General features: G+C 38.2%; 1 protein-coding gene across 3 annotated transcripts; it reads right to left on the reverse strand.

Annotated features, from left to right (window-relative positions):
• Positions 1-17,290: 17,290 nt before the first annotated feature.
• LOC105046720 (uncharacterized) lies at positions 17,291-49,452 on the reverse strand. Of its 3 annotated transcripts, none has more exons than XM_010925397.4 (12): positions 49,316-49,452; positions 48,448-48,561; positions 48,270-48,352; positions 40,132-40,207; positions 39,938-40,005; positions 37,930-38,014; positions 25,611-25,729; positions 25,419-25,502; positions 23,575-23,721; positions 22,957-23,065; positions 22,752-22,871; positions 17,291-18,070 (listed from the first exon to the last, which is right to left on the reverse strand). In XM_010925397.4, the coding sequence occupies exons 2-12, from the start codon at positions 48,536-48,538 to the stop codon at positions 17,997-17,999; spliced, it is 1,056 nt and encodes a 351-aa protein (XP_010923699.1). In that variant the 5' UTR covers positions 48,539-48,561; positions 49,316-49,452; the 3' UTR covers positions 17,291-17,996. The 3 variants fall into 3 exon arrangements, with proteins under 3 accessions (XP_010923699.1, XP_010923701.1, XP_010923700.1); XM_010925399.4 differs by having other exon boundaries at positions 17,817-18,070; positions 25,611-25,726; XM_010925398.4 differs by having other exon boundaries at positions 17,817-18,070; positions 48,448-48,570; positions 49,316-49,440.
• Positions 49,453-72,089: the final 22,637 nt, after the last annotated feature.

The raw sequence follows: 72,089 nt of genomic DNA on the forward strand, positions 1-72,089 counted from the left end.
CACCTTGCATGTTTATTTTTAATATATTATTATTATAAAATTTATCTAGCCAAAAAGTACATTGCTTACTAGGCTGTTTAGCTTATTACTCTATATTTTACTATTTTTATGGATTTAGAGACTTAGCTTGACTCGAAAATTCGATATAGGAGAGCGAACTAAAAGCAGGTGTTGGGGTAAACCGACCGACCCCGACTTTGATCTCCATGACTCCGACTATGCATCAGTCGAACAGACAACTCCGATTCTTCATTGATCGATCGAACTAATTGCATCAATTTACTGTCGACTGATCAATTAAGATCGATCGACTGACTGATATTTGACTACCGACTACTGATCAATGACAGATGACTTAACCGTTGGCATAACAGAACTAAAAGCCGACGGTCGCTCACAGATTCTACTGACATATGATCGGCCAGTCAACTCAGATATACTATAACCGTCACGAACGGTTACCGACTGCATATCACGATGTGATTAGTGAGAATTAATGATTCACTACGCGATTATGGCCCGATGATTTAGCGCCATAAAATATGGGACCACGTTCGATGATTATGAAAACCTCATCTATAAAAGGGGTAAGAGAAATAGGGCTAGTAAGCCAACTCTGGGCTAAAACTCTGTTATTGCTTACATTCAACTCTTGTTCGCCAATTTTTCTCTCTGACTTAGGCATCGAAAGGTCTCCGTCGGATACAAATCCGATCTGCGTGGACGCTATTTTGCAGGTGTTCATTTTCGACGACAGACGACGAAGAGTTGGCCACAACAGATTGGCATGCTAGAAAATGGAGCAGCAATCGTATTCACTATGATGAAAACTAGGGTCCAGCATTCTACCGCAACCAGATCGGCGAGACACTCTTCCCATCGGAAAAAGGTTCCTCCCCCTCCTCCAGTAGCAGAGCCTAGTTCTTCACGTCCTGTGATCACCACGGACATCCAGATCGCTGTACTTGTGCAGCAGATGAATATCCTCATAGAGGCAGTCAAAAGCCTCCAACAGCAACAAACCCAACAGCAATAGCCACTGGCGGAGCAACCGACGGCACAATCGGTGCCGTCCAGGCACAGCCGCCGTCATCCACGGTGATCACCGTCTCCTTCTCTAGAGCGACCATCTCGGCTTCTCCGTCGAGACGAACAACGATATTCTTAGTGCTCTCGGCATGCCACTCATCGTTCCCGATGTTCCCCCTCTCCTTTCTATCTCAATAGTATTAGGAAGGGGAAATGACCGCGAACGCCCTCTGTGTCTCCTTCAAACTCATCAGGTGGTTCTACCTTCAGAGTTTCCTAACGACGATTCGATCATTATGAACGTAAATTCTAGGAGATCAATCGCCAACTCGCTCAGCTTCAAATGGAAGGTCAGAAATCTTTCAATGACTACGACTTCCACACCGCCTAACCACTTTCTCGACATGTCTTGGACCAATCGATCCCATCTCGATTCAAGATGTCTCAGACGGAGCCATATGATGGATCCACCGATCCAATCAACCATCTTGAGAGCTACAAGGCTCTCATGATGATTCAGGGGGCAATCGATGCCCTCTTATGCATTGCCTTTCCGACAACTCTTTGGAAAGCTGCTCGAGCCTGATACTCCAGACTTCAGTCGGGAAGCATATATTCTTTTAGATAGCTAGAATATTCTTTCATGGCTCGCTTCAGCACCAGTCGAAGGCCGCCACGAACTTCTAATAGTCTTTTCTCGATTAAGCAAAAAGAGATCGAAACACTTCGGAATTTTATGGCTCGTTTTAATGTAGCCATGCTTGAGGTTAAAGACCTCAATGAAAATATGGCTATCTCAACCATGAAAAAAGATCTGAGGAGATCTCGATTCACATATTCTTTGGATAAAACTCTCCCTCAAACTTATGCTGAACTTCTAGAGCATGCATACAAATATATGCACACAGACGAATTGAAGGAGCTTCTGACCGATGCCAGACAGAAGGCAAAAGTCAGAAGAAGAAGAAATAAAAGAAAGGAGGAACTCCGACCAAATCAAGTCGGCCACCGTCCAATAAGCGAGCTTCACCCTGACAACGGAGTCCAAGATCGGGTTACGGTAGGTATGACTCCTATACTCCTCTTTTCGCTCTTCGTGTGCAGATTCTTATGGAGATCGAAGGAGCAGAATATCTACGACACCCCCCACTGATGAAAGTGTTACCGAGGAATCATGATCAGAGGAAGTATTGTCGGTTCCATCGTGATCACGATCATGATACCGAACAATGCATCTAGCTCAGGGATGAGATAGAAGTCCTGATTCGATGAGGCTACCTCAAAAAATACCAAAGAGATCCACCGACTCAACCTCCTGCTGATCGATGACCTCAACTGTAAATTGAGGAAGCTGTAAATAATCAACCGACTGCAGAGGTGATCAACATGATCTCCAGACGACTGGATGGAGGGCAACTTTCAAAGATGAGTCGGCAAAGCGACAACAACTCGACAATGTAATAACTTTTTCGGAAGAAAATGTTCGAAGAATTCAGACTCCCCACGACGATGCTGTTGTTGTTTCGGCAACATAGCAAACTATGATGTAAAAAGAATCCTTGTAGATAATAAAAGTTCAACTGATGTTTTATTTTATTCGACTTTCTTCCGAATGCGATTGCCGACTGATCGATTCAGAAGAGTCTCGACGCCACTGATCGACTTCACAGGAGATGCTGTTACAGTGGAGGGAGAAATTTTTCTCCCCTTGACCACTGAGACCGAACCACAACAAAGCACTATTTTCATAACGTTCATGGTGGTTTGAATACCTTCGACTTATAATGCTATACTCGGATGACCTGGGCTTAACGCTCTGAGAGCAGTGGTTTTGACATACCATTTATTAGTCCGATTTTCGACAAGATATAGAGTCAGAGAGATACGTGGAGATCAACAACTCATCCAATGTTGCTTCCTTATCTCCATCCAAAATAATAAACCTGAAGACTCTTTGCCTGTTGACAAATTGGACTAAAGAGAAAATCAAGAGAGGGGTGAACCAACTGAATAACTGGTTTCCATCTCATTAAAAGAAGAAGATCCTGAGAAAACGGTCCGAATTGGATCACAATTATGCAACTTAGAACAGCAACAACTAATAAAATTGCTCAGAGCCAATGTCGATATTTTTGCTTGATCGGCCACCGACATGTCTGGGATTCCTTCAGAAATAATAACTCATTGATTTAACATCAACCCAAATGTTAAGTCGGTGAGACAGAAGAAGCGATCTTTTGCTCCTGAAAGACAAAAGGTCATTGATGAAGAAGTCGATAAACTCTTTGTAGCAAGCTTCATCAGAGAAGCTACATATCCCGACTGACTTGCCAATGTAGTAATGGTAAGAAAAGTCAATAGAAAGTAGAGGATCTGTATCAACTATATCGATCTGAATGTAGCTTGTCCGAAGGACAGCTTCTCATTGTCGAAGATTGACCAATTGATTGATGCGACTTCTGACCATCGACTTCTAAGTTTCATGAATGCCTTCACTGGATATAATCAAATCCGCATGGCAGTAGAAGAAGAAGAGCACATAACTTTTGTGACCAATAAAGGCATATACTGCTATGAAGTAATGCCTTTCGATCTCAAAAATTTCGGTGCTACCTATCAACGGCTCATCAACAAGATCTTTAAGATACAGATCGGATGGAATATGAAAGTATATGTGGATGACATGCTGGTGAAGAGTCTCCAAATTTTAGATCATGTTCGGGACCTGGAGGAAGCTTTCGATACACTCCGACGGCATCAGATAAAATTAAATCTGACTAAGTATGCATTTGGGATAACCTCCAAAAAAATTTTTCGGATTTCTTATTTTACAATGAAGAATCGAGGCTAATTTCAAAAAAATCAAAGCCATTATCAATATGAAGTACCTGAGTTCAAAGAAAGAGATACAGTAACTCAACGGAAGGATTATCGCACTCAGCCGATTTATTTCTATGTCGGTCGAGAGATGCTTACCATTCTTCCAAACTTTGTGACAGACGAAGGATTTCTCATGATCAGATGAATGCCGACAATCCTTCGAAGACTTGAAACAATACTTGGCTTCTCCACCTTTGCTCACAAAACCAAGGGTCGGAGAGACATTGTATCTCTACTTGGTAACTTCAGTAGAAACAGTTAGTTCGGTGTTTGTCCAAGAGGATGAGAACTGAATCCATCGATCAATCTACTATACCAGTAAAGTACTTCACAACGTAGAAGTCCAATACTCAAGGGTGGAGAAAATGATCTACGCCCTAATCATATCGGCACAACGACTTCGTCCGTACTTTCAAGCCCATCTGATTGTAGTTCTGACAGATCAGTTGCTGAAGGTAATCTTACATCGACCTGACACGTCAGGTCGGATGGCAAAATAGACAGTGAAGCTTGACAAGTTTGACATTCAATATCGCTCACGACTGTCCATGAAGGCATAAGTCCTAGATGATTTTATCGCCAAATGTATTATATTTACAATAAGCCAGAAGATACAGATGACAACACAATAAAAGAGGCTACGGCTTCCAAATCTGACTTAAAGTCGATCTAGGTGCTGTACATTGATGGAGCATCTAATGCACAAGGTAGTGGAGCTGGCCTCATACTCATGAATTTTGAAGGGGTAGTCACTGAGTATGCCCTTTGGTTCAATTTTAAAGTCTCAAATAATCAAGCCGAATATGAAGCATTTTTGATTGGCTTGAAGATAGCCAAGGAGCTTGAGATTTACAATTTGAAGATCTTCACCGACTCACAACTGATCACTGGACAGGTCAAGGGTGAATTTGAGGCCCACGACCCCATTATGATGAAATACCTTCAGAAGGTGAAAGATTTTACGGCAAGCTTGAAATATTTTGAGATCTTTCATATTTTCAGAATCAAAAATGCTCGAGCTGACGTACTTTCACGATTGGCTACTACCATTTTCAATTCACTAGGTCAGACATTTGTTGAATACCTCAAACAGTCGAGTATTGATAAAGTCGAGGAGGTATTGCAACTCACTATCGAACCAAGCTGGATGGATCCGATCGATCAATACCTGACTGATGGGACCCTTCCTGCAGACTTCTCAGAGGCTAAACAACTCCGATGGATGGCCTCTCAATATGTAATAATGAATGGTTATCTTTACAAAAAGTCATTCTCTTTTTTCTTGCTGAAGTATTTAGGACCTACAGATGCCGACTATGCACTTAGAGAAGTGCACGAAGAAATTTGCAGAAATCACTTAGGGGGCAAGTCTCTAGCTTATAAAGTTCTGCGACAAGAATATTATTAGCCCACCATAAAAAAAGATGCAGCTGAACTCGTCCGAAGGTGTGAACCATGTCAAAAGTATGCAAATATACTACATCAACCGGCTAGTCAGCTGATGTCGATTGTAGCACCATGGCCCTTCGTACAATGAAGAATTGATATACTTGATCCTTTTCCCCAAGCATCTGGTCAGAAAAAATTTATAGTGATCATCATCGACTACTTTACCAAATGGATAGAAACTGAACTTCTTACGCAAATCACATAAAGCAAGATGAAAGACTTCATTTAGAAATTCATCATTTACAGATTCAGTTTGCCATACACCATCATCATCGATAATGGTCGATAATTTGACAACCAAAATTTCAGAGAGTTTTGTGCGAAGTTTCATATTACGCATAAACTCACATCGGTCGGTCATCCACAGTCAAATGATGAGGTGGAAGTAACCAACCGAACAATCCTACATGGGCTGAAAATTCGACTGAATGAAGCCAAAAGCCTTTGGATAAAAGAATTATATCCGGTCTTATGGACGTATTGAACGACTCCCTGCATACCAATTGGAGAATCTCCCTTCAACTTAGCTTATGGGATAGAAGCAATGATACCACTTGAGATCGGATTGCCGTCAACAAGAGTAGAGCAATATAGTGAGCCGAGCAACTCCGAATGTCGGAGAGCCGATTTAGATCTCTTTCCAAAACTCTGACAGTAAGCTCAAGTTCGGATGGCTGTATATCAGCAAAAGATAGCCCGATATTACAATGCAAGAGTCAAGCTGAAGATTTTTTGACCAGGAGATTTGGTCTTAAGAAAAGCAGAAGTTTCAAAACCCTTGGATCAAGAAAAATTATTTTCGAACTAGGAAGGACCTTACAAAATATCCGAAACCCTTAGACCGGGTGCATATCGGCTAGAAATTCTCGAAGGGTTGGTGATTCTTCGAACATGGAATGCCAACAATCTGAAGATGTATTATCAATAAAGTCGTCGATATGTACATTATTTAAAATACAATCAGAATTTCAAAATCGCAAGCCTTTGACAAGTTTTATCAACTACTAGCTATATGTCGGCTTTCATTGCCAATGCCGAACTATCTACTATACTTTGACACAAAGTTTATCTCAGCCTCTACTATAAAAATTGAAGAATCAACTGCTTCGATGACGACTGTATTTTGGTTCTCATGCAACAACCGACATACCGACTGCAATCTTAACCGACATCGACTACACAAGCTTTCACCACAAAAGTTGAATTGCTGATTATACTTCAGTTCTCAATGTTGGCACTCCATTGTAAAAGCTGACTATCGTTAAAAGACTAATATGCTGACTTAGTCCCAACTAAGCAGAATGAAAAATATCAAAATGACAAAGATCGGATTGGAATTATACCAACTAGGCTACGATCAGTCGAGAGATATTCGGCTTGCCATCGATTATCAGATAATTCGACGTACAAGCCCGACCAAATATCAGGCACAGAATATTCGACCTACAATCGTTATCCTAATTTCTATTAAGTACGTCAAAATGACTATGCAATTGATGGACATTTTACAAGTCCTACCGAATGATCGGGTCACCGATTAATGTTCGGTGGTTATTCAACATTACAAGCATTGTGAACAAGTAAAACAAGAGCGTAAACTTAGAAGGAGACTACTTTCATTCACCATCAAAAAAGGAGTTACAAAATTAAACCGAAGTCCAACTACAAATATCAGATTACAGAAACAAAAAAAAAAGGAATACACCGTCTAAGCTTCGTCATCATTCTTGTTCCTTTGCTCGAGTGTAGCATCATCGACTTGAACGATTTCGGGCCCAATCGGTACTTCTTCTTGAGTTGGAGCAGCTTCTTCTTCAGCAACTCCATCTTCCGATCTTGGAAGGACGATGCTGCTCAAGTCAAGGCTCAGGTATAATTTTTTGACTGCATCTCGACCGTCTTCATACCCGACGCAGTATGAAGCGAAGCTACTTTCGAGGATCTCTTCCTTGAATTCTTTCAAACCTCAAAAATCTTCGACTGTCCAACCCAGTGCTTCTCTTGCCGACTCTGCTTCCGTCTTGGCCAAATCAGTATCGGCTCGAGCAGAGGACAATTCTTCTTCGACCAGTGCCAACCTTTCCAGGCTGACCCGATGACGTCCACGTTCGGCTTCAAGTTCTTCGATACATCCGTCTCGTTCTCATTGAAGCCGGTGGATAGAATGCTTCTTGCTCTTGACCTGTGACTCAAGAGCCGAAATAGCCCCGTGAGCCGACTTAAGTTCGGCTCCCGAGCATGCCAAGTCGTCGTTAGTCGGGAAACCTCCTCTTGAAGTTGGGCTTCCCGCTCTGCCGCCGACTTAAGTTGTTCAAGCGCAGCCTCTTTCTCAGCATCGGTAGCTGCCACCTTATTCTTCCACGCACTATGGATGTCGGTGAACTTCGTGTAGTTGGCATCCAGGTCAGACATGTCGTGGATCAACTACAAACAGAGGATAAGTTGGGTTAAAAAAAAAAAGAAAGTTTACCAAAGCGACTTACTCCGATGATTGTCGGATAAAAAGATAAAAATATCTCGACCACCGATCGTTTCCTCCGGCACTCCCGATCAGCTGGAAGAAGAGTCTTCTGGCACAGTCGCTTGGCCAGAACAGAATTAACCAGGGCCGATTCATCGACGGGCACTTGGAGGTCGAAGTGCACCGCATGGCCCTCCGATGCTGCATCATCCGCCAATGCCACCGGAGCTTTCCCCCGATCTATTGTTGGCGACCCCATGTTTGAAAGCGAGGGGAAGCTTGAGCTTGACTGTGCCCCAACTGAAGAAGCAACTGGCGTAGCCGCAAATTGTTCGGGCTCTCTTGCCTCAGCCCAAACCTCCTCAGGTGGTGGGACTACCGATGTTGTTTCGATAGTTTCCCTCGCTGCCTTTTCCTCGGACGACGCAGCAGGGAGCACTGTCGGAGCTGATAGTGCCAAGATTGGTTCGGGAACTGATGCCGATGGGGCATCGGGTTCCACGACCGACGTTGAAACACCGACTAGAGCTGGTGCTTGATGCTTCTTCAACGGTCGCGAAGGCCCAGCCTCAAATGCTGTCCTCTTCTTGGCAGCATGCTAATGAATGTCGGCATCCGACACACGCACCCTCTACTGCATGGCTGCAATTATAATGGAAGTCAGTACAATTCAGCAAATAAAAGAAAAGTCAGAAATAACTGACCAACTATACTATACCTAGACAAGGAACCGAACTAAGGTCGACGTCATAAAGGGCCTGTTTGGTTACAAGCTCTTTTTGTTTCGGGACTAACATGTCTTTCAGCTGGTGAAAGTCCTCCTGGTCGTTGACCTCTACTCGACTATTGTCGTTGGGACTGGTTCGTAGATCGCCTCAACAGGAAGAAAAATCCCAAAGAAGAAAAAAAGAAGCAAAGAAAAAGTGGTTCTTCCATCCATGAATGGACGATAGAAGATCGGTAATAAAGAAAAGACCTTTTCGAGAGTTGAAGAACCACCACCCTCGAATCTTCGGATGAGGTCAGAGGATGAAGAAAGCCTGAAAAAGAGAACGGCGGGGCATGGTCGGCAACATCCGACATAATAAAGCAAAGCTAATTATCAACCAGACCGAGTTCGGTGCCAGCTGAGCCGGGCAAAGTCCGTAATAATCCAAAATATTCTGGATAAATTTTGGGATCGAAAATCAAAAACCCACTCGAAGATCTTCGACGTAGAAGGTCACCGGATCGGAAGGTGGGTTATTCACCCGACCATCGGCCCTAAGGGCGAAAAGTTGAAACTGCTCCAGGATACAAAACTACTCTCGGAGCCATTCAACGTTCGGTTCTGAAAGTGAAGAGGCCTCCACATCCGGACTCGATTGGGATTCATCAGTCGGATTCTCTGACCGATCTTTCTGAGAAGGAGAAGCCCTAGCCATGAGAACAACTCTAAAGAAGACAAAGACTTTAGAGGAAAGGACTCAAAAGAAAAATAAAGTTGATCTGAAAGTTAGGAGCGATAACCTTGGGCGTTGGGGCAACAATCCGGTAGAGTTCCAGCACCAAAAATAGTGAAAAATAAAAATTTGACTGAGAGCGACCCTTTATATAGGATCCCTCAACGGCCGAGATGAAGGCAGACAAATCGAAGATCGATCAGATGACGATAAGTGGCAACATTTGGACCAACCATTGATCGGACAATTCGATGCACCTACCCCAGATTGAGCCACGTTACCCATATCCGCATGAACAATTCCGATCCAATAACATTCGGACACGTGGAATAAATCTACTTGTCATAATCATATCATCTGACGTCGAATCGACTTTTCGAAATGACGTCTGATACTGACAACTGATACCGAATCGTCTGATCAGTGTGACTAACAACTGTGCCTGCCAACACGACAAAATAGCCGATCATTCGTATCTCAAAGAAAACGGCATCAAAATTGAAACTCGATGTGATAGAACTCTCTTCGTCCAATGTGATAAGCCACGCGATAGTTCACACATCGAATCACTTTAGATTTGAGAGTGGAGGGTAACTGTTGGGGTAAACCGACCAACTCCGACTTTGGTCTCCATGACTCCGACTATGCATCGGTCAAACAGATAGCTCCGATTCTTCATTGACCAACCGAACTAATTGCACCGATCTACTGTCGGCTGACCAATTAAGATCGGTCGACCGATTGATATTCGACTACCGACTACCGATCAACGACAGATGCTTTGACCGTCGGCATAACAGAACTAATAGCCGATGGTCACTCACAGATTCTACCGATATATAGTCGGCCGATCAACTCAGATATACCATAACCGTCATGAATGGTTACCGACCGCATATCACGGTGTGATCAGTGAGAATTAACGATTCACTACGTGATTATGGTCCGATGATTTAGCACCATAAAATACGGAACCACATCCAAAGGTTATGAAAACCTCATCTGTAAAAGAGGTAAGAGAAACAAGACCAAAATTCTGCTATTGCTTACATTCAACTCCTATTCACCAACTTTCCTCTCTGATTTAGGCATCGGAGGGTCCCCGCCAGACATAAATCCAATCTGCGTGAATGCTGTTTTGCAGGTGTTTGTTCCCGACGACAGGCGACGGGAAGTTAGCCGCAACAACAGGTTTTGATATTTTATTTTAGATTAAAATTTATTAAAAATTCAATACAGGATTATAAAATTTTATTTTATAAGATATTTAATTTAATTTTTTAAATTTAAATTAAATATTAATTATTTAAATTTTGTTTTACTGTTATTTTACGATATAATGATGAGATATCTTATGTTCAGAGGGAGAATTCTTAATGGGTTTTCGATGGGTATCATGATCCTGTTTCACGATCTCTGGTCGAAGCCCCGAAGGTGTGAAAATTAATACCGAAGGCTCGTATCTTCCTTTTTTTCCTTTCGATTTCCACTCCAGTAACTCCATTGTAAGAACACGCATGAGCGTCAAGCCGTACTTTTGATGTCTTGTATAATTTATACTTTTCAAGTTGGGAAATGACAAGCTACATTTAAAAAATCAGGAGAAGGTCTACCATAACGATATGTTTTAGACTAATACCATGTTAAAGAATCCACTGCTCAGGGTTTTTGTCCATCTTGTACTATTTTAACCTTAGGAGTACTATTTGTTGGATGTATTCATACGAGATAATCTCGTATGATAATTCCATTTTACCCAAAAACAAAAAAAAAGCTATCAATACCAAAGTTTTAAATAATGCATTATTTTGTTATAACCGTTAAAACAACTATCTTTAGGTGGAAAAATCATTTTAGATTTTTTAATATGACAATAATCACTGAAATGGTGGCTGTTATAATGGAATTATAATGAAAAATAACGGGCAATGAAAAAAACATTAATTTTCCCCTCAGTTTTTTGTTAAGTAACCTTATACATTTTAGAACCGTACAATCACTTTAGATTGAGTTTATATTAAAATATTGGAATTCAAAAATTATTTAAAATAAAAATATAAATATAAATAATTTTTTTTGCATCAATTACCATCATTATTCTTTAATTATAGCATAAATTAAATAATCATGAATTATCTTTATTTTAGAAATCTTGTAAGAAAAATCATATATAAAAGTATAAATACATAGAAGTTATTGATGTTTTAAATATTTTAAACCATAAGGCTTTGAATAAATTGATATTTGATATAGAATTAAAATTTCTTCTAATATAAATTTTTAAAATTAAATTAATATATTATTAGTGGTGCTATTTTATTATAATTATTATATTATATTATATTATATAATAACTGATATACTTATTCGATATTATTTTACTATGATTTATTTTTTTATATATTTACTTTTTTATTATATTACCATATATATATATATATATATATATATATATATATATATATATATATATATATATATATATATAGAATTGAATTGATTTAACTAAATAATAATATTTGCATATTGATTAAATACTTTGAATTATTTCATACTAAATAAATAATTTTTAACTAATGTTGAAATATTAACCTATTTGTTGAGTAATTTGAATTCACATATGCAAGTTCCATGATAATGGTTGTTGAAAGAGATCAAAAGTTTTTGGACTTCTCTCTTGAATAGGTTATATCATAAATAATAAGACAAAGTATATTTAATTTTTATTTTTAGATAAAAGGATTTATTTTAAAAAATAATGATCAAAATATAAAATGTCGCAATATAAATCAAATTATTATTTAATTACATGAATTAATATGATAAGCAAAATAAACTACCAATAAAAATTAAAAAAATGTGCTGTAGCTTAATGGTTGAACACTTGTCACATGAGTCAAAGAGCCATGGATTCTGTAAATCTAGTAGATAAAGCCCAAGCAATAGTGCCCTTGCGAAGAGACGGGAGCAAACCTGCATTAGATACAGGCGACATACTCCCCAGTCTAATAGTAATGAAGTATGAAGTTGTGCTGGATGAAACTGAGAAATCATATATATATATATATATATATATATATATATATATATATATATATATATATATATATATATATATATATATATATATATATATTATAAAATGGAGCAACTGCATTGGGTTGCTTCTATTTGCCACGTGGATAAAAATTATTTTGCCACGTGGAGTGAAACCGCATGGAGTGGGACCATGAAAGGATTGGAAGAGTTATATATATATATATATATTATAAAATGGAGCAACTGCATTGGGTTGCTTCTGTTTGCCACGTGGATAAAAATTATTTTGCCACGTGGAGTGAAACCGCATAGAGTGGGACCGATCGAGACTCCTGAGGATAGAAAAATAGCAAAAAAATGTAGCGGAAAAACACAAATGTGCACGCGGTGGAGTCGACGTCAATGAGATGGGTACTGAGGCTGATGAAGTCGGTATAGTCATGGTTGGTGAGGTCGGCGAGCTTGGCCTTGAGGGCGGCAAAGTGAGCATGGAACTCGACAATGAGGCTCTCCAGGGGGACGAAGGAGCGGAGGTCGGTGATGTAGGACTCCGACAAGAAGTCCGAGCGAAGGAAGGAGGTGGCCTTGAACCATAGCGGCTGAGACTCGATGGGATCGTCGAAGGAATCCATGGCCGATCAGGGAGAAAGGAGCTCCGCCATGGCTTAGGATTTTTGGAGCTCTAGGTTATATGCGATGGCAGGACCTCCATCTGCCATGTGGCCTCAATGCAGAGGCCTCCGCATGTCACATTGCAGCTGAAGCTCGCGGGGAGAGGTTAAGGGAGGAGAGAGAGACGACAGCGAGCTTCTGGAGGCTCCGACGGTGAGATTCTTCGACAAAGATAAAGCGGTGGAGGTGGAGGTGGAGGCCACAGCAGGGAGAGGTGGCAATGCGAGGATGGAGGTGGAAGAGGAGGCAGTGGATGATGGAAATGAGGCGGCGGTGGCGGCAGCGGCGGCGGGGGGCGAGCGGCGGTGCGGGTGGCCGAACATGATGGGGTTGCTTAATTCACGTTTGTGAAACCTTTGGAGTCCAGGCTCATTGTTTGATATGCAATAAAAATTTAATTATTAAATTTATTTATTTATTGTAATTTATTATATACTATTTTATATTAAAAAAATAATTCAACAAAAGGGAAAGAAATCATATTTTGTAAGTTATACGCTAGCGTATGCTATTTATGAACTCAACTTAAGAGTGGGGAAGTAACATAGAGATTGAAAAATGCAAAATCTTGGAAGAGTAATCATTCAAAAAAATTGAAAGAAAAAATAAAAAAGATATGACGGTAGGTTTTATTTCCCACTAGAATATTATATATTTTTATATTTTAGTGGATTCAAGTGGTGGGGTTGTCGTCATTAAGCAACAGACTCAGAGAAATCACCTGGATGCTGAAATTATGATAGGATCCGGTTGGAAATCAATGGATACCATGGGTCTCATAGTGTAAAATTGGAGGCATACGTTGAGATATAGCTAGAATTTAGCGGAAGAGAATCAAAAGACAAGAAGGGATAAAAAAATAAAAAATAATAAAAGATAAAAATAATAAAAAAGTGATGAGCTCAGGGAAGAATTTTATGAAATTTGGCTCTTCGGATCTTCATAAAATTTATCTAATAGCTTATAATGCATGTTATACACAAATATAATTTTTTTTATAAAAAAAATTTCATTCTTGAAGTTATCAATTATCTTTGTTTATGCTATCTCATGTATTTGTTCAGAATTGCTCTTCTTATGTCTGCAATAATATGGTTTAGAACTTGATATAGAGTTTTAAATAAAATAAAATAATTTATAAATAGCTTATAATTCACTTATAAATAGCTCAATAAAATAAAATATATTTTTAAAATAAAATAATTTATAAAATTATCCAGACCGCTATAAATTAGAATAACGGAGAATTACGCATTTACATGTGTGATCGCATCCCATACATTGCATTGGTTCTAAGCTACTTGATAAAATAATGGAGCCAAGTGGAATAACTCCTCCACTGTAACGATCAACTATCAAAGGATCTTTAATTTCTAATATTCCTCTTACTAACCAACCTTTCTTAATATGGAGGCTCAATGTGATGACATGTAGGTTTCGGACCTATTTGCTTCATCTTGTAGTTGTGATGATAACCAATTGGGTACCATGTTTTCATCTAAAATGATGAACCAGATTCGATGTATGCCTATAACACAAAGATTTTGGTATGATCAGCTTGTTAGGAGTAATAGTAAAGTAGCCTATATATCATTATCAAATACGTAACTTCGTGCACAATAGGAGTTCAAATCAACTTCAAATGGGTTTGGAAGCCAAAAGTACCTCCTAGGGTTAAAATGTTTCATTGGAGGTCGCTATGGAATAGACTGCCTTATATGAAGATGCTTTCTAGAAGAGTAATCATCCCAAATAATGCTTTATGCTAAGATATTTGTCAGTTGATTGAGGTAGAGTGTAGTTATGTCGTTAAGTGTTCATTTGCAACATGGATTTTTACCTCTATTTTTTATCCACTTTGGTAGGTCATCTATATCTAGTGCCATGGTAAAGGATGGTTATAGGTCTTGCATATGTAGCTTGGCTGATTTGGACAACCGGCAATGAGCGCTTGTTTCAACAAGTCAGGCAGTCCCCTCATCAGTTGATTCAGAGGGCTTTTGTGTTCTTAATGGACTATGGTTGCAATTACCAGTAGCCTTCTTTTAGAACTCCATTAAGGTATTGGTGTAGTGGCATTCAGCATTTGCTGTTTTATTATGTTTCTAAGGTAGTGTCTTGGCTGCCCCCTCCTTGTGGGGTGTTAACAGTTAATTTTGGCACCTCCATGATACAAAATCAACCAGCATCTGGATTTGTGATTAGAAATGATTTGGAGCGATCGATACAATGTGGTAGTGGCAAATATTTGTTGCCCTCATCAGTGCCTTTGGCTAAGCTTGTTGCTGCTTGGTGTGGCTTAAAGACTGCTGTTTAATTTGGAGCAGGTTGGCTCGAAAGTGATTCTATGGTGTAGGACATTGTCTCTTGGAAGGTTTCATAGGTGTGTGTTATATCTCTCGCATCTATCATAAGGCTAAACAAGCAGCAGATTCTATCATGGGTGCTGTCAGGACCCATGGGGTTTTTTGATACTTCTCTAAATCAGATGGGAGCTGCCATTTCACAAAATGTCTTCAATCTCTCGTAGAGGCATCTAATTGTGATCATCAAGCTCAGTTTTTCGAATGGTTCCATTACATGCACCTGCAGTTTGTAATCTCTGGTGGGGTATCTCATAGATGAAGTCTGCTTGGATCATCTGGGCTTTTCTGCAGAGAATTTCTGTAATGTTTCGTTCTATTTGTATTCTTCTACACTACATGATGGTTTCAATTTTGCTGTTCGACAGGAATATGTGATCGTATGGCTAGTTATTCCTTATTGTTATGCTCCTTGGTACTCTGTGACTGTCATCTGTTTCAGGCTTTTCAGACTTCAATCGGGCATGTTGGTTACATTGGGTCTGGAATCGGATCAGATAGCTCTATTGGTATACTGATGTAATAATCCTATCAGTCATATGTGGCCAGATTATGTTTCAATGTATCTTGGGTTGGGACATTTAATCACTCTCTACATTTACTGAATACGCTGGATCTTGGTCCTTCAGATAATCAGTTTAGGCTGCCAGGCTTTAATTCTATAAATTTCTTTTGTTCTATTTCTCAAGGAAGACTGCCTTGTTTTTTTTATCCCCTGGAATCTTTCTAAACATTCTCAAGGGTTTTGCTTAGAACCATACTGAATATGCCGCGGGGTCTTCAACCCACATTGTTGGTTGATGCACAATTTACTATGCTTCTTTGGGTCTTCTTGTCTTCGGGCTATTTCTTATGATCCTCTGCTATCTGGAGCCCGTGGTCTTGGAATTATATCGGTTAGGTTTATTCCCTATACCTTTTAGCAAGGTGGTTCTCTCACTGTAATGTATGTTACTACTTAGATGTCCTTTGGTCTTGCCTCTTATGTACCTTATGTATTTACATGCATGGGTTTTTTGTTCATGTGTAACTTTCGGACTGTAATTCCTTGGGATCAAGCTCGATGCTCCTCTTTCTACCAAAAAATGGGGTCTTTGCAATGCTACCAAAAAAAAAAAAAAAAGAAGGCTCATACTTTAAGAGCTCACAAAATGGATATCAAAGGATTTTGTGATCTCGCAACATAATAATTGATATACTCTGCAGGGCGAGGAGCGTGAGATCTGCCAATATAAGGGAATGGTTGTGATACATGGCACTCTAATTAATGGATTCTTCGAATAGGGCACCCTAATCTAGTTGAGGAATTTTTGATCAGATGATTGAGGCTGGAGTGGTTCTCAAAAGTCGGTGTATATGATATCATGATGCAAGGAAATATGCGAGAATTTGTTTAGTCCCACGTCGACTACATCCTAGAGAGAACTTGGGTATTCATAGGGAAAGAAAGCAAAGGTCATAGCAGCCTGTGATGGAGTGTTGGTTTGCTCCCTGCTTTGCTCTCCGACAAATCAGTTTCTGAAAGACCGATAGATGCGACCAAGTCTAAAACCACGAAAGATATGAATTATAGGGTCATTTGGTAGGAATTTCTTCGAACAATTGAGGGGAGAAACTTGTTGCGCCAAGGCAATGACTGATAGAGCAATTTGAGAGGGCTAGGATTAGGAGATGGTACTCGAGGCCGATTCAGATAGATCCAGCTTCAGGTCGGTGGACAGGTAAACGAAGGTTGACTGCAGGAAAATTTAATAGCTCAATGAACTTGAGGGATCTAATTGAAAATCTTTTAACAAGATGGCAGGTAAATAAAACTAGGAGAAACTTGAGGGGTCAAAAGATTTTTGTTAATGTACAACAGGTGGGTGAAATCATTATAAAGACCATTATAATGGTTGCAATGCCATTATCTGAAACTATAATCAATATGCCAGCATGTCAGCTGCAAAAGGAAGGAGCACAAAACCAGATTAGCTGATGTATTTTCACAAATATTATTTAGAATACAGAAGAAATATACATATGTATGTATGTGTGTATATAAATCAGAACCACCTCATTGCTAGAAAAATTCCAAGTTGGCGAAGAATATTAGCAGCGCACACTATCACCGTTGAAAGTAAGTGATTTAGCTGATACGGACCAAACAAGTTAGTAATTTTCCAGCATTTTGCATGACAGCAAGACTTCAGAGTCAGCCCCGTTGGGAAAAGGCACCGATGCCAGTCTCTGATCTCTGAAATTTCAGCACTTGACCTTGAGTAAACCTGAAGGTGATGATTAAGAGCAAATGTGTTGATTGCTTACTTTGTTTGACCCTCTACTGCAAAATATTAAAAAGTTTCACACCAAATACCGTAGCAGGGAAATGTCATTATCAACTACAAGTTTGGGTTACTCCAAAAATCAAATTTCTGCAACAAGGCACTGGGACATTGTACAAAAAGGATGACTCTAATCTTAACAGAAAATAACACTTGAAACTTGACCAACTCTAATTAAAATAAATATATCACCAATACCCCAAGCCCCACATATATTAGCACTGGTAATGGATCAAAATGTCCTTGCATCGCAGATGAGAAGGTAAGAAACTGCAGGTGGACCTTCAAACATGCATTATACTTGGCCCTTCCCTCTAGCAGGTCACCAGCTTTAAAATCACCTCAGCATGCTTCTAGACTTTGATTGCGTAGCTGCCTCAATGATTCTGTACATCCACCGGTCAAGCATTCCTGTTTGACATCAACAGAAAATATTTTACTAGTGAAAGCATATAACCTTGTTTGATGACAATAAATAATCAAGTAGAAAGAAAAAGTATGGTGTATGCAGACCATTACAGAAGCAGTTCTGACCACACTGTATCTATAATATGGGTGATGACATATGGACCGAAAAGGCAGTCCACTTAATACTATGGATGCAAATGCAGTTTCCTTGGCATTATGCAGCTAAACATGCAACAAAATTTACCTTGTGTGGCTGCATACTTAGATCTTTTAAGGGATGCTTGGATGTTGGAATCAATTATTTGCAGATTATGGATCCCTAAGGAATTTTGTTGTTAGGAGAGGTGAGAGTGAAGTCCATAGGAATCAAGGAAGATCTCCATCATCCCAAATTTTCTGTGTAAAACAAATCACCTCTCGAACTGTTTATCCCTAAAAACTAGGATTCCATCGGAAGGCCCGATCCATCCCACTTCTCCTCCGATTCTTCTTTATCTAGCTACCAAATCTCCTTGGCCTTACTGCATGGCCTCGGACTGATTTGATCTTCTGGCATCCAAAAAGACCCTTAGCATTTTCTGAATCACATATGTGGTCCACTCTTACATGGCCCAATACAAACAAGATGAATTCAGGCTCATGGTTGGATTGCATGTGGCTTTCAAGCAGAGTCGATATTTTATTTCTTAATTATATTAATAGATTAATAATTGTTATTATTTCTAAAAATGGATCACCTGAGAAAGAGAAAACCCTTCCCAATTACCATTCGTAAAAATCTAACATTGCCTATGTCTATGAGGAAGTATAAGAGGTTGATGCTATAACATAAAACAATAGCCATGGTAGTACTTCTTAAAAACTTACTACATACTTCTAGTGATTTTTCTTTAACCTTTCAAAACCAAACTTATATCAATATCCTCCTACTTGTTAAAAATTCTGTAATCACGCCGGCATTTGCAATCAATTTCTTTCAATTCTAGTCCCAACTTTATTTAATCAAATTATGAGTTTTGCTCCAACAAAATAATTTCAAATACTAAACCTTGGTTATGATCCTAATGTCATTAACTTCAAACTTCATATATTTACAAATAAAAGCAAGCTTTAAAAATATATCTGATGACACAAATGATAAAAGAAATTATCATATTGAATATGATGGTATCGCAGTCCAGGTCCATAGGCCTAATGAGCAATAAGTCCTTAAAAGGAGTGGATCAAAGTAAATAAAAAAAAAATGATAACTATGATGGTGCATGGCATTAGATCGTGATAAGTAGGTAGTTAAAATACCGATGATACCTCGGTAAGCCTTCTAGTTGTATCTAACTGAAATGCCCTAGTTTGGGACAGCTTCCGAGTAGAAGCGCTTAAGTAAATCCCTGGCTGTCCTTGAGAGGAAATAATAAAAATGAGAAACTCAGATAATTTCACCTTGTTGGCATCAGATATCAAAAGGGAAAGACCGCAGGAACTTCCAATAGAAGTATGTTTTCCCTTACATGCATAAGGGGACCATTCTTGAACATGTGGTAGAGGGCTTTGAAGTTCCAAATTCTTTAGAAATCCAAGTATATGCCTGGTTGAAGTTATGGAACAATTCGACCTGCCATTAAACCTGACAGACAAGGGGTAAAAGAGGTGGTTGGAGTTTGTAATTTTGAGGTTGAGAGCGCAGGACCATCTACATGAGTATGTATTAAAACCAGCTGTGGCTAGATATGTGTATGCATGAGGTTGTGAAGCCCCACCATAAATCGAAAGCACCTAATTTCTTCCTACAAACTACAATTAGAGAATCAAACTTATTCCACGTGCACATTTCCAGAATTTGAATTTATAATGCACCAAGTTTGTCAATTCTAATTGCCGACAACTAACTTCATAAAGGAATCCTCTTTCACTAGAAAAAGATTCCTTGCTTACAATTTCTAGAAACTTCAATTTTAAACATAGACATCTAATTCCAATATCCAACCCTTCAATTAACAAAATGTATTTTGCCTGAAGCACTAATGAATTTGGATTAACAACTAAAGCTCTCATAAATTAAAGTATTTAGAAAAATTTATGCAAGTAGATTAAGTCACATAGGTCAGATACAGCCTACCTGCACCATAGTTTCTAACTGGTAAACTGGCCTACCCTCTTATATTTTGGGGTTGCTCGTTTGGACATACATTTTCGTTATTTTTTAAAATACTATAATTTTTCCTTGGGATTCAGCATGCAATTTCTCACTCCCTTCTTAGCACATACTTGACATTCATTAGAAAAATATTATCAGATAGTACTTCAATGTATGTCTATGAGTGTGAGCATATACACATGTATGATATATATGCATACACATACATGCATAATTTGCCGTACTGCCCGATACAGGACGTACCATACTATACCAATACCATATGCATATATCGTACGACTCCATACCAACACTACAATACCATACCGAACCAAATACAGACATTATAATAGGCTTTTACCAGTACGGGGTCTGGCACCAAGACGGTGAACCTTGCATGTATGTATACATACCTACATATATGTCCATACATATATAGAAGGAAATGGTGTATACATATATACACATACAGGGAGTGATTATGGTACACCAAATGTAAAGAGAGGATTTTATATGCATCATAAAAATTCAATTTTAGTGGTTGCAAAATGACAACCTCCACCATCAGATATGATCTAGAATATTTAAGATGACTATAAATAATTCATATATTTTGAAAACTCATAACCTATGTATCAAGTCATCTAGAAAACAACACACCATATTCTGCAATTAGAACTATTAACCACACATAATGCAAGACTTTAATGCATGGGCAAGAGGTTTCCAGAATACCTGATTTTTCCCTTCTTTTTTTTTTTTTAACTTAGGAGACCTTGTAGACCACATCCATGGCTTAAATTTTCATTTTGCAACTCAGATGACTAAATTTTGTAGTGGGTGTAAAGTCCTCTCTTTACAGCCTGTATATTATAACTGCACGTATTTATGGTTGTGTGCATGGGCACACATATGCATGTGCATGTAAGCCTATATAGAAACATGCTTACCAAGAGGCTTGCCTAGGTGTTGCAAAGGATAATCTTCTCCTAAAGGTCGTAAGTAGTCCATGCCACCACCTGTTACAATATGAAGATTTTCTTGTTTCTTTTGGTTATCCCGCAGTTTACAGCTCAGCCATGTAAGCACTTCCCTAGGAATTTCGTACCAACATCCTAGACTTTTGGTAAATGAATCGAAATTATATCCCAACAGATATCTAGAAAATAATATGATTTATGTATAAGACAAAAAAGACATCTTCCCAAGGGCCAACCTAAATCATTCCAAATTTTATGAGTCTGTCATCACAATCTCTTCAATGGGGTTAAAGCTTGTAACTTCCTCTAAATTTTAGTCTACATTTGAAGCCTTCATACACCAATTCTATTAAGCAAACACAGTGCACGTCAAGCACATGTGAAATAGCCATATACTTCTTCATATTTTCTTTCCAAAATGAAAGGGTCCCATTGCAAAATTTCTGCATAGCCTTACCATAACAGCCCATCCAAGTTATTTCTATATTGTGGAGTGTATTTGATCAAGTGCAGCTTGCTTGCTTGTGCGATTCTGTTGAAAGAAAAAGAGGGACTATAGAAGAGGTCCAAAAGGAAGAATGGGTGCTGTATAACAGTTGATTGGAAGAAAATTTTGGTTTTTGAAAGGATGGTGACAGGAATAGTAGTTATGCTCCATTATTCTACTTATTTTAGTTTTGATTCTACATATTTTTCTATCACATAACATAAAGCCATGCACAGTTTAAAAAACTAAATTGATTAAAGACTTAAAAATCATTGAACTTGCATATGGCGGTTACATTGTAATCTCCTACAATCTATGAAGCACCGGAAATCCTATTTCAGGCGTGTACCAGCATCGGATACGTTTCCAGTGCAGGTATGTTTCCAATGCGACACCGGTACTCTTATCTCTGCATTCTTGAGATTGCAAGTTTGTCCCTTGATAAACCAGATGTGGAGAAGAAGCTTTTTGCTAATGATACAAAGAATGAAACAGCTGAAACTATTATCACTTTATTATCAAGACTTACTATTTTGATTTCTACTTATTTAGACTGCTAGTTTTTTTCTTTTCATTAATTGCAAGTGTTTGTTTGTTTTTTATGATGATACTTATAAATTTAGTTGAGATTTGAGAACTTAATTTTATTAATATTCGAAAATTATATATATGATTCAATTTTTTCATATATTTTTATTAATATTAAAATATTATATATATTCAAATATTAATAAAAATATAAAATATCTAGCTGTATCCGTATCGTGGTTTTTTCAATTTTTGCTGTATCGACGTATCCGTACTGTAAAGTACCCATACCACGTACCGGTATCTATACCTCCTAACCTACAATTCTATGGCTTCTTATTCAATCACTTTATGAGTTGTATGAAATTCTCCGGTCAGTTGCAATTTTTGATGATTAAGAAAACAGCATTATGACCAAGCATCATAGTAGTCACCTATATAATGAAAGAACAACAGTAAACAATCCAAAAAATTTAAGTTGAATAACAGTCGGATGTTAAGTATCAAATGAACTGAAGGCTCTAGAGATGTTGTTTATTAGATAGAGACAAGGACCTGTCAGAGCAAATGTACCACCAAGCACTGCACAGAGACGAGTAATAAAATGAAGAAAACTGCGGCGCTCCTCTTTTATTGTCACCGTGATAGGGGAAAGATCATACAAGAAGTAGACAGCTGTATCATGGGAACGGGATAAGTGTATGTTACAGAGAATCAGAATATGAATATATGGTTTCTACATGTGAATTAGAATACCAACCTGGCCAGGACCTTTCAATCTCACGCAATGGAATGAAGTATTCTGTGACAGAAAACTGATTTGTAGGCAATACTGTTTTTGAAAGATATCTGTACTCCGTTGGAACGATCTGTTTCAAAAATAACATAAATTTTCAAGCAAATAATACTATTGTGCAATTGCTGATTCAACTCCCAAACAACATTGCAGGAAATCCAATATGGCTAGAAGACACAAGGCTCTTTTTAGAAACAACAACAATCATGTCATGGCCTGACATTGCCACCAAGTAAGAGACATCAGAACACTTCCTACAGCTTTATATGACTTTGTTAACTGAACAAAATCAATTACATATTATCCCAGTAGAGCAACCATTTGTTAGAGAACAAAGGAAACATGTAGTATAGGTAATTCAGCTATAATAGAATGCACAAAAAATTAATGAAATTAAAAAAATATATGCAATCAGCAAATTTGTACATATCTTTAATCAACTTGTTGAAATGATAGGGTATTAAAACTGATCCAGTTAATTATTAATATATAAATGCTAGAGATCAAAAGTCTAATAATCAATAATAATAATAATAACAACAAAGCTGTGAGTGAAAACCTATAAAAAAGATTAAAGTTCACCTTGATATAATATTTGAAAGTACCACTTGTATCATGCAGGATCCTCGTAGTTCCATCAAGAGGATTATGAATCCCTGGGTACGATGGACCAAATGACAAATCATGAATCACATGACTGACATTTACATCCTTTAATCCGTTAAAAATCTGTACATGGAAAATGACATTACATAAGATAGTCGTACAATTGAGAGAGCAAAGATGCATGTTCTGCACTTAATCAAAACAAGAGAGAAATATAGCACACTACAATGCATGAGAGAGCAAAAACTATAACAATAAAGTACCAATCAACTGCATTCATTGAAAGATGATGGAAAGGCTCATAAAAGTACAAAGATGCAGTGCATGCGCACAAATTTTCATGTGAATGCACATATACAGATGGAGCAATGTATCTAAAACTAAAACCATCACCACAAAATAGAGTGGTTAAGTAGCATCAAGTCAGATAAGAACCTGAACACTTCAGCTTCCTCATGAGCTATACAATCCCATCTGTTCCCCACAATTCGATGGAGCTAGACATCACTTAAAGTTCACTTAAAAAGCTCAGGAACAAAGAATTTCAGAGAGGTTGTGGTGTTTAAATGCAACAAAGTGAAAAATTTAAAGATAAGAAAACCCACTAAAATTGTGAACCGGCTTTGGGCCCAGTGGTTACATCCCTCTGTTTAGGGATCAAAAGTTCAGATTTCGATTCTTGGGTGCATCATGTCAAAAATTTGGACTTGAATAATTGTATTACAGGCAGGCCTCCCTTTCTCTCAAAAAGGAAACCCCATAAAAATCTATTCTAAGAAGGGGAGTAGAACTCATGGATTGGCAAGCTGGTCCATGCCAGACTGTTCCCTATGGCATGTACGGTGCTAGGGCCAGGCCCACACATGGCACAAGCATTACAAGGTATTGAACTGCCAATTCTTACGACTTATGAGCTTGTAGGAGTATTGAATCATGCCAGTTTGATGCAGTTGACATAAACCAGAACTGGACTGGGAATACCTAAACACCCCTTTTTTCCTTTAATTCTTTCCTTCATTTTCTTAAGACTTTGGAAGGCAGGGAGCTTGTTTTCTTGAACTTAAGCACTTGAGAACCTTCCCATTGCACTATGCATCTTCTAGCAATGTCTACAGTGTATTCTGACCAGCCTATGCTCTATGTTTTGGGCAATGCATCACTAGGGTGTCTTAATATGCCATGTTATCCTAAAATATGCACTGCACAGTGATCAGCACTCAGATTTTATATGCCCTGGATTTGGCTTCTAGGGTAGTGACTATTGATTTTAATTCTCATTTGTTTACATGAAACAATACCTAAGAGCCTTAGAGGTTTCGAATGGTTGTAGTTTTTCCTTTGTGTTTTTTTTCATTAAAGAAAAAGGGCCCAAGTTTTATGCATAAAACAAATATATGAATAAAAAAAATACATGTTGGTGTACCAATAGCAGTCATTAGGCCCCTTCAAAGTACCAATAAATATGCTTGCACACATGCATGCGCATGTGCCAACACAGAGAGGGAGAGAGAAAGTTCACTTCTTGGGGTGTTCCACCATCAAACATACAGTCATATATAGACTATATGTCATCCAATCCTCCAGCTAAAACAAGTGTAGGGAATAAATGACTTCTAGCAGTTTTCGTCCTCTTTACCATCCTCCCAATTCTTGTGGAAAATAAAAATGCATGCAATTTAATGATTTTATCTGCTGCCCCTGAAAAAATTCATTGCTTTGCTAACCAAATATGCATGAAGATAATGCATCATGATTCAGCACCAAGATTTCAGATGCATTCATTTTAAATAATTGATTAGTCAAGGTTTTAGATAATTAACCTGTTGAGCAACATGAATGCTTAACCCATGGACTGAGATATGAAAGTTCCCAGCAACCCTCTGCACATCTAAAACCCCATATACCTGAGTAAAAAGATGAGTTGGTTGGTATTTAGCAGGGTAAGGCTGCAAGGAATAAAATGTTCATAATGAAACAATAAACAACATAGTAAAAGAAAAGGGAAAGCATACTCGGCATCCTTCACCATTCTGAATTGCTTGTTTTACATTCTTAACCATTTTTTCAGCATCTGTGCCAAAACCATGTTCATGTTTCTCTTGAGAGGAATGTTCATGATGATCACTATCTTCTGTTCAAAAATTAAACAAGGAATTAATAATTTATACAAAAACTTTTCTCAATGTCAAACTGTATGCTTCTTTTACTATATAACAAATTCAGCATAGGAAGGCTACCATACAAGTAGATGACAAAACTGAAATGTTTGATACACATAGGAACCAGTGTCAAAACCAGAAAAACTATCATCCAAAAAATGTGTAACAAGTTGATTGTTTGAAACAAATTACCAAAACTAATGATCGACAGAAAAAGCACGATCCCACCCAAGAAATGCGGTACCGCCCCTGAACCACACGGTTCAGGGTGTACCGGACCGTACAAAGATAGATCGGTACAGTTCCACCACTTAGTATGAGAAATCCAGTGAAAGAGGGGGAGAAGGAGAATGAGAGAGAGGAAGGGGGAGAAGGAGAATGAGAGAGAGGGAGAGAGAGAGAGGAAAGGAGGGAGAGAGAGAGAGAGGCCATGATAGCAAAAAAAAAAAAAAAAAGGCCTCCTTGTTTCTTTCGAATCTAGGGAATCCCACACGAAGGAGGGTGGTCAAGGGCTTCTGGCTCTCCTCTGCTTCTCTCAGTCTCTCTCCCTCTCGGTCCCTCCCTTCCCCCCTTCTCCCTCTCTCTCTTTTTCTCTCTCTTCTGCCCCTCCCCCTCCCTCTCCCTCTCCCTCTCCCTCTCCCTCTCCCGTTTTCCTTTGTTGGTATGCACTAGAACGGCACAACACAATACCGTACTGTACCATACAACCAGCCAACTGTTATGGATGTCAATACTAGGACCACATACCTTAATTCCATCCATTGCAGTCAGCTTTATAGATAGTGCTTCCATATTGAGGATGATGAACCAACCCAAAATAGTTGGGGAACAAGGCTCCATGCTCATGGTTATACTAGGAATAATGCATAATATACACTAATACATGAATCATTAATATACGTCAATGTTGACAACATATACTGCTCCATAATTGGGTTTTTCATGTATATGTAGTGCTGTTGACAAGTAACAAACTACTATAGGTAGAATATCATGTTAGATGTATGTCCTAGAAGTCAATCTGACTGACACATTGTAATACATCTAGGACACAATTTTGTATTTAATACATTGATTTGATCAATAAATGGGCAAATTTCATTTTCATTCAAGATTAATGTGCCCTTGAATCGTCCATAAAATTAACATTTCGATACATATTCTCAAAGTGTTGAGAATTAAAGATATGTATATAATTCCTAAATGCTCCCGGTCATAGTATCATCATGAGGATGGTGATCGATCCGGATAAATCGGCGTACAGATCGCTTTCTTCGAGGTAGATGAGTCTCTGATCTACAATACAGAGACACTGTATCTACATAAAATCTATTGACCTTGATAGAAAGTAGCCTTATGAAATTTGAGAGGCTAAGTTCGAGAGTCTGTGGCCACAACAGTGTGATTGATGAAAAAGAGTTTCTATGAGGATTACAATTGGACTTGAATTAATCGAATCTATCATATTACTGATGATGAGGCTTGACGATTTATCCATGACCTGCCATCTAGTTGGGACTCACGATAGAGGGACTAAATCACATGTTAACTACATCTTGAGGTTCTTTTTCGGTTCTACTAGGTTGTCACTACATACTGCTAGGTGTCACTGATAGATTGTGAGAGCTCACTAGGATTGCTTAGGATCGACAATCCTTGATGAGTCAGAATGAAATTGTTTCGACCCATTGAAAAGAGTTTCAATGATACTTTGATAGAGATCATTGTATATCTCACTACCAGATATATTGAACCTATGGGATCATACAACAAAGAGATTAGATCTGAAATAAGCAATTAAACTTATAAAGTCTCAATTGGGTTTAGAGAAACCCTATTGGATTCAGAGTAACCTTGCTAACACATGGTTGGACCCAATTTTCTCTTTGCACTTAAATTACTTATTTGATAAGATTAATTCAAGTTTAATTACTTGCTTATAATCTTAATGAATTAGATTCATTAGACTCCACTTATTGGATGCATAGGATTTTGGATCATATGGATTAAGGGATCAAACCCTTAATTAATTTTTTTGATTATTTGGGTGGGGCGCCATTTGATTTGATCAAGTTAGACATGTCCACCTATTAGAGGGCGTGTGGGACCAGATTGGGGCATCCCATAAGTGCCATGCGGCATATGCAAAAGTGGGTGCAAAGGCTCCAATAGTTGGCACCTAATGGATCTCCTAAAAGGGGTCAAATAACTAAGGGAATAAGAATTCCTAATGCAAATAGGACTTGTATTAAGAGATTATTTGATTTTAAATAAGATTCAAACATTTTGCCTATTTAAAAGGGCCTTTCCTAAGACTCCTTAAATCTGATTTCCAGCAGCCCATGCCTCCCATAAGTGCTCCCCATGCCCCCTTTCTCTTCTTCCTCTCTTCTTCCCTAAGGTCCCAATGCCCAAAGGTGTTAGGCGTCCCATATCTCCACACCCAAGAGGAGCTTGGGCGTCCTCTTGCTTGCTGGTTTTCAGGCCTTGATTGCTTCATAATCAAGAGAAGAAGAGAAGAAAGGATCAAGAAAAAAATCAAAGAGTTGACCATGATCCAGACTTCATTCAGATTCACAGGAAGATTGTTCTTAGAGAAGAAAGATCAACACTAAAGAGGACTGTTCCAGACTGATCCTGAGTGGATATCTATAGAGGCCGAACACTTGCGCAGATAAGAGAGAACCTACTCTCTTCTAGATCTAGATTTGAAAAAAAAAATTACGAAACAGGTATGTAATTTGATCACATATTCAATTTCAGTATAAAATTCAGCATGTGTTTAATTTCAACATATGAAGTAAATCCTTGTGTTATATGTTTTGTGCATGTATAATTAAGATTAAAAGGTGTTTTAATCTTCTATTCCGCTGCGTTGTTTAGAAAAAAAATTGAAACATACATGCATGCCCCGACATGAAATTCCAACAGTGGTATCAGAGCCACGGATTTCATATGCATGAAATTGACATACATGTTTTGAAAAGAGTTTCAAAAATTGATTTTTCTTGATATATGAGATGTATAGATGATTGCTTTGAATTTGAAATTTATTTTAGAATGAATTTTCAGTTCATATATTTGATATGTGAAAGCATACATAGATCTAAAATTTGTTCTAGATCCATTTCTAGTTCATATATATGTAATATGTAGATGCATGCATAAATCTAAAAATTAATTTAATCTGATTTATGATTCATATATGAGATATATGATTGCATATTTAGATCTGAAAATTATTTTCAATATAATTCATGATTTATATATGAGATATATGATATCATGTTATGATCTGAATTTTTATTTATATTTGAATTTTGCATGCATATATGAGATATATGCTTATATGTTAAATGTGAAAATTAGTTTCATGATTTAAAATTTACCTTCATACAAAAAATTTAGATCTGAAATTTAGTTTTAAAATCTGAAATTTGTGTTTATGCATGAAGATTTTGATCATGAAAAAATAAAAAATTAAGTCATGTAATAAAATTGCATTTAGAATTTTTGATTTGAACATAATGGATCTAATTCGATTAAGTAATTGATCAATCCAAATCAAATGTTGATTAGGATTAGATCAATTAAGTTATAAGATCATGCAATTATTGTTGATCAAATCGATTAAATCCCATACATAAAATCAGTTAACCTAAAGACCTAATTCGATTCGTTGGCTTCAGCCTGATTCGCTTAAGCTAACCTATTTGGATCAATTGACCTATTGGTGTCTAAGACAAGTAATTAAGAGATGGTTATTTAATTAGTTCTGTTCGCTAACCTGATCAATTTATTGGTGTCTAAGAAAAACAACAAGAAAACCCCCATCGATCTCCACTTATCTGACCAATTTGGAAGATTGAGTCTTGAATAAGGTTGTTTGACGATTTGGTTTAGCCCATGCCAATTAAATCGATCATATGATGACTGATTAGATGAGACCTAAATCTAAAACCTCTCCATAAATATTAAGTCCATAGGTCTTCCACCATTGTGATATGCAGGCGTGCTATTGATGTTGATTGTTCTCGACTGATCACAGTGGTTCAGTTGCACCGAGAATACGCAACCACTCTATTAGCAAAGAGTTACTTTAGAATAAAGATAGGGTTGGGACTAATAACTGTTAGGTGAGGGTCCTAATGACGGTCTTGCACCTACTTGTGAATGGTGGGTCGAGCTTAACTAAGGAGTGTGGTCAATAACTATTAGATGAGCCCACATGACTTAGAGATCAAGTCGCTGCAACATGCTTAAAAAAGCATCTGGACAAAAAGTTGTCCACGCATCGGTATGCGTGTTACCAATAACTGTTACGTGAAGTATATGACATCGGTGGGACTGCAGCATCCACTAGAAATCTAGTTGTCGTGTTAGAATTTCTATTTTCCATCCGAGTGGAGGGATCCGAAAAATTAGTGGAAGTTATTGTTTGCTTCTTAAAATCCCTAGAGCAAATACAAATTTAAAGTACAAAAGTCTAACTTGAATCTTTACTCTCACAATTAAACAATGTCAGCTTCAAACCCTCTGGTCCGCATCCTTGAATCCAATTGTTTGACCGGTACAAACTATAAAGACTGACTAAAAAATCTCAGGATTGTCCTGACCTCTGAAAAACTAGATCATATACTCGATCAAGAACCTCTAGTGTTACCAAACCGTCCTACTGCTGAGCAACGAACAGCTTATGAAAAGTGGATGAATGAAGACAGTCGGATCAAGTGCTATGTGCTGGCATCCATGTCAAATGAGTTGCAAAGCCAGCATGAGTATATGCCCACTGTCAGGGCAATGATCACTCACCTACAAGAATTGTATGATGAGCAGAGCCGTACAGCGTGCTTCGAAGTATCCAAGAGACTTCAATTTAAAAATGCGCGAAGGGCTGTTTGTCCATGAGCACTGTATGATAGTAATCAAGGACATCGAGGAGCTTGAGAAGCTCGAGCTTGATATGCAAAAAAAATTGCAGATGGATTTGATCCTTCAATCCCTTACGAGTTCATATAGTCAATTTATTGTATATTTTTATATGAATAAACTTGATTGCACTATTTCCGAACTAGTCAACATGTTGGTCACTACTGAGAAAATCTTGAAGAGTTCAAAGAGCACTGTTCTCGCTATGGAAAAGACTTCTTCCAAGAGCAAGTCTAGTTGGAAGAAGAAGACCAAATCCGTTAAGAAGCAGAAGAAAGAGAGCAAGCCAAAGAAGGACGTTTCAAAAAAGGCTGAAGCAAAGAAAAAATATTTTCACTGTGATGCTGAAGGTCATTGGAGGAGGAACTATCCACTATATCTGGAGAGCCTAAAGACTAAAAAAGATAATAAACCTTCAAAAGGTATGCTCGTAATTGAATCTAACCTTACGATTTCTTCTACTTCTAATTGGATATTGAACTCTAGTTCGAGTGCTCATATATTTACTTCAATGCAGAGTCTAATAGAAAATAGGAGGTTGAGAGAAGGTGACATGATCCTTCGGATCGACAATGGAGCAAAAATTGCTGCAGAAGCTGTTGGTACTTATCCTCTTCGATTACCATCAGAATTTAGATTAGATTTGAAAGACTGTTATTTTGTTCCTGTAGCTAGTCAAAATTTGATTTCCGTGTCTATGCTAGCACAGGATGATTTTGATTTTAATTTCAATAAAGACTTTTGTTCCGTTTATTTATGAAATAAATTGATTGCACGTGATCTTTTAATTGACAGTCTTTATCACTTGCATGTTGATGCGAATGTGAACTTAAACGAGAAAATAGTGAGTGCCGTAACCCAAAAGAGATCCAGAGATAAAATTAATCAAAAGTACTTGTAACATCATAGACTAGGCTATATTGGAGAGGACAGGATAAATAAACTGAAAAAGAATGGGATCCTTGGCTCTTTTGATTCAGAGTCGTATCCAGCTTGTGAATCTTGCCTTCAAAGAAAAATAGCTAAGTTACCCTTTGTAGGACATGGGGAAAGAGCCATCGCGTTACTTGTCCTGGTACACACCGACGTATATCGACTATTTGATGTGTAGGTCAGGAGTGGTTATAGCTACTTCATCACTTTTACCGATGATCTGTCACGGTACAAATATGTGTATCTAATGAAACACATATGAAGCATTCGAAAAGTTTAAAAAATTAAAAAATGAAGTAGAAAAATAAACAAGCAAATCTATTAAGGTTCTTCGATTTGATCGAAGAGGTGAATACCCTAATCGAAAATTTCTGAGATATTTTAAGAACGGTATAGTTTTTCAATGGACTCCTCCTAGAACACCTCAGCTCAATGGAATAATCGAAAGGAGGAATAAAATCTTATTAGATATGATCAGGTCCATGATGAGCTTCACTGATTTACCCTTATATCTTTGGGGATATGTCTTATTTACTGCAATTTATTTATTAAATAGAGTTCCATCAAAATCTGTTCCTACCACACCATATTAAATATGACATGATAAGAAGTCGAGTCTGGTTACCTTAAGACTTGAGAATGTCCAACCTATGTCAAGAGACAGATGGCTGATAAATTAGAGGATAGATCTGTAATAGCTCGTTTTATAAGGTATCCAAAAGAATCAATGGGATACTACTTTCCACAAGATCATAATGTGATTGTGAGTCAGAATGCCATATTCCTAAAGAAATAGTTTATCTAGAATGGTGGCAGTGGAAGATTAGTTGAGCTTGAAAAGGTCTCTGAAGAGCAAAGAGCTATAGATCCTTAGAAACCCATTATTCATGAGACAGTAGTTGATGTTCTTCTACCATCTCGTAAATCTAGCAGGATATCCCAACCTCCTGAAAGGTACATAGATATGTTTACAGAGGAAGTAAAGAAAATATTCTTTATGGGAGATAAGGATCATAGTGATGATCCTAATACCTTTGACGAGGTGATGTCTGATATTGATTTCGAAAAATGATTAAATGTAATGAAGTCAGAGATTAACTCGATGCATTCGAATCAAGTATGAACCTTAGTGGTCCACCCAAGGGTATAATACCCATTAGGTATAAATAGACCTACAAAAAACAAAGTACCGATAGTACGGTAGAGACCTATAAAGCTAGACTCATGACAAAAGGTTATAGTCAGCACAAAGGCATTGACTATCAGAAAAACTTCTTGTCTGTAGCCATGCTGAAATCCATCCGCACTCTGCTTGCTGTTGCAGCTTATTATGATTATGAAATCTGGCAGATGGATATGAAAACTGCTTTCCTGAATGGATATCTTGAGAAAGATATCTATATAGAGCAACCTTTGGATTTCACATTTGGTGATGGTGATCACAAAGTTTGCAAACTATAAAGATCCATATACGGATTAAAGCAAACTTCTTGAAGTTGGAATCTTCATTTTGATGAAGCGATCAAATCGTTTGATTTTGTCAAGAACAAAGAGGAATCTTGTACATACAAGAGGGTCAGTGGAAGCGCAATAACATTCTTCGTATTGTACGTGAATGATATTCTCCTCATTGAAAATGATATTCCCATACTGATCTCGGTCAAAAAATGATTGTCCAAAGAATTCTCGATGAAAGACCAAGGAAAAGCGTCCTATATTCTTGGAATAAAGATCTATAGGGATAGATCTAAGAGGATGCTAGGCCTGTCACAAAAGCTGTATATAAAAAAAGTGCTGAAGATGTTCAGCATGGAAAACTCTAAAAGAGGACTCTTACCTCTTAGGCATGGTATTAGTCTTTTCAAGATGATGTGTCTGATCACATCTGAGGAAGTTCAGCACATGAGTAGGATTTCTTATGTCTCGACCATAAAAAGCCTCATGTATGCCATATTGTGTACTCGATGTGATATTGTCCTTGCTGTGAATATCACGAGCAGGTATCAGTCGAATCCAGACAAGGAGCACTGGATAGCTGTGAAGAACATTCTTAAGTACTTGAGAAGAACTAAGGATTTGTTTTTTATCTTTGGAGGAGGTTCTGAGTTGCGAGTCGAGGGATATACTGATTCAGACTTCATGTCTGATACTGACGATAGAAAGTCTACGTCAAGATATATGTTTACATATAATGATGGCGCAATCAGTTGGAAGAGTTTCAAGCAACCCATCATAGCAAATTCGACCACAAAAGCTGAATAAATCACTGCTTTGAATGCTATAAAGGAAGGCTTTTGATTCAAAAAATTTATCGCGGAGCTTGAGGTTATGATATCGGATGCCATACCATTTTATTGCAATAATAATGAAGCCATAGCACTTGCTAAAGCCGAAGTCTCGTCAGAAATCAAAGTATATTGAACGGCGATTCCATATATGCGCGATTATCTCAAAAAAAAAATATCAAGGTGCGAAGAGTAGACTCCGCGGATAATGTGACAGATCCGCTGACAAAGCAATTGAGCCAGCCAAAGATGGAAGTCCATCTTGAGAAGATAGGACTTAGATTTATGGCCAGTTGGCTTTAGTCCAAATGGGAGATTTAAAATATGTCCTAGAAACCAATCTAGCTGACATATTGTAATACATCTAGGGCACAATTTTGTACTTAATACATTGATTTGATCAATAAATCGATAAGTTTCATTTTCATTCAAGATTGATGTGTCCTTGAATCGTCCATGAAATTAACATTTCGATACATATTCTCAAGATGTTGATAATTAGAGATATGTATATAATTCCTAAATGCTCCCGATCATAGTATCATCATGAGGATGGTGATCGATCCGGATAGATTGACGCACAGATCGCTTCTTTCGGGATAGATGAGTCTCTGATCTACAGTATAGAGACACTGAGCGACGAGTATGGATAGTTGTTAAAGAATAACTAATATTGAGCGTGACCATACGAGAGATCACTTAGATTTCTAATCGATCGTCAATAATTGTCTCGATGCTGTACTTGTGTGAATGATCTTTTGACCTACGATGGTATGACTGCTCGCAATGAAGCTACTAGAGTTTGATTGACACATAAATATGGCCTCATTAAGATCTTATAATGGATGTTGATAACAGTTGGTTTACTGTAGGAATAGAGTGCACATCTAGATGAAATCTATCGACCTTGATATAGAGTAGTCCTATGGGATTTAAAAGACTAAGTCTGAGAGTCTGTGGCCACAGTAGTGTAATTGATGAAAAAATTTTTTTATGAGGATCACAACTGAACTTGAGCTGATTGAATTTATCATATGACTGATAATGAAATTTGACGACTTATCCATAACCTACCATCTAGTTAGAACTCACGATAGAAGAACTGAATCACATATTAACTATATCTTGAGATTCTTTTTCGGTTCTACTGGATTGCCACTACATACTGCTAAATATCATTGATGGATTGTGAGAGCTCACTAGAATTGCTCAGGATCGACAACCTTTGACGAGTCAAAGTGAAATTGTTCCGATCCATTGAAAAGAGTTTCAATGATACTTTGATAGAGATCATTATACATCTCACAAACAAATAGAATTGAACCTATGAGATCATACAATAAAGGAATTAGATCTGAAATAAACAATTGAACTTATAAAGTCTCAATTGGATTTAGAAAAATCCTATTGAATTCAGGATAATCTTGCTAGCACATAGTTAGACCCAATTTTCTCTTTGCACTTGAATTACTTATTTGATAAGATTAATTCAAATTTAATTACCTACTTATAACCTGAATGAATTAGATTCATTATGCTCCAATTGTTGGGTGCCTAAAGTTTTGGATCATATGGATTAAGGGATCAAACCCTTAATTAATTTTCTTGATTATTTGGATGAGGCACCACTTGATTTGATCAAGTTGGACGTGTCCACCTATTAGAGGACGTGTGGGACCAGATTGGGCATCCCATAAGTGCCATATGGTATGTGCAAAAGTGGATGCAAAGGCTCCAATAGTTGGCACCTAATGGATCTCCTAAAGAAGGTCAAATAACTAAGGAAATAAGGATTCCTAATGCAAGCAGGACTTATATTAAGAGGTTATTTGGTTTTGAATAGGATTCAAACCTTTTGCTTATTTAAAAGAGCCTTCTCTAAGGCTCTTTAGATCTGATTTCCAGCAACCCATGCCTCCTATAGGTGCTCCCCACGCCCCCTTTCTCTTCTCCCCTAAGGTCCCAACACCCAAGGGTGTTGGGCGTCCCATATCTCTACACCCAAGAGGAGCTTGGGCATCCCCTTGCTTACTGGTTTTCAGGCCTTGATTGCTTCATAATCAAGAGAAGAAAAACAAGAGAAGAAGAAAAGAAAAGATCAAAGAGTTGACCGCGATCCAGACTTCGTTCAGATTCGCAGAGAGATCGTTCTTAAAGAAGAAAGATTAACACCAAAGAGAGCTGTTCCAGGTTGATCCTGAGTGGATACCCGTAAAGGCCGGACACTTGCGCGGCTAAAGGAGTACCTACTCTCTTCTAGATCCAGATTTGAAGAAAAAAATTGCGAAATAAATATGTGATTCGATCACATATTCAATTTCAGCATACAATTCAACATGTGTTCAATTTTAGCATATGAAGTAGATCCTTATGTTCTATGTTTTGTGTATGTATGATTAAGATTAAAAGGTGTTTTAATCTTCTATTCCGCTACATTGTTTAGAAAAAAAAAAATTTTGAAACATACATGCATGCCCCAACATGAAATTCCAACATATCATCTTCAGAAAAAGAGTGCTCTAAAACTCATGCTAACACTAAAAAAATATGAGGCTAGTTTTTTGCTGCAAGATGATAACCAAACATTGCACGCCCCCCCCCCCCTCTCTCTCTCTCTCTCTCTCTCTCTATATATATATATATATATATATATATATATGAGAGAGAGTTGGAGGGTTAAAAGCCCCACCTAGTCATATCATGAGGAAGGGAATCAAACCCTGATCTCTTGTATCAACATAAAGCAATGGTACCAACTCAACCAGTTGGCATCATCATATTAACCACTCATTTGATATTAACCACTCATTTGATGGCCAGATAGTGTCAACACTCTGTTATGATAACATCAACCATGTATGTTACTGTTGCAGGAAATAAACCAATTAAATGATTGACTCTGCTTATGGTGCATGCAGAAGTGCTTTCTTTATATTGGACCTCGGTAGCAAAACAGGCAAATGTGTTTCTATCATATGACTATAATAGCAGCATGACTCTCACCATGCACATTTATGCCTAAAATTATTTTTAAAAAGGGAAATTGCGCTATAACATGTATTGGAGTCAAACCATGGCATGGTAAGCACTTTGTTATTTCTAAATGCTCATGTGCAGCATATGTAAGGTGCCTCAGATAAGCTCTTTGCTTCTCTGAGGAAAAAAAAAAGCAAACCAACCAGATTTTTAGATCAAAGCAAGGTATCTCAGGAATTCAATGAACTCGCATCAACTTTTAAGTCAGCCAACAGATCACAAATGCAACCTGAGTACTCAACATACAAGAAGCAGATAAATTTGTGAAGTCACACAGCACATGACTCAAACATTACTCGACAAGAATTACCAAGGGTTAGATCCAGTCTTTCTGTAATATGTAACAGCAATTACTAACTTTTTTGGAGGGTTTAGTAGGAACCTGAAAATATCTATAGTTATTTCGCCGGTAGGGGCCATTGTTTAGACCAAGGTTTGTCATACTGTTCATTACCATACCATATCAGATGCACCATACCGCACTAATACCAAACTGGTATATAGCCTCGTAACATGCCAACACTTGGCAAACCTTGTCTCAGACTCTACCACATATCAACATTGTAATAGGATAGTACCAGTACAAGGTCCAGTATCGAGACGAGCGAACCTTGATTTAGACTATACATAAATACTTTACATAAATACAAAGTTCACTAAAGGGCGGCCTGGTACACAAAACTTCTGCCATTGCAGGGTCTGCATTCGATCAGACGTACATAATCTTACCCTCGCATGCAGAGAGGTTGTTTCCATTATGTAAGTACAAAGTTCAGCTCAAGTATTATAACTATCACAATATTCAAACCATATGTTAAAGTTAAGCATAGTACACATGCCTATATAGGAATCATTGTGGTCCCCTTTTGCAGAAGGGGGCAAAGAGATGCTATATAACGATAAAATCCAGTTTGGCATGAAAGAACTGATTTATTAGCCAAAATTTTTCTATTGTAGGTTATAAACATGAGTGTTGGGAAGGAAATTACCATGCTTGAGACCAGAGTGTTCCTTTTCAACAAGATCGGACAAGTACTCAGTGCCAATAACCTGACCCTCTTTGTTCATGCGAAGCTTCATTATGACAGCAAAAGGTTAGCACAACAACAGGTGACCATAAATTAGTACCAGTTGTACAACCAATGCTACAGAAAATCACAAAATTGTCCAAAGTTGTGGATGAATTTAGACAAATAAACAATGTTGAGATAATGCCACAACAATACTTTAACAGATATCAAACAACATTCCTTAAATTATCTGCCCCATAAATATTCTTTGATGATGATGAGTTATTTGCAGCTTTAGCATCAATGACCTGATATGACGTTTATTCTACACAATGATTTAATAATCTCCTAGTATCACATATATCCAATAGGCTTCTATATAATCAGCAGCATGTGTTAACTCAGCATAGAATTTCATAAACAATTTTATGCTTAATTGCTTATCATATAAAAGACACACAAAAGCGATTTTAAACCAAAGAGTTGTTGAAAAAAAAAATCAGAAAACTTAAAAATGACTGTAAATGGCAAAGTCCTCAAAAAGAAAATGCAGTTCCTCTAATATTATTGCATTAATTCCTCCACCTGATGAAGTTTCTTTCAAAGTCAAACCTTACATTTCATCTCCACCCTCCAACAGAGCCCGTCATATCCTCTTTCTTTGAATGAGCATGATTCTTGTATGTTCAAGATAAGTAAAATAGAGGAGTAAACAACCTTAATTTGGGTGGAGTGGATTCATATTTTCCCCAAATTTCCATCAATTATCAAACCACCAAATTCTAAAAGTGATTGGTCCCCATGCAACTGACAACTGAGAAAAAAGGAAAGATCCATATTTCCAATAGCTCTACATTATCAACACGCCAAGCTCTTTCCTCTTTATTAACCCTTTAAGCTCCTTCTCTTCAACTATCCACCTCTTATCCCTCAAAGAAAATGAAGTATTTGCTCTACAGGTATCACCCTTTCTTTTTCTTAAAAAAAACAGTTTCTTTAAAGAAAAGTGGTTGCATATAAAATCTGCTTCATCAACAGCATTATAAGGAGAGCAGGAAGAAACAACAATTACAACCTTGCATCACTATTAACAGTTCCAAGACCCAAAAGCCCAATGATACAAATCATGGAGTTAATTTCTGGTGCATATTTTTTGGACACAATCAAACTGGTTGTACTGAATTGTACTGGTAAGATACTAGTACTGGTCACCCCTCACAGTACAATACAATACTTTTGCTGGGAATATACCAATAAGCATGCCATGTATTGGTCCAATACCGGTAAGAAACTAGAGCAAGTACCATCATTTCAACCCTTAATGTGGAGATTCAAAGGCCAAACAACAAGTAAAGAAATTTTCTTCTTAAAAAGATGTAAGTAAGAAACAAATCAATAATTAAGTTTCTAATTTGTTTAAGAGCTGCAGTTCTGAACAAGTCTTCAAACTTGAATAAAAACAAATAATAGGCCCGTTTCATGTTAGCAGTAATTAACTGAAGCCAATATAACTGTGTAAATAGGCATCCTAGGACCTCTTCATCTGCATGTGCAGCAAGGTGAGCAGGCTTGTGAAAATCTATGTTTTCTTCTAAATAGCCATAAAGCTATCCATGCTGATGGATTCCAAATAGGCTGCCCTCAAAAATAGCAATGCGATCAATTAGAATACCTAAGGAGTCGAACACCTCCCAACAGACTACAAGGACCATCAGATTGGGCAGTCCACAATATCATCGCTCCGCTACCTTACAGTACACAACTAGTGTTTATATCAGACGTTACCATCCACAGATATCCTTGTGACTTTGGCTCAATATCGCAAATGGAAGTATAGCTCACGTAGCTAAGAGACAAGTGTACAAGATGAAATAAAATGGTAAGATGCACTTTTAGATTGCATCCGTGCATCAAGTATCAAAACTACACACAAACAAGGTTTGCTCTGCACAGAAAGAATCTATATAGAAAGAAACAACATTCTTACCTTCCATATGCTTGTATCCAAGTCCACCTCGTGTTTGCCAGACATGTCAATAGCATCCACGCTCAAGACTATTTATAGTTATCAAACAGCATAAAACAAGTTTTAACATACAAAAGCAGCAAAAAAAGTTAAAAAAGTACAAAAGTATTAAGCATGTTGAGGGAATAGAAGTGTTAGCAAAATATATAACTAACCTTCACAAGGTAATGCAGGGAATGTCATGTTTATATGAATTGGAAGAGTTTCTCCTCGCTTCAGATCTACAGACATCTGCCAGTAGCATGCGGATGCTATCAAAAAATAACAACAAAATAAAGGTGGGACTGTTCTAATGAAACAACTTTCCTAGTAAGTTCCCACCAAGCCATATCTCACAAATGAATACTTTCATTATGCTCACAACTGGACTCACTAAGGCTGTGCCACAGCACTCTTGCTAGAGCATTTAATCAATTGTCCCATTGGATGTTCCAAAGGTTTGAATTAGGCATAAGTTACCAGTGAAAAAGATCATATAATCATTTCATTGCTTCACCTTTTGCATGGTAATTACTTTTTCTTTTCAGATGAGGGGAAAATTCACTTCCACTAGGAGGAAAAAAACATGCTAAAATCTCAGACCAATGCATTATACTCCACTCTTAGCATGCACATATGCACAGCACCGCATGCTAGAAGGTCCACATTGACTCTCTGGCAGAGTACAATATGAACCGTCTTTTGATACTTTGATTCAACCCATGCTAAATCTTCATAACCTTCTACAGTACATGTATTTTCTACCCAACCAGCTAACCAATATGAGAATATATACAAACCTAGAAGGATCTGTCCATCTGATAACATTAGTTACGAGTTTTGACTGCTTGAATCTTAATAGTTTAATAACAATCTTATTGTAAATATTATTCATTGATGATGGACATAGACTTTTGATGCAGCACATCAAGCCGTTATTTTATCTTATTCGTCATGTCATTATTTTTCTTTATCTTATTTATAGTGTTCGATTCAATTTAGCTTAATTATTTTGAGAAAGATTGGATAGGTTGATCGAAACCCGAACCAAATTCTTTTGTTTATTTTTTAGCCAAACGAAGATGCCAATTTAGATTTGCGGAGGCCACATGATTCTCCAACAGATTTATCTCTTATTAGAGAAGAGGGAAAGAAAAGAAAAAGGAAAGAGAGGAAAAAAAAGGAGAAAGAAAAGAAAAGAGAGAAAAAAATGAAGGAGAGAAAATGGCATTTTTGGACCAACCAAAAAAAGAAGAGGAAAAGGAAGGAAGAAGAAAAATGTTATAAATATGGGCTCTTAGGGCTTGAGAAGGGAAGAAGGAAAAAAAAGACTTCATAGAAACCCTAAATCTCCCTTTCTCTATATACAGCTTCCCTCTACCTTTAGATTCGTAGTCGTTTCTTCCTTGCGCCCGGATCGATCACTCCCTCCTCTCCACTTCTTCTAGATCCTCCTTGTCTTTCATCCTTCTCATGCTGGAGTTTGTCCATTGCAATACTGCAAGCCTTGGTGGTCGTGAGTAACCCACATCTGGTGAATCTGTTGCAACCTTGGATCTCGCCGACCTTCACCTTCTCATCCAAGATAATCACCATTATCTCGTCACCATCATAACCTTTTACCTTCTTCACCTTCCTTCAAAACGTGTCCACTTTCTTTTAATAGTTAAGCTTGAAAAGATCCATTTCCTGAAGATTTTTTTTGAGGGGACTTTCTTTTTTAGTTCGTATGGATGTTGCTAATCTATTTTTGGATTAAATTGTTGCTAAAATTTACTTCCTGCGCTGGACTTTCATTAAATTGTTGCGGCTACATCAAGTGGTATCAGAGCAAGTTCTGATCCAAGGATTTTCATTCACATGCATTATTAGAACCATACATCATTGCACACACATTGCATGAACTTATCCCATTTGTACTTCATTATTGTCTAGAAAGATTTTTAAAAAAATATTGAAAGTCCATCTCTTGTATATAGTAGGCTGGCCATAACTTTCTCAAATCATTAACACATCATTGTAGGGCCACTAGCATCTCAAAATGGCAAACAATCACTTAGAAAACCCAAAGGATTGGAGAGAGGCATATGAAAGACAACAAGGGGTCATGAGAAATATGCAAAACTAACTAAATCAAATACAACAAATGTTAGAAGCCATGAACATGACTCATCAACATGGAGGGGATAGAGCCACCAATTCTGAGAGCGACCCTGATGTAGAAGGATTCGACATACCTCCGAGAAGAAACTAGCTGATCCAACATTAAGCAAACACCATACGTTGGGATCAAAGTATTATGATAGATGTCAGTTAGTTTGAGGGTAGGCTAGAATCCGAAGAGTTCCTAGATTGGGTCGACAAGTTAGAACAATTCTTTGAGTGGAAAGAGTTTTTCCAAGATAAAAAGATCGAGTTTATCTCCCTTAAGTTAAAAGATCATGCCTTAGTTTGGTGGAAGCAAGTCCAAAATCATAGGGTTAGAAAAGGCAAAAAAAAAATCGCCTCTTGGAAAAAAAATAAAAGAGAAGCTTAGAGAAAAATTTCTCCCAACCGATTATTGACAAATCTTATTTTAAAAACGTCACAATCTTGGGCAGGGGTCTAAGACGGTGCAAGAATATACTGAGAAATTTTATATCTTATAGACCTGCAATAAACATGAGGATGAAGAACAGCGGATAACTCGCTATCTTGTCGAGCTTCGCCCTTAAATTCAAGATGAATTAACCTTTTGTAATTTTCTGTAGATCGATGTGGCCTACATTCATGCCCTTAAGGCCGAGTCCAAGTTAAAAAGGCAAACACTCTGGCAAGAAAACCTAAGTGGGAAGACCATTGTAGGAACCACAAACCAGTCCCAAAATGACATCCAACCCCCTTCAAAACATGTTATTGATACAAAGGGTAAACAGATTTTACGTCCTAAGCCTCCGAGGTCCAATATCACTTGTTACAAGTGTAGGCAATCGAGTCATAAGTCGTCAGAGTGTCCTTAGAGATAGTTTTAGTCTAGGATAAATTTGATTGAAAATACCGATGCGAGTGAATAGGAAGAAGAGGTAGAAATGCAAGAGAAAGATGCTATTGAAGATAGAGAGATCCTCAATGAGCCTGCTGAAGTTACTGAACCGAACCTAATGCTCAATCGAGTCCTAGTAGCATCCAAAATTATCAAGGACGATTGGAGACGACACAATCTTTTCCGAACTATCTACAGTACCGAGGGAAAATTATGCTCTATTATTATTGATAGTGGGAACATGGAGAACTTTGTCTCCCAAGAGATGGTTGACAAACTTCAATTAAAAACTGATAAGCTTGCACAACCTTATCAAATTGCCTGGTTTAATGATAGGGACGAGATTCTAGTAATACGATGAAATCTAGTTGAGTTTTCCATTGAAAAAACTTATACTGATGAGATTTGATACAAAGTAGTGCCCATGGACGTATGTCACTTGCTGTTAGGAAAATCTTGGCAGTTTGACCGTAGCACCATTCATGATGGAAAGAAAAACATATACATAGTCACTAAGGACAATAAAAAAAATAGACTGATTCCACTCAACAGTACATCAAAGCTGAAATCTAAGTTAAACGTATCCCAAAAACCGTCATCCACTAAAGGACAATCTATGATGGCCTTGAACCAGTCTCAATTTACGAAAAACTTAGCAGAATCTCCCATGATTTATGCCTTAATAATAAAAGAAACAACTGAAACTCCTGAGATTCCCTCAGCTGTTCGACTACTGTTAGACGAGTTTTCTAACATCATGTCAGAAACTCCCTGATGGCCTTTCCCCTATGAGAGATATCTAGCACTGCATTGACCTGGTGCCAAAGATGAGTCTCCCACACCAAGCCCATTATAGGATGAGCCCAGCAAAGTATGAAGAGCTACATCCATAGGTCACTGACTTGTTAAAGAAGCGGCACATTAGAGAGAGTATGAGTTCCGTGGCTGTACCTACTCTCATCACTCCTAAAAAGGATGGAACATGGCGAATGTACGTAGATAGTCGTGCTATCAATAAGATCATGGAGAAGTATAGGTTCCCCATCTCTAGGCTCGATGACATGTTTGACATGCTAGGGGGTGCAAAGATATTCTCTAAGATTGACCTAAAAAGTGGATATCACCAAATCCGTATCCGATCAGGAGACGAGTGAAAAACGGCATTCAAAACCAAAGGACTGCATGAATGGTTGGTTATTCCCTTCAGGCTATCCAATACCCCAAGCATCTCCATGCATACCATGAATCAAGTGTTGCGACCGTTTATTGAAAAATTAATCATGGTATAGTTTGACGACATTTTGATCTATAGCACGAGTCTTGAATGCCATCTGAACCATTTAGACAAGTGCTTCAGATCTTGAGAAAAAATCAGATGTATCTAAACCTCAAGAAGTGTACTTTTTTAACTAATAGCCTCATCTTCCTAAGCTACATTGTGTCTGCCAATGGGATTAAAATAGATCCCACTAAGACCAAGGCAATTCAAGACTAAACAATCCCAAAAATCATAATTGAAATTCGAAGCTTTCATGGACTTACGACATTCTATCGATGCTTCATTCGAAATTTCAGTTCCTTGATTGCCCTGATTATAGATTGTTTAAAAGGAAAAAAAATTTTCTAGACTCCTGAGGCTGAACAAACCTTCAAAATGATTAAGGACAGGCTCACGAGTGCACCCATATTTGCCCTATCTAACTTTGATATGGTATTCGAAGTTGATTGTGATGCTTTACATGTGGAAATAGGGGTTGTGTTATCCCAAGAAAAGCGACCCATATCCTTCTTTAATGAGAAATTGAACAATGCTCGATCGCATGATTCTACATATGATCTCAAGTTCTATGCGATTGCGTAGGCCTTGAAGCACTAACGATCATATTTGATTCATCAAAAGTTCATCCTTAATTCAGACCATGAAGTCTTACGTTATTTGAATTTTCAAAAGAACTTTAACAAGAGGCATGCCAAATGGACTGCATTTCTACAAGAGTATACTTTCTACTTGAGATATAAGCAGGATATAGTCAATCAGGTTGCTGATGCTCTTGGCTATAGGATCCATCTCCTTATCATGGCTTCCTTACAGATTATAGGACTTGAGGCTATTAAGGATCAGTACAAAGACAACCCTTCGAATCTATCATGAAAAAATATTTATCTTCTGATACTAGTTTGTCCTCTGATTTTTGCATTGAGTCTGGATACCTTTTTAGGCAATCCAAGTTATGCATCTCTGAGGATTCGCTGAGAGAGTCCTTGATTCAAGACCTGCACGGTAACGGTTTAGGGGGACATTTCGAATGGGATAAAATTTTGGGGTTAGTTCAAGAGAGCTACTATTGGCCAAACATGCATAAAGATGCAGAATGATTCATTCAACGTTGTATGACCTGTCAAACATTTAAGGGTCAAAAATAAAACATAAGCTTATATACTCTCTCTCCATTTTCTCTACTCCTTAGGAAGACATCACTATGGACTTTGTTCTTGACATATCCAAAACTATACGATATGTTAACTCAATCTTTGTGGTTGTAGATTGTTTCACTAAAATGCCCATTTCATTCTTTGTAAAAAAATGTCTAATGCATCACATATTGCAAACTATTTTTTAATGACATTGTGCATCTGCATGGCATTCCTAGGTCAGTCCCATCAAATAGGATACTAAATTTGTAAATCATTTTTGGAGAGCTCTAATGGCCAGAGCAGGAAGTAAATTACATTTTAGCAGCCCATATCATCTACAAACTGATGGGCAAACTAAGGTGGTAAATCGATCTTTGGGCAACCTTTAAGATGCTTGGCAAGTAAAAAACTAAAACAATGAGATTTAATGTTACCACAAGCTGAGTTTGCATATAATAGTTCCATCAATAAAACTACAAAAAAATCTCCTTTTGAGACCCTCTATAACCGTCCTATTCCCTATTTTCTTGATCGAACATTCATTCCATATCCTGATAGAGTTAGTGCAGAAGTCGAGTCCTACTTAAAACAAATTCAAGAGTGCAATAGTAGGTTCACAAAAGGTTGCGGAATTCCACCACCAAATATAAGGTAGCAGCGGACCTACACCGCCGAGGTATGGATTGTAGTGAGAGAGATGGTGTTTTGGTCTATTTCAGAAAGGAAAGATTTCCAATTGAAAATTATAGCAAACTGGCCAAGAAGAAGTTTGGGTCATTCAAAATTCTCAAAAAGCTGAGAAAGAATGCCTACCTTCTTGATCTGCCATCAGAAGTGCCTACCTCAGTTTTCAATATGAGTGATTTGTTTGGGTATCATGGAGAAGCACCCACTACTACAGGTATCAACGCACTACCTTTCACTATAGATGTAGAGATGACATTAGAATGCATAGAAGAGATTTTAGACATTTGTGAGACTAGGATACGTCGAGGTACACATCGCCGATATTTGGTGCGTTGGCAAGGGTGTCCAATAATTGATAGTAGTTGGATTTCAGAGATAGAGTTGCGCCAGCTTCGAGAGGACCTATACCAAAGTTATCAAGAGGCTATCTCGAAGGGGTTAAGATCTCTCCCATTCGGAGAGAATTGATGCAATGCATCAAGCTGTTATTTTATCTTATTTGTCAAGTCATTATTTTCTTTATCTTATTTGTGGTGTTTGATTCAATCCGACGTAATTATTTTGAAAAAAATTGGATAGGTTGATCCAAACCTGAACCAAATCATTTTATTTATTTTTTAACCAAACAAGGATGCCAATCTAGATTTGTGGGGACCATATAATTCTCCAACAGATTTATCTCTTATTAAAGAAGAGAAAAAGAAAAGAAAAAGGAGAAAGAGAAAAAAAAGAGAGGGAAAAAAAAGGAGAAAGAGAAAAAGAGGAAAGAAAAGAAAAGAGAGAGAGAAAAGAGGAAGGAGAGAAAATGGCATTTTTGGACCAATAAAAAAAAGAAGAAAAAAAGGAAGGAAGAAGAAAAATGTTATAAATATGGGATCTTGGGGCTTGGGAAGGGGAGAAGAAAAAAGACTTCATAGAAACCTTAAATCCCTCTCCCTCAACATACAGCTTCCCTCTACCTTCTGATTCGTAGTTGCTTCCCTCTCGCGCCCAAATCGATCTCTCCCTCCTCTCTGCTTCTTCTAGATCCTCCTTGTCTTTCATCCTTCCCATGCTGGAGTTTGTCTATTACAGTACCACTAGCCTTGGTGGTCGTGAGTAATCCACACCTGGTGAACCTATTGCAATCTTGAATCTCACCGACCTTCACCTTTTCATCCAAGATAATCGCCATTATCTCGTCACCATCGTAACTTTTTTACCTTCTTCACCTTCTTTCAAAATCTGTTCACTTTCTTTTTAATAATTAAGCTTGAAAAGATTCATTTTCTGGATTTTCTTTTTTGGGAACTTTAATATGCAGTTGGTATTGATGTATTGATCTCAATTGTTGGTCTTTCATTTTTAGTTCTTATGGATGCTGTTAATCTATTTCTGGATTAAATTGTTGCTGAGATTTCTTTACTTTCAGTGTTGGAATTTCATTAAATTGTTGCGGCTACATCAACTTTCGTCATGGATACACTAGAACTTTGCATGAAGAACTCTTTGCTTCTCCCTGCCTATAATTATCTCATCTGCAAAAATGGTCATTAAAAGATAAACCCATGACTACATCCAACAAAGACCCAAGATGTGACTACACTTTTGAAGAATAGCACTCATTAAGAAGTGTTCTTATGATGTTAGGTTCTTGCATCCCATGCTTCCAAATAGACTACATGACCACCAGAAAGAAGTTATAATGTGTGCCCTTTTCCAGAATCAGAAATAACATACAGGGCACGTGAATTAATATGAATGGGTGACCCTTAAGTTTCAAGGATTACTTGTAGGTGGCAATTTGATCGATCAACATAAATGTTTAACTTAAGGATGTCAATTATTAATTGTTGGTTACTGCTGATGATAAATGTCTCAATAAACCACTAAGTTTTAACCTTGATGTTTTAAGCCTCAAAACATAAGTCACAAGATTTAAATTTCTACATTTTTGAAAAAAACAAAGCAAGAACAAGACCAAAAGATAAAATTTAGCAAGAGAAGCTCGGGAGCTTCTTGAAACATATCTTAAACCACTGATGTCAATGGAACATCTCTATCCTGACATATGACCTAATGAAAAACATGAAAATCCTTTAAGAGCATTCAAAAGATAGTTGCATGCCCCAATGAGTACTCTTACAATGTCTTATGCAGCATGCCTTTTAATCAACAACCACAAGGGAGCAAGAAGAATTGTTAACAAACCTGATGCACGGTGTAAGTGGTGAGGTAATACTTTAGCTCGTGCACAAACAAGGTGAACATGATGACAAGGCCAATAATAGAAACTACAGAAACATAAAACACAGAGAACAGCTGATGATTAGCCTCTGCACCATTCAATCTTAAATACAGGAAGCAGAGGAACGTGGTAGATACATACCAATCGCTCCAGAGTGAGTCTTCTTTAACAAGTGCTCCTCCGCACGTGGAAATGCATCAAAATTCCTCAAAGATTGCAGCCTCACACCCATTTTCAGTCTTTTGCCCCACAAAACTGCCTCAACTAAATGCACATTATGATTATGAAAACGAAAGAAGATGGTCCACACAATCTTAAGTTAAATAAATGCTACTCTTTCCTTAAATTATTGATACTCATGCAAAAAAAGGGGAAAAACCATTGCAAAGGGCAAATATATTTTGTATCAAATACCGCAGAAAGAATAACACGTAACAAAATACCCATAAATAACATGGAAGCATGGCAACATGTCTCTGAGAAAAAATCTAATGATACTCCCGATGCCACGGATAAGAGAAATTGATTTGAGGATTATACAGTGACGCCTCCCGGGTTCTAGCATCAAACACCACCTCCTCGAGCATCAATTTTGTTTCACCTCCCACCAAAGAATAACCAAACAATAACCATGATGAAGAAAGATGCAACGTTTCAATATCCCTCAATTTAACGGGAAAAGAGCCAAGAAAGCGTCTTAATTTCTTCCGAAGGAAAGAATCCGTTATCCGCATGATAGAATTCCAAAAAGAATTGCATCAAAAATTTAAAAGAAAAAAACAAATTTCGCCACCCGTTATAACCAAAAAAAAACCTAATTCCTCAATCCAAGCATAAAATCCGAAAGGCTTGCGCGAAAGAGGAAAACAATAGATCCCGTAGATTCCGACAACAATGAGAAATTATAAGGTGGAAGTAGGAGTTTATTGATATCTCTTGTGATTCCATATTAAAAAAGAAAGAAAGAAAGAAAGAAAGAAAATTGGGAGGAAAAAATCCCGTCGCCTACCGTAGAGTTTTGGATCGCTGCGAACGTTTTCCCCGCCGGCAATCGAGAGCAGACGAAGGTCTTGATTAATTGTTTCTTATGCTTGTACGGGCGGGGACCGGATCCCAGCGGTCCATCACCCGATAGATGAGTCGACTCCGGGACCCGTCAACCCGCGTGGAATAAACGGATTCGGGTAAAGGTTCTCCAGAATACTGACGTGCACCGAAAATTTAACAAAGTGATGGGGAGCCGTTCACAGGAGTAGCTCTTGACGAGAGAGAGAGAATTCGAGCGGAAAGAAGATTGCACGCCCTAAAGTTTCGATTATATAAAAATTTAACGAGCTTGTAATCCCCATGAGATGCATGGAATATAATTTTTTTAAAATTATTTTATTTTATTTTATTTATTTTATATATATTTTAAAAATAATTAAAATAATAAAAAAATATTTTTACATATCACATGGATTATAAGTTATTAAACAAATCTTGTAAAGATCAACGATCCTGATTCTACGAAATCTCTTCACAAATCCATGATTTCTTATTATGTTTATCTTTAATAATTTTTAAATATTCTATCTCTTCTTCCTTTTTCTCTTTCAATCCTTTCCTCGCATACCAACTCTTCTAATAATAGAGCCGACAATATTACCCATCGGCCACCACTGTAACTAATGGCAGTAGCATCTTTGAGTGGTGGCTTATGAGATATCAATCAAAAATCGATTGATGAACATATCTCCAACTGATAGCTCGTGAAAGATATAAATTGTAGAAATCGAAAAAAATCTTTTTTTTTTCGGTACTGAAATTTTAGAGGTCTAACTTTAAAAATCTTTTTTTAAAAAAAAAATTTAAAAATTTAAGCTTTAAAAATCTTTTTTTCTATCCCTTCTTTAAATTCTTCTTTGATCTTCCTTTAAGATTGTTGTACGGATCGAGTGTCAAATAATTGGTGTCAATTTTTTAAATATGAGAAAGAATTAAAATTTATAGTTAATTAATACTAGTCATAAAAATGATTTGTAATAAATCCTATCATATATTGTTACCACTTAGGATAATTATATTTCATTTTTCAATTAGCAAATCTAAATCATTGCTCTTGGATTCATTATTTAAATACCAAATCTCAATGAGTCATCAAAAGAAAAAACAAATAACGATAAAACAAGTGTCAACCTCGTGCAATGCATGAGATGCAATTTTTTAAATAATTTTTAATTTTATTTATTTATTTTATTATATTTATTTTATATGTATCTTAAAAGTATCTTCTAAATCTTGTGTATCAAGAGGGGTATATTTTTTTCTCCAAACTATTTTTATAGCGTATAATACACTTTATATAAGATATGTCCATAATTTATATATTTATTTATGGTACTTAGTGTTAAGATAAGTCAATCGAACCCCGACACAGGTCAACCAACTACGGACTTCGACTCAACAACAGCCGATCGATCGAACATACAACTCCGACTCTACATCAGCTGAATATGCGATTCAGACTCTTCATCAACCAACTAAGCGAACCGCACCGACTTATTGTTGACTGACTGACTAACAATTCGATTACTATTGATCGACAGTGGACGACTTAGACCATCGACATAACAGAACTACTAGCCGACGGTCGCTCATAGATTCTACCGACATATGGTCCGCTAATATGCTCAACATATCATAACCATCACGAACGATTACCGAACGCATATTACGGTGCGATCAGTAGGAATTAACGATTCACTACGTGATTATGGTCCGATGATTTAGCACTATAAAATACGGGACCACGTCCGACGGTTACGAAAATCTCATCTATAAAAAGAGGATAAGGAAAATGGGGCTGGTAAGCCAACTCTACACCAAAACTCTGCTACTGCTTACATTCAACTCTTGTTCACAAACTTTTCTCTCTGACTTAGGCATCGAAGGATCTCCGTCGGACATAAATTCGGACTGTGTGGATGTTATTTTGCAGGTATTCGTTCCCGACAATAGGTGACGGGAAGTTGACCGCAACAGATTAGCACGCTAGGAAGGGAAGAAGACAACTTGCAATGACGAAAATCAGAGCTCAATGGTCAATAGCAATCGGATCGGCAAGGCACTCTTCCCACCGGAAAGAAGCTCCTCCCCTGCCTCCAGTAGCAGAGCCTAGTTCTCCGCGATCCGTGATCACCACGGATGCCCAGATTGCTGCAATCATGCAGCAAATGAACGTTCTTACGGAAGCGGTCAGAAGCCTCCAGCAGTAGCAGACCCAGCCATCACAGCCACCAGCAGAGCAATTGGTGGCGCATTTGGTGCCATCCAGGCACAGCTGCCGTAATCTACGGCAGTCCCCTTCACCAGAGTGGCTGTCTCAGCTCTCTCATCGGGACGAGCAGTGGCACTCGTGGTGCTCTCGACGCACGACCCACTATTTACGGCATCCCTCTCCTTCTCAGTTGGATCAAGCAAGAAAAGGAAAGCAGCCGCAAACACCATCTGCTTCCCCCTCTAACTCATTGGGAGGTTCAACCCTCGAAGTTTTTCAATGGCGATTCGATGATTATGAACGTAAATTTCAGGAGATCAATCGCCAACTCGCTTAGCTTCAAGTGGAAGATCGGAAGTCCTCCAACGACTACGACTTCCACACCACCCAGCAGCTTTGTCGGCATATCTTGGACCAACTAATTACATCTCGATTCAAGATGCCTCAAGTGGAGCCATACGACGGATCCACCGATCCGATCGACCACCTTGAGAGCTACAAAGCTCTCATGATGATTCAGGAGGCAACCAACGCCCTCTTATGTATCGGCTTTCCGACAACTCTTCGGAAAGCTGCTCAAGCCTGGTATTTCGAGCTTTAGTTGGAAAGTATATATTCTTTTGAACAACTAGAACATTTATTCGTGGCTCACTTCAGCACCAGTCGAAGGTCACCACGAACTTCTGATAGTCTCTTCTCGATTAAGCAAGAAGAGATTGAAACACTTCAAAATTTCGTGGCTCGTTTTAATGCAGCCACGCTTGAGGTCAAGATCTCAATGAAAATATGGCTATCTCGGCCATGAAAAAAGGTCTGAAGAAATCTCGATTTACATATTCTTTGAATAAAACTCTCCCTCGGACTTATGCCAAACTTCTGGAGTGTGCATACAAATATATGCGTGCAGATGAAGGAGCTTCTGACCGACGCCAGACAGAAAGCCAAAGTCAGAAGAAGAAGAAACAGAAGAAGGGAGGAGCTCCAGTCGAATCAAGTCAGCCACCATCTAATAAGCGAGCTTCACCCCGACGATGGAGTCCAAGGCTGGGTTATGACAGGTATGACTCCTATACTCCTCTTTCCGCTCCTCGTGCGTAGATCCTTATGGAGATCGAAGGAACGGAATATCTATGACACCCCCCACCGATGAAAATATTACCGAGGAGCCGTGACCGGAAGAAGTATTATCGGTTTCATCGTGATCATGGTCATGATACCGAACAATGCATCCAGCTCAGGGATGAGATAGAAGTCCTGATTCGATGAGGCTACCTCGAGAAATACTGGAGAGATCCGCCGACTCAACCTTCTGCTGATCAATGACCTTAACTGCAAACTGAGGAAGCTGTAAATAATCAACCAACTATATTTAACATGATCTCCAGACGACTGGACAGGAGGGCAATTTTCGAAGATGAGTCGGCAAAGCGACGATGACTCGACAATGTAATAATTTTTTCGGAAGAAGATGTTTGGAGAATTCAGACTCCCCATGATGATGCTGTTGTTGTTTTGGCAACAATGGCAAACTATGATATAAAAAAAAATTCTTGTAGATAATAGAAGTTCAACTGATGTTTTGTTTTATTTGATTTTCTCTCGAATGCGACTGCCGACTGACAGACTCAGAAGAGTCTCGATGCCACTGATTGGCTTCACAGGAGATGTTGTCACAGTGGAGGAAGAAATTTCTCTCTCCTTAACCATTAGGAGCGAACCACAACATAGCATTTTTTTTATAACGTTTATGGTGGTTCGAGTACCTTCGGCTTATAATGCCATACTCGGACGATCTAGGCTTAACGCTCTGAGGGTAGTGGTTTCGACATATCATTTGTTAATCCGATTCCTGACAAGATATGGAGTCAGAGAGATGCATGAAGATCAATAACTCATCCGACATTGCTTCCTTGTCTCCACCCAAAATAATAAACTTGACAACTCTTTGCCTGTTGACAAATTGGATCAAAGAGAAAATCAGGAGAGGGGTGAACCGACGGAACAACTGGTTTCCATCCCGTTAAAAGAAAAAAATCTCAAGAAAATGATCCAAATTGGATCACAATTACCTGACTCAGAGTGGCAATAACTAATAAAATTGCTCAGAGCCAATGATAATATTTTTGCTTGGTCGGCCACCGACATGCCCAGGATTTCTTTAGAAATAATAACTCACTGACTTAACATCAACTCAAATGTTAAACCGGTGAGACAGAAGAAGCAACATTTTGCTCCTAAAAGACAAAAGGTCATTGATGAAGAAGTCGACAAACTCCTCGCAACAGGCTTCATCGGAGAAGCTACATATCCCGACTGACTTGCTAATGTAGTAATGGTAAGGAAAGTCAATGAGAAATGGAGGATCTGCATTGACTACACTGATCTGAATATAGCTTGTCCGAAGGACAGATTTTCATTGTCGAAGATTGACCAATTGGTTGATGTGACTTCTGGCCACCAACTTTTGAGTTTCATAGATGCCTTTGCTGGATATAATCAAATCCGTATGGCATCAGAAGATGAAGAGTACATGACTTTTATGACCAACAAAGGTACATACTGCTACAAAGTAATACCTTTCGATCTAAAAAATACCGACGCTACCTATCAACAACTCGTAAACAAGATCTTCAAGATACAGATCGGATGGAATATGGAAGTATATATGGACGACATACTGGTGAAGAGTCCCAAACTTCAGATCATGTTCGGGATTCGAAGGAAGCTTTCGACACACTCCGACGGCATCAGATGAAATTAAACCCGACTAAGTATGCATTTGGGGTAACCTCCGAAAAAATTTTTGAATTTCTTGTTTCACAACGAAAAATCGAGGCTAATCCCAAAAAAATCAAAGCCATTATCAACATGAAGCATCCGAGTTCAAAGAAAGAGATACAGCAACTCAACGGAAGGATTACCGCACTTAGCTGATTTATTTCTAGGTCGACCGAGAGATGCTTGCCATTCTTCAAAACTTTACGACAGATGAAGGATTTTTTATAGTCGGATGAATGCCAACAATCCTTCAAAGACTTGAAACAATACTTGGTTTCTCCATCTTTGCTCACAAAACCAAGGGTCGAAGAGACATTGTATCTCTACTTGGCAACTTTAGCAGAAGCAGTTAGTTCGGCGCTCATCCAGGAGGATGAGAATCAAATCCATCAACCAATCTACTATACCAGTAAAGTACTTCATAATATCGAAGTCCAATACTTAAAGATGGAGAAAATGATCTACGCCCTAATCATATCAGCACAATGACTTCGTCCATACTTCCAAGCCCATCCGATTGTAGTTCTAACAGATCAGCCATTGAAGACAATCTTATATCGACCTGACACGTCAGGTCAGATGGCAAAGTGGATAGTGAAGTTTGGCAAATTTGATATTCAATATCATCCACGATCATCCATGAAGGCGCAAGTCCTAGTCAATTTTGTCGCTGAATGTACTATATTCGATAATAAGCCAGAAGATATAGATGACAACATAATAAAAGAAGCTACCACTCTCAAACTTGACTTAAAGTCGATCTGGGTGCTGCACATTGATGGAGCATCTAATGCACAAGGTAGTGAAGCTGGCCTTATACTCATGAATTCTGAAGGGATAGTCACCGAGTATGCCCTTCGGTTCAATTTTATAAGTCTCAAATAATCAAGCCGAATATGAAGCACTTTTGGCTGGCTTGAAGATAGCCAAGGAGTTTGAGATTTACAGTTTGAAGATCTTCACAGACTCATAACTGATCGCTGGACAGATCAAGGATGAATTTGAGGCCCGTGACCCCATTATGATGAAGTACCTTCAGAAGGTGAAAGATTTTACAGCAAGCTTAAAATATTTTGAGATCTTTCACATTTTTAAAATAAAAAATGCTCAAGCTGATGTACTTTAATGATTAGCTACTACCACTTTCAACTCGCTGGGTCGGATATTTGTTGAATGCCTCGAACAGCCGAGTATTGATAAAATCGAGGAGGTATTGCAACTCACTATCGAACCAAACTAGATGGATTCGATCATTCAATACCTGACCGATGGGACCCTTCTTACGGACTCCTCAGAGGCTAAACAACTCTGATGGATGGCCTCTTAATATGTAATAATGAATGGTCATCTTTACAAAAGATCTTTCTCTCTCTCCTTGCTGAAGTATTTAGGATCTACAGATGCCGACTATGCACTTAGAGAAGTGCATGAAGGGATTTGTGAAAATTACTTGGGAGGTAAGTCTCTAGCTTATAAAGTTCTGCGATAAGGATATTATTGACCCACTATGAAAAAAGACATAGCTGAACTCATCCGAAGGTGTGAATCATGTCAAAAGTATGCAAATATACAACATCAATCGGCTAATCAGTTGACATCGATTGTAGCACCATAGCCCTTCGTGCAATGGGGGATTGACATATTTAATCTTTTTCCCCCGGCATCTAGTTAGAAAAAATTCATAGTGATTGCCATCGACTACTTTACCAAATGGATAGAAGCCGAACCTCTGGCGCAAATCACTGAAAGCATGATAGAAGATTTTATTCAAAAATTCATCATTTACAGATTCAGTTTGCCACACACCATCATCACCGACAATGGTCGACAATTTGATAATCAAAATTTTAAAAAATTTTATGTGAAGTTTCATATTACGTACAAACTCACGTCGGTCGGTCATCCACAATCAAATGGTGAGGTGGAAGTAACCAACTGGACAATCCTACATGGGTTAAAAACCCAACTGAATGAAGCCAAAGGCCTCTGAGTAGAAGAATTATATCCAATCTTATGGATGTATCGAACGACTCCCCGCATATCGATTGAAGAATCTCCCTTCAACTTAGCTTATGGGATAGAAGCAATGATACCGCTTGAGATCAGATTGCCGTTAACAAGAGTAGAGCAATATAGTGAGCTGAGCAACTCTGAATGTCGGAAAGCCGACTTAAATCTTCTTTCAAAACTCCAACAGTAAGCTCAAGTTTGGATGGTTGCATATCGACAAAGGATAGCTCGGTATTATAATACAAGAGTCAAGCCGAAAGTCTTTCGACTGGAAGATTTGGTCTTAAGAAAAGCAGAAGTCTCAAAACTCTTGGATCAAGAAAAATTATCTCCGAACTGGGAAGGACCTTACAAAATATCTGAAACTCTTAGACCGGACGCATATCGGCTAGAAACTCAAAGGGTCGGCGATTTTCTGAATATGGAATGCCGATAACCTGAAGATATATTATCAATAAAGTCGTCGATATATATATTATTTAAAATACAACCAGAATTTCAGAATCGTAAGTCTTTGACAAGTTTTATCAACTACTGGCTATAAGTCGGCTTTCATTGCCAAAGTCGAGCTATCTACTGTACTTTGACATGAAGTTTATCTCAGCCTTCACTATAAAAATCGAAGAATCAACTGCTTCGGTGACGACTGTATTTTGGTTCTCATGCAAAAATTGACATACCGACTGCAATCTCAACCGACATCGACTACACAGGCTTTCATCACAAAAGTCGAATCACCGATTATATTTCGGTTCTCAATGTTGGCTCTCCATTGTAAAAGATGACTATCGTCGAAAGACTAATATGTTGACTTAGTCTCAACTAAGCAGAACAAAAAATACCAAAACGACCAAGGTCGGATTGAAATTATACCAACTAGGCTACAGCCAGTCGAGGGATATTCGGCTTACCATCGATTATCAGATAATTCGACATACAAGTCCGATCAAATGTCGGGCATCAGATATTCAATCTACAATCATTATCCTAATTTCTATTAAGTATGTCAAAATGACTACATGACTAATGGACATTCTACAAGTCCTACCGAATGATCAGATCACCGATTAATATTCGGTGGTTATTCTACATTACAAGCATTGTGAACAAGTAAAACAAGAGCCTAAACTTAGAAGGAGAATAGTTTCATTCACTGTCAAAAAGGAGTTACAAAATTAGACCAAAATCTGACTACAAGTATCAGATTACAGCAACAAAAAAAAAGGAAATACACCGACTAAGCTTCGTCATCGTTTCTATTTCTTTGCTCGGGTGTAGCATCGTCGACTTGAACGATTTCGGACTCAATCAGTGCTTCTTCTTGAGTCGGAGCAGCTTCTTCTCCAGCAACTCCATCTTTCGATCTTGGAGGGACGATGCTACTCAAGTTGAAGCTCGGGTATAATTTTGCGACTGCATCTCGATCGTCTTCATACCCGATGCAGTATGAAGCGAAGCTATTTTTGAGGATCTCTTCCCTATATTCTTCCGAACCTTGAAAATCCTTGACTGTCCGACCCAGTGCTTCTCTTGCCAACTCTACTTCCGCCTTGGCCAAATCAGCATTGGCTCGAGCAGAGGACAATTCTTCTTCGGCCAGTGCCAACCTTTCCAAGCTGGCCTGATGACGTCCACGTTTGGCTTCGAGTTCTTCAATGCATCCGTCTCACTCTCATCGAAGCCGGTGAATAGAATGCTTCTTGCTCTTGACCTGTGACTCAAGAGCCGAAATAGTCCCATGAGCCGACTTAAGTTTAGCTCCAGAGGATGCCAAGTCATCAGTCAGTCGGAAAATCTCTTCTTGAAGTTTGGCTTCTCGCTCCGCTACCGACTTGAGTTGTTCAAGCGCAGCTGCTTTCTAAGCATCGGCGGTGGCCATCTTATTCTTCCATGCACTACGAATGTCAACGAACTTCATGTAGCTGACCTCCAGAACAGACATGTCGTGGATCAACTACAGACAGAGGATAAGTCGGGTTAAAAAAAAGACTTTACCAAAAAGACTTACCCCAATGATTGTCGGATAAAAGAATGAAAATATTTCGACCACCGACCGTTTCCTCCGATGATCCTGATTAGTCGAAAGAAGAGTCGTCTGGCACAGTCGCTCGGCCAGTACAGAATTAGCTAGGGCCGATTCATCGATGGGCACTTGGAGGTCGAAGTACACTGTATGGCCCTCCAATGCTGCATCATCCGCCGACGCCATCGGAGCTTTTCCTCGGTCTGTTGTCGGTGGCCCCATGTTTGAAAGTGAGGGAAAGCTTGAACTTGACTGTGCTCGAACCTCCTCAGGTGGTGGGACTACTGATGCTGTTTTGGTAGTCCCCCTCACCGCCTTTTCCTCGGACGATGCAGCAAGGAGCACTGTCGGAGCTGACAGTGCCAAGACTGGTTTGGGAACCGATGTCGATGGGGCATCGAGTTCCACGGCTGATGTTGAAACACCGACTAGAGCTGGTGCTTGATGCCTCTTCGACGGTCGTGAAGGCCCGACCTCAGATGCTGCCCTTTTCTTGGCAGCGTGCTGACGAATGTTGGCATTCGATACTCGCACCCTCTGCTGCATGGCTGCAATTACAATGGAGGTAAGTACAATTCGATGCCCCATCTATACTATACCTAGATGAGGAACCGAACTAAGACCGACGTCATAAAGGGTCTATTCGGTTACAAGCTCTTTCTGTTTCAGTACCAACATGTCTTTCAGCCGATAAAAGTCCTCTTGGTCGTCGACCTCTACCCGGCTATTGTCGTTGGGATTGGTTCATGGATCACCCCAACAAGAAGGAAAACCCCAAGGAAGGGAAGAAGAAACAAAGAAAAACTGGTTCTTTCATCCATGAATAGATGATGGAAGACCGGTAATAAAGGAAAGACCTTTTCGGGGGTTAAAAAAACTACCACCCTCAGACCTTCAGATGAGGTCGGAGGACGAAGAAGACTCGAAAAAGAGAAAGATGAGGTATGGTCGGCAACATCCGACACAACAAAGCAAAACTAATTATCAGTCGGATCGAGTTCGGTGCCAGCTGAGCCGAACAAAATCTGTAATAATCTAAAATATTTTGAACAAATTTTAGAATCGAAAATCAAAGATCCGTTTGAAGATCTTCAACATAGAAGGCCACCTGGCCCGAAGGTGGGTTATTCACCAGACCATCAGTCCCAGGGATGAAAAGTTGAAACTGCTCCAGGATACAAAATTGCTCCCGGAGCCGTTCAACGTTCGATTTTGAAAGTGAAGAGGCCTTCACATCCAGACTCGACTGAGATTCATCAGTCATATTTTCCGATCGATCTTTTCGAGAAGGAGAAGCCCTAGCCATGAGAACAATTCTGAAGAAGACAGAGACTTTAGAGGAAAGAGGAAAGGACTCGAAAGAAACACGAAGTTGACTTGAAAGTTGGGAGTGAAAACCTTGGGTGTTGGGGCAACAATTCGACAGAGTTCCAGCACCAAAAGCAGTGAAAAGTAAAAATTTGACTGAGAGTGACCCTATATATAGGATCCCTCAATGATCGAGATGAAGGCGGTCAAATTGAAGATCTATCAGATGACGACACGTGGTAATATCTGGACCGACCATTGATCGGACGGTTTGACATACCTACCCCAAATTGAGCCACGTCACCTCTATCCACATGAACAATTTCGACCTAATAATATTCGAACATGTGGAACAAATCTACTTGTCAAAATCATATCATCAGACATCGAATTGACTTTCCAAAATGACGTCTGATACTAACAACTGATACCGAATTGTTCGATCAGTGTGATAGATAATTTTACCTGCCAACATGATAAAATAACAGATCACACATATCTCGAAGAAAACGATATCAAAATCAAGATTCGATGTGACAAAAAATAACTCCCTTCATCCAATATGACAAACTATGTGGTAATATACATGTCGACTCACCTTGGACTTAAGAGTGGGAGGCAACTGTTGGGATAAGTCAATCGACTCCCAACTCAGGTCAACCAACTATCAACTTCGACTCAACAACAACCGATCGATCGGATGTGCAACTCCGACTCTACATCGACTAAATATGCGGTTCAGACTCTTCATCAACCAATAGAGCGAATCGCACCGACTTATTGTCGATTGATCGACTAATGATTCGACTACTACCGATCGACAGCGAACGACTTAGACCATCGATATAACAGAATTACTAACCGACGGTCGCTTATAGATTCTACTAATATATGGTCAGTTCTACCGATATATGATCGGCTAATCTGCTCAACATACCATAACCATCACAAACAGTTACCAACCGCATATCACGATGCGATCTGTAGGAATTAACGATTCACTACGTGATTATGGCCCGATGATTTAGTGCCATAAAATACGGGACCACATCCGACGATTACAAAAATCTCATCTATAAAAAGGGATAAGAAAAATGGGACTGGTAAGCCAACTCTGGACCAAACCTCTGCTACTGCTTACATTCAACTCCTGTTCACCAACGTCCCTTTCTGACTTAGACATCGGAGGATCTCCGCCGAACACAAATTTAGACTGTGGACACTGTTTTGCAGGTGTTCACTTCCGACGACAAGCGACGGGAAGTTGGCCGCAACACTTAGAAAAATTAATAGTGTCAATGTGAAACAATGACATTACATATAATTAAAAATCAATCATATTGAATAATAACAAAATAAGTGCTGTGAAGAAAGAAATTATAAGAAATAATTTAAAAAATTATTATTATTAATCATACCTATACAAACCATACTAATAATAAGATAATGAAGTTATTCATTATATTATAAACTATGAAAAAATGATTACAATAATCAACAACAAATAAAACATAATATAAGTTAAATTTAAAAAATATCTTAAAGAAGAAAATGAGCCATGTAAGTTCGAAATGGCATCCCTCATCCTCTAATAAGGATTAAATTTTATTACTAAAAAAAAAAATAATGAAAATATCTATGAATATAAATCTAATCAACCATACTAACTACAAAGAATATTCTTAAATGATTGTTGGAGATAATTTTGTACAAGTCGAAGACTTGAGGCACATGAGGAAACTTTGAGGCTCAGCCAACTTCTTCTGATTTATTTACTTTAGGTCACTTTAGCCACCCGACTTCGGCTACTAATCTCAGCATGGCCATTAACCCCTAGAAGGCCTCTTCATAGCCTAATTACATCACCCCATTTAAAAATGATAATATCCATAAGTAAAGCAAGGCAAGCTCTCCACACTCTCAGTTCCTAGTTGTCACCCATATTCCATCGGAGCAAATCTTGACAGCAGAAATAGCTCCAGAGTCAGTCACGTTCAGTGCAGATGTACCCTTACATCTCACTTGTATGCCATACCAGTGTCTCCACACTCATTGGTTAAGAGGACAACCAACCTATATGGCACATAATGACCTATGCTTGATAAACGTTGTCATCTTTGGTAACAACATATCATTTGGTCGTAAACAGATTTAAGGACTAAACGATAAATTCTCTTTTATCGAGTCTAAATAGTCCTAAGGACTTCGCCACAACATAGGAGTTCATTAAAAGATGAAATATTTTGTGATGAAAAATATCAAAATAATTTTTATTAATTTATAATTCATGTACATATACAAAAATGAGCACAACCGTCAACAGACTGACGATTGATTTTGGGACACTATTTCCAACAATCTCCCACTTGGCCTAAAGCCAATCGGTGCAGTATCTAATACCCATCTTCGACTTGTAGTCGTCGAACTCCTTCACCGCAATGGCTTTAGTGAATGGGTCAGCCAGGTTCTCCTTTCCGTCGATCTTCTGAAGGTCGACGTCACCTCAATCCATAATTTTCCGGATGAGATGGTAGCGGCACAGAATATGCTTCATCCACTGGTGTGCCTTCGGTTCTTTCGCCTGAGCAATGGCTCCAGAGCTATCACAGTAGAGCAGAACTGGACCAATAAGGGAGGGTGCTACTCCGAGCTTGGTGATGAACTTTCTTAGCCACACCGCTTCTTTGGCAACATCTGATGCAGCGACATACTCCGCCTCACAAACTGAATCAGCCACTATATGTTGCTTGAAACTCTTCCAGCAGATAGCCCCACCATTAAAGGTAAAAATAAATCCCGACATACTTTTGCTATCATCGTGATCAGACTGGAAACTAGAGTCTGTAAACTCTATAAATCTCAAGTCCGATTCACCATAAACAAGCCACTGGTCCTTAGTATTTCTTAAATACTTCAGGATGGTTTTAACAAACTTTCACTGATTCTCCTCTGGATCAGATTGGTATCTACTCACTACCCCTAGTGAGTATGCCACATCTGATCGTGTACATGTCATGGCATACATGATAGATCCCACTGCCGAAGCATATGGAATTCTACTCATATGCTCTCTCTCTTGAGGTGTTGTCGGACAATCCCTCTTCGAGAGAGAAATTCCATGACCTATCGGTAGATAGCCTTTCTTGGAATTCTCCATACTGAACTTCTTCAGCATAGTATCTATGTACGTAGACTGAGATAAATCAAGCAACCTTTTAGATCTATCCCTATAGATCCTCATCCCTAGGATGTAGGAAGCTTCTCCCAAATCCTTCATGGAGAACTGTGACGACAGCCAAATCTTTATTCTCTGTAATGCAGAGATATCATTCTCGATTAAGAGAATGTCATCCACATACAATACAAGAAATACTACTACTGGACTATTAGCCCACTTATAAATGCAGGGCTCTTCTCCATTCTTAATGAAGCCATACGTCTTGATCGTTCTATCAAAACGTATGTTCCAACTCCGAGATGCCTGTTTAAGTCCATAAATAGACCTCTGTAGTCTGTACACCTTAGACTCATCTGTAGATGTGAATCCTTCAGGTTGTATCATATACACCTCTTCATCCAGCTCTCCGTTTAGGAAAGCTGTCTTCACATCCATCTGTCAGATTTCATACTCCAGATGGGCAGCTATCGCAAGCATAATCCGAATTGATTTGAGTATTGCCACAGGAAAAAATGTCTCGTCATAGTCTATACCATAACGTTGATGATATCCCTTGGCAACCAAACAGACTTTATAGGTTTTCACCTTTCCGTCTACGCCCCTCTTCCTCTTGAAGACCCACTTACACCCTATGGGTTTTACTCCTTCGGGTGGGTCAACCAATGTCCACACATCATTGACCTTCATGGACTCCATTTCGGATTTCATGGCCTCTAGCCATTTCTCAGAGTCGGGTCTCTGCATTGCATCCATGTAGGTGATCGGATCCTCATCATTTTCATCAAGTTTGATAGGATCATCATCCCAGATCAAGAAACTATAGTATCTGTCCGGTTGACGTGGTACTCTACCAGATCGCCTTATGGATGCTTGAACAATGGGCTCCGGATCTGATCTAATCAAATCCGATTCAAGTTCAGCAACTTGTGTCAGTTTTTCTACCTGTCGAACTTCGTCAAGTTCGATCTTAGAGGCAACAGTCCCTTCACCAAGGAACTCTTTTTTCAAAAAGATTGTCTTAAGGCTGACAAACACTTTTTGCTCATCAGCCAGATAGAAATAATATCCGTTGGTCTCTTTTGGGTATCCTATAAAATTACACTTGTCAGACCTAGGTCCTAGCTTGTCCGTAATTAAACGTTTAACATAAGTCGGACACCCCCAAATCCTAAGGTGCGAGAGTACTGGCTTACGTCCTATCCATATCTCATATAGCATTTTGGTTACAGACTTACTCGAAACTCTATTTAGAAGGTAACAAGCCGATTCGAGTGCATATCCCCAGAGGGAGATCGACAGACCAGCAAATCCCATCATGGATCGAACCATGTCTAACAAGGTCCGATTCCTCCTTTCAGATACACCATTATGCTGTGGTGTTCCAAGAGGAGTCCATTGAGAGAGAATCTCATTCTCCCCAAGATATGTCAGAAACTCATTGAAAAGGTATTCACCTCCTTGATCAGATCGAAGAGTTTTAATACACTTTCCAGTTTGTTTTTCTACCTCATTTCAGAATAGTTTGAATATTTCAAATGACTCTGACTTATGCTTCATTAAATAGACATACCCATACCTCGATAGGTCGTTTGTGAAGGTTATAAAGTAGAAATATCCACCTCTTGCACTTGAGCTCATGGGTCCACATACATCAAAATGTATCAGATCCAAGAGTTCACTGGTTCGCTCACCTTTTCCAGTAAAAGGTGACTTGATCATTTTACCAAGAAGACAGGACTCATAGGTTGGAAGTGATTCACAATCATCTACTTCAAGAATTTCTTCTTGAGCCAACCTATTTATCCTGTTCTTATTGATATGACCTAGCCTACAGTGCCAAAGGTAGACCTCTGACATATTATCTATTCTAGGGCGTTTACCGAAGGTTTGAACCACATTAACAGATTGTGATAGAAAGTAAATTCTATTATTAAGTTGTCCAACAAACATTGTAACACCATTCAAAATGATATTGCAAACATTTTTTTTTAAAAAAAATTGATAACCGTACATGACCAAAAGGCCTACAGAAATAATATTTAATAAAAAGCTTGGATAATAGTGACATTCACTCAGAATTACATTTCGAGAATTGATTACAAGGTTCATGATTCCTAATGCTAGAACTGAAACTTTACTTCCATCTCCAATGTTCAGGAACCTCTCACCTTCATCAAATCTCCTACTGACCTGCAGACCCTGCATCGAATTGCAAATATGATAAGGGCTTCCGGTATCCAATATCCAGGCAGTAGTATCACAAATGAAAAAGTTATAAGGTATTATCATATAAGTATTTTGCTTCTTCTTTGGCCTATTCGGGTCCAATTCGAGGAATTACTTTAATTCTTTAGTGGGTACTAGAATCCACACAGACTACACACGAGCCCAACTTTGGTTGGTCAACCCATGTGCATCTATGAGTAAGTTCATAACCAGTTGTTTCTCTAAACAACTTCTAATAATTGATTTTGCCCCAGAACCTAATCAGTAGGCTTTGGCCTCCACTGAAAAGATCTGGTTAGGTCCAACCATTAACATGACTTGATTTGGTGAATCGGACCAATAAATGATCAGGCCCAACTTTGACCGATCAATCTGACCACCATCAGAAAGACTTAAACCAAATATCATATTATGAATGATAATTCTATTAGTCAATAAGCACCAGGCCTTTGGACCTCCAATGATTATTAAATTAATGGACTCATTATCACTCACTTAATGGGAGGCTATGATTTAGTTATCAATGTAACTTAATCATTTTTAGAGACCTAATAATTTTTGAGAATTTTATTAAAGAATCGAAGAGAAAAAAATATCCAACCAATTTCAATCCTCCCACTGACTTCACCAAGTCAGATTAAAAAAGATTTAATTAAAGCCGGCATTAGGAGCACCTAAATCAGTCACACTGATTTACCTAATGATATGGGTGAACCCTAATCACCAAGTGATCTAATCAAAATCTAATTCACCAGGTTAGCCAGGTAAGTGAGATCAGTGGTGGGGATAAGCCATTAACTCGTCAGAGATCGAATCACTGCGAGTAGCTCCCACTTAAAAATCACAGGTCAAACTGCCAAACTTACTTTAGACACCAATCGGTTCATTAGTTTTAATTTGATCAACTTAGTAAATAGGGTTCCACCGCATAGCCATGAATTAAGTCCATCTTGGTCTAGTTAAAGACATGGACCCATTCAACTACAACTATTGGAGTTGAGTCTAGAGTATTCTTGACCTAATCTAATTCAACTTTTGATTAGATTTGATCAATTACTCTAATGTAGTCTATTTTTTTAAGCTAACCTTAGGTCTAACCCAATTATGGACCTAATCCATCTAGCCTATTGACCCACAAATTTATGCAATTGTCTTAGATCTTAATTCATAATTCTAGACTTACTAGACAACACTTAATTCTTTTAATTAAGTATTTGGGCTGATGGATCAGGATTTGATATTTCGAAAATAATTTTCAAATTTGAAAGATTTTATTTTCTATTCACCAAATATGTTAACTCATTTCACAAATAGATCAGCATATTTCATAAATAGCAATCCTATTGCTAATTACATAATAAAAAATAACTCAATCAAAATAAATCATGAATATTCTTTTAGATCTAATCTAATACATTCATGATAAATTTCACAATTGAACCTATACAATTAATTTCTTTCGCTGCTTCATCTGCATGGGATATAATTGCAGTGGCACCCCTACCGCCATAGGAGACCCCATCGAATGGGAGGAGAGGACCTTTAAACCCTACTTTTCTCCTATGTCCGGACGGCCATGGCAACCAACCCAATTCGATTACTTGCTACTTGGATCAAGTATATCTAAATATACCAATTTTAAAATTTAAATTTCAAATTTCAAATTTCAAACAAATTTCAAATTTTTGAATTTCAAATTTTAATTTCAAATTTTAAATTTTAAATTTTGAATTTTAAATTTAAAATTTCTATCAAATTTTAAATTTTAAATTTTGAATTTAAAATTTTTAAATTTTGAATTTTGAATTTCAAATTTCAAAATTCAAATTTCAAATTTTAAATTTCAAATTTTTGAATTTTGAATTTCAAACAACTTTCAAAATTCAAATTTCAAATTTTGAATTTCAAATTTTAAATTTAAACTTTTAGATTACAACTTAATCTATGTATGCAAATATATATATCATATCTAAGAACCCGCTCTGATACTATTTGTGGGGATAATTCAGTGTAGGGGTAAAATGATAATTTTAAAATTTTTTCAAAATCACTATTTTACAGTAAAAATTATTAATTAATTTAATTAATTAATAAAAATTTATCCTACACTAGGATCTAAATATGATATATAGCATGCATGCATTTAAATTTGAAATTCAAATTTGAACAGTAAACACTTTACTGTAATGTGTTCAGAACACAATACCTTTGTGTGGATAGTAGATCACCGTAATCTGATCACCATCGGGAGAGTCTAATTATCACAATGTAGCCATACAGTATGTCTGACCTCTGCGGATCATCCACACAAAGCTTTCGGTCTGATCGACTCCTCACGAGTGCTAGCTCGTTGTAGAGCCCTTTCGACGGTCGATGCTGATCGAACTCTTTCGATCGATGTTTGTCGATTCTTTGGATACTCTGAATCATCAGCAGACGTGCTTGAGAGGATGTTGAAGATCTTCCTAAAATTTGGTGGGCTCACGACACTCGTAGCTTACCTTCTCACTTCCCGAACTCCAGGCTGAAACCCTGAAGAACTCACTGAAACCATGCGCACACTTTTTCTTTCTTTTCTTTCTTTTTCTCTCGGAAGGATATAGACCTTCACCTTGCACACAAAGATTTCTCACGCCCATATTTTCTCTCCAAAATTTTTCTTACACACGCCCCACTCTTCTCCTCCTTTTAAAATAATATCAAACATCTTATCCACGTGAGAGGATAAAGATGAGTAATTGCACATTTGAATTCAAATCAAATTTTAAATTCAAATGGAAACCAATTTATTCCTATCTACTAAGGGCGTGAGAAGAGGAGGGCGTGGCTTAATTTGTGTGTGAGTGATTTCATGAGAAACATTCTCTCGTGTAATAAATGGGGCATTAAAAGAGGATAAGGTCAAGGCACTAAGATTGGTTGCTCATTCAAATTCAAACTTTGTTTTGAATTTGAATGGCCAACCAATCATCCTTATCCACTCATATGGCACATTAAAGTAGGGCGTGAGGAGGGCTTTGCGTGAGAAAAAATTCATGAGAACTTCCTTCTCGTGAATTCAAATGAGCGCAGTGGAAGTGAGGTGGCGTAGGGAGAATGGGTCAAGGTGGTTTCATTATTTAAACCAACCTAATTGAACCAAATAAGTTAGGCCCAATTAGACTAATTTAAACCTAACTTAATTAGGTTTAATTAAGCTCAATAAAATCCTAATCAAATCAGAAATTGATTAAGCCCAACCCCTGATCAAATCAGGGACCAAATCATCTCGACGATTAGGTCAACTCTTAACCTAATCGGGTCAAACCCAACTGAATCTAATTTAATTGGACTTGATCCAAAAATAATTACTTCATCAAATTGAGTTAATTAGTGATCAAATCACTAATTAAACCTCTCATAAATATTGAGTCCAAATCTGATGGGTAATCGGGCATCAAAATTCATCGATATGTAACCCTGATCGAAGAGTCCCAAACCAGTGGGACTCTTGACCCCGGTACTCAAAATGTGTGGAATTCATGATCAGAGAATCCTGATTCTCGATCATAAAATCTCAGACATGAAGGACTCTTCACCAGCTATCATATCAGATAGGAACCTCTAATGTGTGTGACCCCGTAGGTTCGAACCTAAGTCGGTAGCACAGGAACCAATTCCTGTACTAATCGAAGTGACCATCTAGCAATGGTACCAGATGTCTGAATAGATCGAATAGTCACAATCGCAACACTCAGAATCTACGTGAATATGGTTACTGTATAATTCATCCTTTTGACCTCTGTGTTATGGATGACTCAGGGTTAAACTGTCAACCCTGATCAGATCATCCGAATCATGCTCAACTCAAACAGTCCTGTGACTCTTCAGTAGGACTACCCTGGTCAAGGTTTTGCTAAATTGAAATATGACTGTACACAGCTCCTAAACTGACATGGTCAATCCCATCTTGACACACACACCGACAAGTCAAGTACTTGACTACACCCAGCAACCTTCCGTCACTGAATTAGAAATTCAAGTAGTCCAGTGCCTAAGTGCAGTGAGTTGCTTGTAAGTCATCGTGACGGTCTCAGGTCGGAAGAATATTTATACCCATATTCCATCGGAGCAAATCTTGACAGCAGAAATAGCTTCGAAGTCGGTCACATTCAGTGCAGATGTACCCTTACATCTCACCTGTATGCCATACCAGTGTCTCCACACTCATTGGTTAAGAGGACAACCAACTTATATGGCACACAACGACCTATGCTTAATAAATGTTGTCGTCCTTAGTAACAACGTATCATTTGGTCGCGAACAGATTTAAAGACTAAACGACAAATCCTCCTTTGTCGAGTCTAAATAGTCCTAAGGACTTCACCACAACATAGGAGTTCATTAAAAGATGAAATATTTTATGATGAAAAATATTAAAATAATTTTTATTAATTCATAATTCATGTACATATACAAAAATGAGCACAACCGTCAACAGACTGATGATTGGCTTTGGGATACTATTCCCAACAGGTATCTAACAATAGTTCAAGTACCATATATCAAACTATTTTGGTGGCAAAAACCTTGTCATTATTTTTTGCATGCAAAATGCTGCTAAAATGGATAATTTGTTCCAAATTGCTTACTTTGCAAGTTATTTAAGTCCTTATCAAACTTTATATATATTGATAAATAGATAGATCACCAAAATTTACTTGCAGAAGTGATTTTTTTTCCTAACTATTTACATGATTTATTTCACTTTAGCAAATTTATGTTACTAGGTCAAGTAAAAATGATTTTTTCTTAGAAAAAAGGAAAAGATAAAGATGAGCATTTTGACTGAGAGTGTAAAGGGTAAAGCTATGATTTAGCCTGACCGTTTGTCGAAAGGGCATTCATCACCGACAAGGTCCTCTAGGGATCGCACTCTAAGGGTTCCAACTGTAGACGCAACCAATTGTTAAGATAATGCTTTATCATCGAAAGGAAAGGATAAAGCTACGTCTCCATTCAACCCTCCATCGAAAGGATGTTCATCACCGGCAAGGTCCTCTAGGGACCATGTCTGGGGGTTCTAACTGTAGATGCATCCAATCATCCAGGTAATGGCTCATGATCCAATAAGAAGGGGGTGGACTCATCTCCCTCCCATCGGCGACCACTCCTCCAGTCGATCATTCTTGGGCCCAACTTGTGCAGGGCTAGCATCATTTTTGTTGAGAGATGCCTCGGCCTATAGAGGATGATATTTTTACTTTGGAGGCATGTTTCAACAAGTTGGTGGTTGTCTCCAAAGAGGAACTATGGAGAATGAAGAAGAAGTGTAAAGTGGTGTTGATCAATAAGTTTCTTGGGTCGGAACTATCAATTGATTTCATCCAGCATGAAATGAAGAAAAGATGGCTAATTGAAGGAGATTTTCAGGTGAGTCCACTATCTAAGGATTTTTTACTTTTTTCTTTGCCTTTTAAAGAAGTTAGGTCACAAATTTTGGACAAAGGCCCTTGGACATTAGCCAGCCAACTGTTGGCTATAAAGGATTGGAGTCCAAGCTTCAAGCCATCCAAGGACATGATTCGGAAGGTAAATATATGGCTTCGTTTACTTGATTTTCCTCTTGATGTTTGGGATAATGACATGATTTTGAAGATAGCTTCTAGAGCCTACCAACCCAAGATTTTAGATCCTTGGACTGTAAATTCTTTTTGCTTAGGGTTTGCCAAGGTCAGTGTGCAATTAGGTCTTATTTGTCCTGTGTACTCGAGTACCAAACTCCTTATCAATGACCAAACTAGTTGGCAAGAATTTGTATATGAGGACCTCCTAAATATCTGCTATGGATGTGGTCATATTGGAGTCTTGCTTGAGATCTGTACTCAGTGCAAAGATATCTTTTCTTCTTCCAAATCCCACTATATGGACCTTGGATTTGAGCTGCTAGGGTTCTAGTTGTAGCACCTAGTAAAGGAAAAGGAACTCCTGGTTCAATTACCATGGCTCTTGCTACAGACTGCTTGGGTAATCCTTGGATTACTCCAAAAAAACTATCTCTATGCATCCATCTAAGGTAGCCGTGAATCCAGTGGGTGGGTCAAGATTTCAATCTCTTGCTAATGAGGAGGGTTTAACCCAAACTGATCCTGTACCTATAGAGCTACAACTATCATACTTTTCAAGGGGGTCAGACAGAGGGGGTCAAAAGGAAAAGCGAAAGTGTTCTTCAACAAGGATCCTTCAATCGTCAGATCTCCTAGCTCTGATTCATCCTCACAATCCAAGGTTGTCATCCATGAAGAGCATCCTTATATCATGCCTACAGGTAATGATTCAAAAGCTCTGATTTTATGTTCAAAGCGATCCATTATAAAGGAAATTTGGTGGCCAATTGCGGCCAACACCAATCAGTTGGATGGGCTATCAACGGTTGCCGCTTCTATTGTGGAGTCCCGATCTATGGCCCATTCTCAGGGAAGTATCTCTAAAGCTTCCCATACTGAAATTCTTCATCATCTCACAGGCATTTTGAAAGCTGAAAATACTTCATCCGTAACTCATGTTCAACCCATTGATCAATCACTGAGTGAGAATCCAGTGAAAGGATTGCATGGGAATAATCATCTGGTTCATCAAGATAGTGTTAGTTTGGAACTATAAAAATGCTGTAAAATCTTCTTTTGTTAAGTATTCTAAATCATTAGTTCATAGATATAAGCCTAATACATGTGGGTTTGTAGAAACACATTTAGAGCTAAATTATATGAAATGAGTTCAACAAAGGTTTGGCCATTTTTGGAAAGTCTATATGGTTCCGTCTCAAGGTCTATCTAGGAGAATTATTGTGGCCTGTCGTTGTAGCCTTGGATTGGTAAATTTTGTTCACTCAAATAGGTAGGTTTGTTTTGGGGTTACAACCCAACTTGGGTCTTTATCGTGGATTTTGGGCATTGTTTATACTAGTACCTATAATATTGTTCACCATTCGCTTCTGCATGTTGCTTCTCAAGTCTTGAATT

Source organism: Elaeis guineensis, chromosome 6 (assembly GCF_000442705.2).
Source record: "Elaeis guineensis isolate ETL-2024a chromosome 6, EG11, whole genome shotgun sequence".
NCBI lineage: Eukaryota > Viridiplantae > Streptophyta > Magnoliopsida > Arecales > Arecaceae > Elaeis > Elaeis guineensis.

Excerpts from the sequence above, each read along its gene's own strand:
- LOC105046720 (XM_010925397.4), bottom strand. The coding sequence starts at position 48,538 with ATGGGTGTGAGGCTGCAATCTTTGAGGAATTTTGATGCATTTCCACGT. Across the intron at positions 40,208-48,269 it reads CCACTTACACCGTGCATCAG|ATGTCTGTAGATCTGAAGCG; the intron begins GTTTGTTAACAA and ends TGCTACTGGCAG. Across the intron at positions 22,872-22,956 it reads GATTGAAAGGTCCTGGCCAG|CTGTCTACTTCTTGTATGAT; the intron begins GTTGGTATTCTA and ends CCCATGATACAG.